The 62157-nt window shown below is 39.3% G+C and overlaps 2 protein-coding genes across 2 annotated transcripts; both read left to right on the top strand.

The window, feature by feature from the left end:
- The first annotated feature begins 30419 nt into the window (after positions 1-30419).
- Positions 30420-38582, top strand: SH2D1B (SH2 domain containing 1B). Its single transcript, XM_072361561.1, has 4 exons — positions 30420-30553; positions 33015-33078; positions 36286-36454; positions 37594-38582. The coding sequence occupies exons 1-4, from the start codon at positions 30420-30422 to the stop codon at positions 37629-37631; spliced, it is 405 nt and encodes a 134-aa protein (XP_072217662.1). The 3' UTR covers positions 37632-38582.
- Positions 38583-39298: 716 nt separating this feature from the next.
- CIP2A (cellular inhibitor of PP2A) lies at positions 39299-61940 on the top strand. Its single transcript, XM_072346612.1, has 21 exons — positions 39299-39480; positions 41546-41693; positions 42762-42874; positions 44063-44157; positions 44536-44632; positions 45314-45436; positions 45585-45730; positions 46323-46398; positions 47224-47451; positions 47915-48074; positions 49067-49208; positions 49925-50024; positions 50854-50972; positions 51359-51551; positions 53057-53131; positions 53215-53325; positions 54094-54290; positions 55730-55843; positions 58670-58752; positions 59247-59386; positions 60439-61940. Exons 1-21 carry the CDS (start codon positions 39334-39336, stop codon positions 60607-60609), a joined length of 2778 nt encoding a protein of 925 aa, XP_072202713.1. The 5' UTR covers positions 39299-39333; the 3' UTR covers positions 60610-61940.
- The last annotated feature ends 217 nt before the right edge of the window (positions 61941-62157 follow it).

Below are 62157 nucleotides of genomic sequence, written 5' to 3'. Positions count from 1 at the left end.
GGAGTATGGTGAGATGCCTCTTGTGACACTTCCAAAGGAAGGGAAATGTTAGTATTTACTGAGTTATAGCCTTCCAGAGAGGTACAGAAATCCTGCATGTTCTCTGGCTTTCCTGTGAGAGATTGATCTAAAGTTCCTGGTTGAACCCACTGAGAGCTAATATGATTATTGCCTATCCATTTTGGGGGGAAGAAGGTCTGACAGTTTAAGGAAATGAAGAGGGACCTGCAGAACAAAAGCACTTAAGAGATTTCTCCCCAGGGCGTGCATACACCGTTTCTCAGAAGCAGTTTGCAATATCTCATATAAAGAGCACCACCTACTGATGCAGAAGAAAATGATCTAACTGCATACAAAATACTTTTTTTCCTTTTCCTTCCCCTTAGTCGAACTGCTGCCAGTTTTCTGAAGGCAGCCTTTAATCTGGATTTTAGTTGTCGGATGCAATATGTTTTCACTACTGACTGCCCTTGCTAATGGTGTGACAGATATGGTGTGTTTTACCAGCATGTGGTCTGTTCTTCTCTTCAGCAATCCCAGCATAGAAGGGGCATAGGTAGCGCCCTTGATGTGTATGGATGTACCTGCTGAATGTATCAGCTGCGTGCCTAATCCTTATTGTCATGGCAGTTTGTTTCTATATCAGCTTAGAAAGGCCTGTCAAGCTTCCACAGACTGCCAGGGGCCCTTTGTGGTGCCAGCTCCACTCAGCCTTCTGGCTGAAAGCAGAGTGGGCTGTGACCTTACCCAACAGTTCTGTGTGCTCCCTGCTGGAAACACACTGTAGACCGTGCTGACATGGTTTGTTGTGTGGGGGGAGTGGATAGTGGGGGTTATGTCAGCTCTCATACAGACCACGCTGTGGTCACCTTAGAATTTGGTATTGGATAAAAATGAGTAGCATTTCTGGATTCATCATCTCTCCGGCTGCAGGTCAGCCCAATGCTGTGGAGGGGTATCAGAATTTTCTTTGTTGGGTCTCTATCTCCAGTTGATTCTCTGCCATATGGGCCTCTTGCTCAGTGCCAGAATGGGCATGAAGTTGAATCATTCCAAATCTATAGTTACTGTATTAAAAGCATCCTTATTAGTGCTCTTTCTTGGGGGAAAAGTATGAGCACATCACCTTCAATCTGAGGATAAAACTTGCAAACAAAAAAATCCCCAACCTATGTTTTAAAGATGTTAGATGCTTCCTTAATCTTTCTGATCTAGGAGCTTGCTTCAAGTGAGAGGAACAGTAAAGCCTTCCCAGGTACCTGTGTCTCCTACATTGTGATCTCTCTGTCCTCTTATTGCCAGACAGTGTGCAAACAAGGAACACTGCTTTGCTTCCTAACGTACAGAAATACACAGCTGCCTCTTTTGCTGTACACCAGCATCACTTAGTGCTGAGATGTGCCAGAGGTCATTAATGGAAAAATAAGTGTATACATCATGGTATTCAGCTTCTAAGTGAAGCCCAAGATTTGTAAAGAGTTGAGTCATACATTAGGTTATACGATCTCCAACCTATTTATTCTTCCATTTTTCTTTCTCTTCTCTAATCCCCCCCACTCCTCCCCCCTTAGCTTATAGAGTTTGCAGCAAAAATTTCTAGTGTAGTGATACAGCTGTGAAGTTTTTTGTGCAGGTTTTGCTCTGGAAATTATGACAAGGCTCATTTCTCAGCCATCTCTCACCAGCCATCAGCTGGTAACTTCCAAAGTTATAGATTCAGCAAATATTGAAGTTACAAAACCCAGAATTCTGGATGCTTTCCATTTCTAAGTTTCTGTGAACTCTAATTGAAGCACATAGCCTGAATAAAGTCAGGAGATAAGCAGGGAAGAGATACAAACCCTCTAGAAGTTAACTTCCAGGTAGCTAAATGCTACCTGCTTGTAGTTTATCCCCTTTGGTGATTTAGTCACTGGGATTTTGTTCTTGCAAACCCTGTTTTCCAGGAAAAGAACAATCTTTGGGATTCAGTTTAATATGCACGATTAGAGAGAGTTTGTGCTTACTTCTTGTTACAACCCAATCAGATCAGGGCTGCTGAGGATTTGAAACTCCCTCAGATTAAAATAAGGTGAAATGACACCAAACAATCAGTTGAATGTTTATTTGTATCCCACTATGACGCTTAGCACAGGACTTGGTGCATATATGGGTTTACGTATCTATAACTTATTGGCAATAAGCTATGGTTATATGACTTGAATTACATTCTTATATGACTTGAAAAGACAGAGAAAGCAAGAGAGAGGATAGGGCGTTAGGAAAAACTTCTTCTCTGAGAGAGTGGTCAGGTGCTGAAATGTGCTGCTCAGGAAGGTGGTGGGGTCACCATCCCCAGAGGTGTTCAAGAAATGTTTAAATGTTGTACATGGTTTAGTCGGAAATATTGGTGATAGGTGGACATTTGGACTGGATGGCCTTAGAGGTCTTTTCCAGCCTTGGTGATTCTAAGATTCTGTGACCTAATGAAGTACAAAGGAAGAGTTAGGAAACAGGGGAAAAAAATATATCTTCTTTTTTGTTTCTCTTTCCTTATTAAATTGTGTGATGTTATCAAATCTAATTCTCTTAAACTGGGAGCAGGTCTGCTCCCCAGCATTGTGATTGTTGGAACAGCCCCTGAGAGGATGCCTTTGAGACCAAGGCACTGGAAGGAGACTCAGAACAATTAGTGTTTAGCATCAGACTTTGCTGCAGGATTGCCCAGCATCGCGCAGCAGTTTTTTCCTCTCAGTTTGGCATTTACACAATGCTGTAATGAAAGGCAATATACAACTTCTGTTTGAGTAAACTGCCTAGGAAGCTCATCATTACAGATGGAAACAACGTTGGCTTCAAGAGCTTTCCACTGAAAGTTCACTTGAAATAAAATCTAAATTTTTCATTAAAAATGGGTTTGTTTGTTATCAAATAATACTTGAAACTTGTTTCAACATCATTTTGCAATGTTTCTTCCCTTTGCAGTTGTACATAAACAGCCCTTGGCAGAATTTCATTTGAAATGGTTGACTTTTTTCCCCTTTGGGATTGGTACTTTTTGAAAACTTGAGCTTCTTCAAAGGACAGCGTGTACTGTAAGTACAACTGGTCAGACTATTATGCTTTTAGAGTGCTTAGCACAATAGAAACCCTCATTTCAGCGGCACCCTCTGGCTGCGCTGCAGTTGCATAAGCAAAGGGATGGACAGAAAGGAAATCAAGTGCTGTTCTGAGTTTATTTTCAAAACAAGTATTTATTACTTGGAGTGGGAGTGCAGGGGAAAATGAGAAAGTTAAGCCGAACAGGGACTGAACAGACAAGAGGCTATGAAATGAAAATAGCACATAAATATAAGGAAAGTAGGAAAGTATGTGTCAAGGAGCAGTAATTTAGGGCAACCAAAGACGTGTAGCCAAACAATGAATAGCACCAAAGTTAACTGGATGAAAGAGGACAATTCTATTAAAAAACAACAGAATCTAAGAGATGGGGAAATATATCACTGTTGAAATTAGATGTGAAGAGATACAGGGAAAGAGAAGTATGGTGAACAGAATAGGAAGTGGGATCAGGTGGAGGAAGTAAAAGGAAAATTGCTGATGCTCTCATCAGGTTTAGGTGAGTTCTCCAGGAGCAGGACCATATCCTTTCCTCATCTCTAGCAAGTAGCTGGCATGTGTGGTAGAAATAGCTGGCTGACCCATGCTGAGACATTAAGGGACTTGCTGAAGACTTCAGTGAGCTGGGATCATTTACCTCCTCCCTGGTCAAAATGCTTTCTGGCTCTGCCTGGTCATATTTCCCAACATGCCTCAGAATGTACTGGTAGAAGACTCTTTTATCAGGTCATAAAATAATGGAACTGGTAGCCAGCTTCCCAAGATGTGTTCTGGGGCTCACAGTGAATGAGAACAGTGTCTTAGAAGTCGGAAAGGGATTTGTGAGGCTGTATCTTGTGCAACCTATTGAACACAGTTTGGCAATATAGAGGATTTAGATAATGGTTAAGTAGATAAATGCCAAAGGTCCAAGGAAAGGCCATTGACCTTTCAAGATATCCAACCCTTGTTTGCAGTGCTACTGCACAGTGAATAATCTAGGATTTTGATGCTGGCCGCCTGACCAGCTGATAAGCCCATTTAAACCATTGTAATTCTAGCTGATACGATTCACCTTATGGTCTTAAATCTTCATTCAGTCCTGTACTTCTATCCCCTATTTCAGCTCTATTAAACACAAATGAGGCTAAAAGAGACTATTTAAGTTTTCTGCACAAATTAAAGGCCAGCTAACTGTGCTGTGCAGAGTGCTTGTAATGCTAAGTGAGCTGTCCTTTTGATACTGAAAGCTGTAGCAGCTGGAGATGTAGCATCCTGGAAAATTAATTTCCTTCTGACAGAATGGAGCCTATGGGGTCAGGCCTCACAATATGACCTCTTAGCCACTCACTTGCACCTTAGTCTTTCTCCTTGTAATTACTAAGAGTAATTTAGGGCAGAGAGGAGAGGAAGCAGTCAGCTCTATTCTGAGGGTCAGGAACAAAACAACTATGAGGGCTCCGAGTAAAGCAAGCTCGGATTCATTACCCAGGAGCTGCATAAATTTAGGAAATTGCCTACTGGGTACATAAACTAATGCTTGGAGGGGATACTGGCAATATCCATGCAGAGAAGGGTTACCATGGTAATTCTAGGCTTAAAAAAGGACCCAATTCAAAAGACTTTCACTTAGGGAGGCTGTGAGAAAAGTAAGAAAGTCCCACTCTCTCCAAAACCACTCGTGTCATTTTAAATGACACTTCGTGATCAAGAACTAAACTCACATGTGGTGAAGGGAGCAGGCTTCAGGACAGCTGCTGAGAGAACACCAGTAGCCCTTCACAAAACATTGGTTTGAATAGGGCATAGCCGAGCACATGATTGTGTCCTTCAGTGGGCTGTTTGCATCTGGAAATGGCAAGATGTTTAGTCTTATTTAGTCCATTATTAGTCCAACCAGCACCCTGCTAAAGCAGGTTCCCTAGAGTACATTGCACAGGAAGGCATCCAAGTAGGTTTTCAGTGCCTCCAGAGAAGAAAATTCCACAGTGTCTCTGGGCAGCCTATGTCCATGCTGTCACCTTAACAGCAAAGTTCTTTCTTGTGTTCATATGGAACTTCTGTGTTCCAGTTTGTGCCCATTGTCTGTTGTCCTGTTGCTGGCACCACTGGAAAGAGCCTGTCCCCATCCACTTGACTCCTGCCTTTCAGATATTTATAAGCACTGATAAGATCCCATCTCAGCCCAGGTCTCTCAGCCTTTCCTCATATGGGAGATGCTCCAAGCCCCTACTCATCTTCATGACCCTCTGCTGGATTCTCTCCAGAATTTCCTTGTCTTGGATTAGGGCAGTTATTATGTTTTCATTTGAACTCAGTCAATAATAGCGCTCTTCATTTGGCCAGTGCTTACAGCTGCAATCTTCCTGGCTCTAGGACTCGTTTCATTACTGTGTAACTGTAAGAGACAGGATGAAAAGCAAATTCTTGCTTTTCCCATGAAGAGATATTGATAGGAAATGGAGTTGCATTTGGATGATTTTGCAGGGTACTTGGTTTTATTTCTAGCGTTTGCCTGTATCTTAAAATATCCATAGAAAAGGATGAAGGGAAGGGGGAAGATGGACACGTACATGTCATATGAATACTAAAAACTGGTGTTAAAATGACAGTAGTGGATGAATTTTGGGCTTTGTGCTGTCCGTTACCCAAAGTCTGACGAAGTCTGGAAGTTCTCTGACTGAAGAAAATGGCTGGTTAACCTCATCTACTCCCTTTTTGCTTTGTAAGAAAAATACATGAGGTCCACTCTCTCCATAACCCATCTACTTCATTTTTGCTCTTACTTTGTCTGTCTTCTGATTTCAGTAAGTGGTACAATCCATTTCTTCTCATTTCCTTCTATTCCTTCTCACGCAAAGCTATTCACAAAGGAAGTTAGAAAAGGAAGTGAGAAAAAAATCTGATTTTGGGTGATTTTCTATCCTTAAAATGCTTTTTGAAAAATCAGATTGTAAATACTCTGAAGTATTAAACTTCCATGCAGACTCATGCCAATATGCAGCACTGCCTTCAGCATAGAACATAGAAAGCAGCTCCACCTAGTCCAGGTAAGTAAATGTGCCAGTTCCTGATGGCCTTTATGAATAGTGGCTAATGGAAAACTAATGGGAGTTACAGGAGGTGGTTGTTATTTCTGGTGCAAGTGAATAGCAACACACCCATTAACACATGGGAAAGGAGAAAGCAATGATTTATGGTGTTCAGTGACTGTTACATATTAGTGGGTTGTCCTGAGAGGAGTTATGAGGTTGTCCGTAGCTGCTCAGTATTTCTCCTGTTTTGTTTTTTTTTAGTGGTCTCTAAGAACAGTGGTAATTTCAAAGAGATATGGCATATTGTTTGCATTTAAATGGAAAATAATAGAGTATCTATCTAACAAAGAAGTGTTAAGAAATGGAAGCATACTGCAAACAGACACCCAGCCACCAACAGACCTATATATATATATACATATACATATGTATATATAAAAAACACATATATATACATGCTGCACTGAAAATTACTCCTGAATCATTATGTGGGGTCAGTGCAGCACGCAGACAACAGGTGCACCCATATTGTTTGTGGAGTTCAGCTTGGCATTTCATTGTTTTCATTGGGAATAAAAGGAAAAGGAAAAACTGTTGATGGCTTATCGAGAGCACTGAAAAGGAAAGCAATTATTTTCCTGAGGCCAAGGAACAGAAAGCAGCTTGACATCAACATAGTGTTTTAAAGAGGTCAATATTTGCCATTAAACAACTGCTCCCTTCATATCTGTAAGAGGTGAGCAGCACCTTAATTGCAAGAAACTGAAGTTTGTTCTTGGCTCTGTGCCTGCCTTGCGAGTTGCTATGCAAAATTAAATTCTAATATTATCACGGAAAAAGAACAAGTGAGACTTTTACTACTTGTATGCAATGCTAAATCAGTAGACTGTTTCAATATAAAATGCAGTACATCTATAACTTTCCAGGCAAGAGGCAAGAAGAGCAGGAGATCATGACTTTTATAGTTCAGTGTTGTTCATCTTTCCTTCTTGGTTCTCAGCCTTGCAAAATCCCCATATATCAGGGAATTTCTTCGTGGTAGCAAATGTGATTGAGCAGATGGAGATTTTACTTGAAGCCCAAATTAACCTAAAAAATTAAAGTTCTTAGGGTGTTACATTACACTTGCAGTGGCAAAGATGTATCTTAAAAGAACTGGAGTTAGATTTTACTGTAACTAAGTTGTTGCATCTAAAATCTAGGCAAAGATGCTAAAGTTCCTGGGATGCCAGAAATAGGAGTGCTGTTTTTAAAACTAGATGCTGTACAGAATCAGCCATCAATATTACATTGTTTATGTGTGCTTACACATTACATATATGCATATATATATACCTATGTATGTATTTACACACATTTCTTTACAGCCTAACCCTCCCAAATTAACTCAGTTGTTTACATGCACAACTTCTGTACTATTTCAGTAAAATCTTGTCATTGTTAAAATTTATTGCTTTTTCTGCTCAGCAGTCTCTTTTCTCTGAAGGCAGCATCTTGGTGGAGGGACTATGTTTATCTGCGGTTGCAAAATGCAAGACGTGGTAGGTAATGGATACCTTTATAGATAGATAATAGATAATTTGTGTCCTCTGTCCCTCTAGCAGGGACAGAGATTTGGGGCTCATGGAGATGACGGACAACATCTATAAGGCTATTTTCAATTGATTTTACTTTGGGAAAGCATTAAGCCCAGGTACCTTTAGTCTTCCTAGCAGAACATCTACCTAACCTATAAACTATACCTTCTTTTCTCCTCTGCTCATGTTTAGGCCTTTCTTTAATAATGCAAACACTGATGTCCAAAGTTGTTCACTTAAGGTGAGGTGCCTTTCCTTTTCCTCTTCCTCTTCCTTTTCCTCTTCCTTTTCCTCTTCCTTTTCCTCTTCCTTTTCCTCTTCCTTTTCCTCTTCCTTTTCCTCTTCCTTTCCTCTTCCTTTTCCTCTTCCTTTTCCTCTTCCTTTTCCTCTTCCTTTTCCTCTTCCTTTTCCTCTTCCTCTTCCTCTTCCTCTTCCTCTTCCTCTTCCTCTTCCTTTTCCTCTTCCTTTTCCTCTTCCTTTTCCTCTTCCTTTTCCTCTTCCTTTTCCTCTTCCTTTTCCTCTTCCTCTTCCTCTTCCTTTTCCTCTTCCTTTTCCTCTTCCTTTTCCTCTTCCTTTTCCTCTTCCTTTTCCTCTTCCTTTTCCTCTTCCTTTTCCTCTTCCTCTCCTTCCCATTCCCCTTTCCTCTCCTTCCCATTCCCCTTTCCTTTCCTTCCCCTTCCCCTTTCCATCACTTACAATACAAATGCTTTGGAATACAGTTGGTTTAGAAAGTGTGAAAGGGATTGTAACAGACTCAGAGGGGAGCACACTGAGTTTTGTAGGTACTGTCAGTGAGAAACTTCCCGCTCCAGTGATAGGATGGGAAGGCTGATTTGAAGCCATTTTGAGTAGTTTTGCATCAAAAGGGAATCTTTTCCTTGATTTTCACCGTTACCAGTCATTAAGAAGCATTCCCACTTGGATATTTTAGGGTTTGAGATGGAGTCAGAACTTGCCAACTATTTTCCTAAAAACACCTTAAAAAGCTATTTCCTGTTTTGATGCCACACTGGAATAACAGTGCTAAAAAGAGAAAACTGAGTCAGAAAGACACTAGAGGCAGTGTAAGGCAGAAGAGCTTCAAGTAGAGTGGCTTATAGTGATGTAAGATCTGAAGTATGTTTGTTTCCCTATTGGCAAGATCGGAGAGGCATTGCAAAACAGTTTTGCACACTGAAGTTTTACAGTACAATTTGAATTACACAGAGTGCTTCTTTAGCAGTGAGGAAACAAGTACAGAGAGGATGCAGCATGATGTCTGATAAGATCATTGCTGGGGTAACCCTTTGTTCACATTATCAGGACTTTGGCAAAGCAATAGGACAAGGATGAGGAAAAAAATCATATGAAAAAGGGGACCTGCAGTGAGAATTGGACTAATAAATAATTAGGGTTAATTCCTCAAATCTCACTTTGTTTACAATTGGACTCCTTCATGCATTCAATTGAATTTTCCTTATTTTTTTCACCTGCTGGAGAGATGCACATAAAAGACATTTAAACAAATTTTAGATTTAAATAATACATATGTTTTAAAACCTCCTTAGTAATGTGTGGCGTGTTTTCTTTAGCTGCAAATGCTGTTTTTCAGGTGCACCAGAAGGTCTTAGAAATATTTGATGAAAACTTCCCGTGTCATTTCTTTCTTTTCCCAGAATGTTTTGGGCCAAATAAGGAGCTTGTATTTCATCGTGGCCCAGAAGAGCTATAGCAGGTGCTGTGCCTCAGAATTTGTGGGATCTTATGTTGACTATGACACGAGAAAGGAATTGTTTAGGAAATTAAGCTCTTTGTATCCATTTGCAAAAAGACATTGCTAAAATTTATTTGGGCAAGATTATAAACCAAAAGTGCCTTCATTAGCATCATGCTATTTTCACGATCCTGTTAAGGATTAGGACTTTCTTTGGGGAACATACAGACCAAAACTGTCAGTGGAAACCACTTCAAGGAAACTTTGACTCATGATGCAGGTTTTATAAATGACTTTGTCAATCTCAGAGATGCTTGAATTTCAGATTATGAAGCCCCTGTGAGTACAGACCCATTACTCTGAATGGAGAGGCCATAAAAGCATCAGTACCTCTGACATAAAACTGATGTATTATGTAATAATGTTTCAAGTAGAACTTGGAACTTCATTTATCAGCAATGTCCTTAGTTGGCTATTGCGCAGGTTACAAATGAACCCTTGAATGTTTCACTCACATGACATACTAATAAAATGCGATAATGGGGAGGCTGAGGGAGATGGATAAAGGGATAATGACTCTTTCAAGCCAACTGATCCCAAAGACTGGGGGAGGAGGATGAATGAGAATGTCTTCAATGATTCTGAACGTCTTCCTACAGATAGCAAATTAAGCTGTTTGCTGTGGGAGCTGCCAAAGTAAGTAGGCAGGTTTCTTACCAAACACTCAGCTTGCATAATTCAGCTCATTCTAGCAGTGTGGGCATTCCACTAGCTGCTGTTCTTGATCTTTGCATTTTGCTGCACATAAATCAAAATTACAGCTGGGAAAGCGAGAAGAAAAAACCTAACAAATGCACCTGTGGAAAGGGGATTAAAACGGTTCAGAAAATTCTAAGAAGGCTAAATTCAAAGCTAAAATTAAAACCAGCCAATAGATGTGAAAGCTGCTCTTTCTCTGTTGTGGTAATACATGTGCATATTAATAGACCCAGTGAACTAGTGAGCAAAGAGTTAAGTCTTCTCAACCAAAGCCTAGAGCCAAAAGTCCTCTGGCCAAGCACCTGCAGTTTGGTTTCACCACACTAAATGCTCTTGGGCTGCTATCTGCAGCACAGGATTAATGCTGCCTCCTGGTAGCACTGATGTGTGTCATGCGTGGTTTACAAGTGCAGTATGCCAGGCTCTTGTTCATTGCTGGCAATAATGCACAGCTAATGGTGGTGATTATGTTGAAAAAAAGCTGTTTTGTAGCTGAGAATTTGCTCTACAAAATTGTGTTATGGTGCTTTTTGTATCTGTTTTAGTTTCCATGGAAATAAACAGCAGCCATTGCTTTTGGAGTGACCTGTAGAGTTCACTAAGTCTAAAGGTAAACTCTTACTTTTGTAGTTAAGACTGGTGTATTCCCTTAAAGGGAAGCGAGGTTTATTTCTTACTCCTCTTTAAACAGTACAGTTCTTCAAGGAACTGGTATAGAAATATTAATCTGAAAGATTTAAGGAATAACAGATGTAAGCTTTTATTATATAATAATTAATTACAGGTGTCATGCTTCCATTTTCTCTCTCACGTTGTATTTATTTATAAGGTTTGGCAGATCGCTTTAGTGGCCTTTACTTCATTTTTCAATCAACTGCTTCAATTACCATGTTCCCTCATGGGTGTCTGCAAGTTTGCTGTGGGTGACTGGGGAAGTGTTGCGGGAGGTTCTGCTTGCCTTTCTTCCTGAAAAACAAGCTGGTGGAATGGAACTAAACTTCCAACATAGATTAAAAGCACCTTGTACATGGAATTTGGAAAGCAGCTTGTAACTGTAACTCCAGCTGTTAAAACAGAACTGAATTAAATCCCTAAAAATAATGTACTCGGTGACTATTTGAAGCATACAGAAATAGCCTTCCTTCCAGGGAGTGGATTATAGCACAGAGACATTTGATGTAGACCAAGAATTCTGCTCTTGGAGCCTTGTGATCAGGTTAGAATGTGTTTTATTCTCAGTATCACAGGAGGTGAGGGGTAGTAAATTAACTTTTTATGAGATTTTAAACAAGGCATGGCCTGTCATAGGAGTAAGGACACAGGATGCAATTCTACTGTAGAGCTTTCTTGTCATGGCTCATTAGCTTTTGAACTGCTAAGTTAAGATTTTAATTACCGAAGTGCTGTGTCTGAAGGTTGCTAATATTTGATGTTCCATGATCTTATAAATGTTTGCTGTGAATTTTAATTCCAATCTGTCACTTCTAAAGTGGTAGTTGTCCCTTCCCAGCAAAACCAATGGCCAGTAACTCTTCTATACACACTACTTTTGACTCTAGAGACTAAATGCTTGGCTCATCTAGCCTGTTTTGCTGACTGTTGCTTGAGTAAATGTTAGTGCGGGACACAAAAACTAAACACTACTAACTCAGTTTGAGCAAATACTGAATAACCATGGTTAACTAGGACAAATGCTTTAATGTATCATCTTGTTGATTGTCTTATAGAAGAAGAAGAATTTTTAGAAGTTCTCTTCTGGGTTAGCACTCTTTTCTTCTGTGGAAGAAAACATGCCTTGAACCAAGCACCTCTTGCATCTCACTGCTTTGTGACATCTGAATTCCTGTTTTCCCCCCACCAACCCAAAGATACTTCAGATGACTTTACCAAATGACCTTTGGCTTCTTTTCACCAGCAAACCATCCTTATGCCCAGGAGTTGTTAAGTGTTAAGTGTTGCTTTTGTTAAGGTCATCTTTTTCCCAACCTGCTTTGCTGAAACACAAAGCAGGAAACACAAAGTGGTCTTTGGAGCCTTTCTCTAGCGTTTGTGTTTCTCTGCCTGGGACTCCTGATGGCCACCTCAGCCAGCACAAGAGTCAATCTCTGAAGCCCTCCAGCTTGAGGGCAGCCAGAATCCCTTGTTAATGATATAGGTCAGTCAAGCCACCTCTGGCTGAAAGGAAAGTGTAGAAATAGGATGTGTGGATTTTTTGGGGGTATCTATCTCTGTAAAATTTTCAGTGTATCTTTATACTTTCCAGCTTTAAATTGTATCTAGCCTCTTCTACTCCAGCTAATGACTTTCTACACTCCCACTACAGCCCAGAAGAGAAGAGGAAAAGGTAGTGTGGTAGCAACAGAGTCCCTCAGGGCATGGGAGGAGATGACAAAGGTAAAACTGTAGGACAGCTTGAACCAGACGATTCTCTTCTATTTACTAGTCTAACTGCAACATTTTTTTTGGACTGGCATCACCCTGCAGATGCATACAAAAGAATATCTTGGCTCTCACTGAGACTCAGAAGACCATGAGCAGTATTTGTGTCCATAAAAATGGTTCTGCATGTAACCGCACATGTGAACATACTTCATACCACTGAGGTGGTTGTAATTATGATTTTTGCCTTATGATTTAAGCCATGACAAGTACATAAACAATGTTCTAGGCTGCAGCTGTGGAGGTCATTTTGATATGTATTGAATCTCCCAGACCTAGCGGCAGGCTGTTCATGGGCAATGGTCTCTCTCCAGCAGGAGAGGAATAGATGCTTGTGCCTGGCCACTTCAAGGTCTTTCTTTTAGCCATGCATCCTTTCTGTGAGAGAATTCTGAAATCTAGTTGTTTCTCTTTTCTTAGTCACCTCTTGTTTCTGTTGATACTTCACTGGAAAAGTCACCAATAGGCTGGACAAGTTTCTACTCATCATGGCATTCTTCACCATTTTAAAGCTGTGAGTAGCAGAAAGTGAAAGGGGTGTTTGTGTATATGTTTAACTCAATAGTGAAATGAATTTTGCTTGTTAAGTCCGCGTAGATCTAACACTTCTTTATAAAAGTTATTGAACCTGGAAACTCTTATAAAACAAATGGCTGAAACTTTTTTTGTCAAGTAGATTATTTCTCTCTAATTTAGTTTGTTAGAGATTAGAAAGAGGATGAAAAAAAAGCAAAAGTTCAAGTTAGAAACAATAGCATCAAGTTATGTGTAAAAGCAAAATTCTGTTGTAAAATGTTAAATTCCACTCTCTCTAAACACAAGTTAATTATACAAGGATTGCTCTGAAACAAATACCTCCTATTTTATGTTGGTCCACAATGTCAGAGGCAGGTGTCGGCAGTAGAGGTGAAACCTTCCCATCAATATTGCCTTACGTGTTGTTGCTGTGTGACAGATGGCAGCAGAGGGGCAGTCTGACAAAATAGCATCTGACATGGAAGTGTGGATGAAGCAAAGGTGTGTCACTGAATTCCTCTGTACAGGAAACTATTATACTTCTTGACATTCAATGATGTTTGCTGAATGTTTCCAGAGACCAAACAGTGGATATGAGTACAGTGAAGAGGTGGGTGGTGTGTTTCAGCAGTGGTAACAGTGAGTCACTTCCACTGGCACAGGAATTTATAAGTACATCATTGAGACATTTATTCATCTCTGACAAAAATGTACAACTGATGGTGGTGATTGCATGGAAATAGGTTGTTTTGTTGCTGAGGATTTTCTCTATGAAATAGTGTTATTGTGCTCTTTGTATCTATTTTAGTTTCCATGGAAATAAATAGGAGGCATGACTTTTAGAGCAACCTTTATATGTTCCCTAGTGACAAAACATGCAACATAGACTCTGAAATTTAGAACTAGTTAACTTCCTGGAGTAAAGTGTTACACTTCACAGCCTGTAAATGTTCCAAGTGGAAATAAATCCTGTGTGATGTGATATGATCTTGCAGCATATGTGCATTCTAGTCTCAGTTCAACAAGGCACTTAGTTTTGCAGATGTTTTGTCTTGCATGCATACTGTCAACTCAGCAGGGGTATTTTCCTAGTTAAATGTAAAGATGTGTTTGAGTGCTCTACTAGATGAGATCTGGAGCAGTCCTCCTCTATCAAGATCCTGCTAATTGTGAATAACACAGCGGGCTCCACAAGGCAGTAACAACCCAGTCAAACTGGAAAGCACTGACTTACTCATCAGAAGCACCAAAGTTACAACAGCTCAGTTATGAATGTTCCTACCAGGCTATAAATATGTACCTAACAGATAGAAGAGCAGATATGTGCAGAACAGTGCAGTCTACCTGATTCCTTAATTCTGTCTTAAAGGTTAATAGGATAAAGATTTTAAAAGACAGACTTCTAGCTATTGTCAGTCCCTGGTTTCTTGCAAGCTGGACTAACAGCTCACTGTTGCACAAATGCAGATGCTCCCAACACCACTAAATGTCAGTAGATTGTCTTGCCACCAATTGTGTTTCTCCTAAAGAAATCATTCCATCTTTAGGATGCTTAGGTTTGATATCTTTTCTGTTACTGAACCTGTGAAAAACCAACAAGTCTTTTCAGACAGCCTATTATTACTTCAGTTCATATATATACCACAACACACAGTAGATGAGGGGACTGTAATGAACAACAGCAGATTACTGGAATAAGCCCAAGGATATAACTTGTCTGTAGGTAAATAATTTTCAGCCAACCTCTAGCCTTAGGGAAATTGTGTTTCATTTAGGCGTTGAATGAGTTTGCTGCATCAGCAAATCCATCTGTCAGATACTGCAATTTATTCCCATCCGAACCTGAACTCCATTATGGGCTGTAGGCAATGAAAATTGCTGATCAAAAATTGTGTTTTTAAAATGTTTTTAAAGTGTTTAAAATGTTTGCACTGGTGTGATAAACAGCAGTGATCTATAGATGATGCTTCTTGGTGTGAGGAAAGATACAGTTGATATAACGGTGTTGGTTCTTGTTATTTGTGAACGTTTCTGTCTCGATTGCAATGCACTAAACAATTCTGCCCTTCCTGTTGAAAAAAAGATTGCGTGATCCAGTATATAACCAAATACAATGCTCTGAGGGTTTGCTTACTTTGTTCTTTTCTTTCTTCAAAAGCTCACCCATCAGGGACATCTCTCATTTCTTTCCAGGTTTTAGCAACCCAGAATAGTCACCTGCCTATAAGCAGTGCCACGTGATGTGACTATTTCCATGACTGTAGTAAGAATACTGTATATTCCTAAAAAAAAAAGAACACTTGGGAAGGAGGAAGGTAGATACCCTATACACATATGGAAAGTCTTCCAACTCAGGGCACCACACACAACCTTCTGCCACCAATGCAAGTTAAGAAGAGAAGAACTCCAGTGCAAATCATCTAAATTTCATTTATCCCCAATACCATTTATTTGTTGGAAGCAATTCTGTCTGAAAACTGGAATTACAGTGGATTTGGAGCAGAAAAAATGAAGTGCTCAACAAAGGCAAGAGATACCGTCTTCAATTTCATTAATGATATATGTTGTTCCTCTTTGACCTCTTGTCCTCCTTGGAAAAGAAATTTTGGAATCTGAGTTGTAAATATTTTGTCTGGTGATCAGTGTTGAGGGATATTTTAATTATGCAGCCCATCCCTGAGCTGTAAATATGAGAGTTCTGAGGGACAATTTGGTTTGCTTCTCTATGCTTTGGAAATATTTTTTTTTTTTTGTCAGTGTAATCCCTAATGCAGGGAATGAAAGGTCCAAATGGTCGTATGTTATTGAAGATACTTATAAGCAATGCTGAACTGAGCTCAAGCTATTATCTTGGTGTTTAAGCTCTTTCAGCCCTACCTAGGGGTCTAAAGTGAAATATGTAGCACAACAAGGTGCTGAGTTTCATACGAGAACCCTTTTCTCATATGAACAGTTACGCGCTACATTCCGTGACACTGAGTTCTTTCAACAAATGTGTATGCATGAAACACAAACAAAAGTTTAGTTCTGCTTCTGGCTGGTCCTGGGAGCCCAATGGTTTAGGTATTCTATTCCAAAAGCAGAAATATGGACCACTCCAATACACACCTGCTTGTCATTTTTAGCTCACGTCCTGGTGTTGGCCTGCATTATTATTTTGTTATATACTTGAACTGTCTTTATCCTTTAAAAAACAAGGATAAGATGCGGATAGATGTTAAGAGCCCTTAATGTGTGATGGTGCAAGTTATTTTCTGCACTACTGTTCTATCCTTTGTTCTATCTGAAGTGGATTTTCTTTCTGAGTCATATGTTTATTTATACAGATACACAGCTAAAAATGAACAGCCTTGTAGGGTATATAAAGAGCAAATGGTACACATCAGTTCATGACACACTAGTTCTTCTCTACAAATCCAGGCAACCTATGAAGCCATTCTGGGCAACAGTGGAAAGTTTAGGAGTATATGGGGACTATATATTTTTTCAAGCTGGAAGATCATGATTGCATATAGAATGTTTCCCTAATACACTGACATAAAGAAGAAGTCTTTTAAATGTAGTCATTGTCTTCGTGACTTGAGCATGCCTGAGAAATTTCCATGAAGCAACTGTGTCTGCTTTTCAAATTACTGTTTTGCATGTACAGGTGAAGGTCTTGTGTAACGCCTGAAAGAGATGCATTTATCAGCTGACTTAGAACCACTAAGCTTTTGTGGTTTGTTGTTCTTACTTAAGGCTTTTCTTTTGTCTCAGAGCACATGGTAGTAATAGCAGTACTGTGCTCAAGACTTCAAGTTATTCTGACCTTAGTGATATAACTGAAGTTATGCATGGAAGTACAAGTGCAAAGAACGTACTTCAATGGCTGGGTGGGTTCACTGATCATAGAATCATAGAATTACCCAGGTTGGAAAAGACCTCGAAGATCATCAAGTCCAACCACAGCCTAACCATAGTACCCTAACAACCCTCTGCTAAATCATATCTCTGAGCACCACATCCAAACAGCTCTTAAACACATCCAAGTCCGGCAACTCAACCACCTCCCTGGGCAGCCTATTCCAGTGTTTGACTACCCTCTCTGTAAAGAAGTGTTTCCTGATTCCAAAGACCTTATCAAAAGTCTCTCGTCCATGTCACCGAGACACCTTCAAATGTGAAATAATGCTCATCTTGAGGAACAGAGGAAGAGCCCCAAACAATTTCAGTTCCCTATTTTCAACCATGTGCTTTTGAATTCTCTGCTTACAAAATGAAAACTAAAGATTTTGCTCAAAATGATTTAAGTGTAACTATGCAGCCTTTTAGCCAGCATCCTTGATTTGATGTATTTGCACTCCTCTAAGAAAATGATGTGATTGCTACAGAGTGAACCTTCTAATTCATTGCAAAGCAGGATTTCATTTGATATTTAAGACAGAAGTTCTCTCTGCACACAAAGAAGTCGTTTTGTCCACGGGCTATACAGTCTCACCAGAACACACCCAGATATGCTGCAAAAAGAACATCCCTTGTAAATGGAGCCTTTTGTCTTCATCCTCGCTGAAGAGAAAAAGAATGCTGTTACCCAGTTCTCAAACTTTAATTCCATAGGAAATACTCTCCAGAAATCAAGATCTACAAGTGCTATTCTATAAAATGTGTGAGGTTGACTACCATAAGTGTGGCACTCAACTGTAGATGTCTATATGAAGCATGAAAGTATAGAAGACGTTAATTGTAAAATAGTAATTACCTTATTGTTATAGGGAACTACAAAGAACAAATGTTTTGGAACCCAAGACCCTTCAATTATAACAGTTCTGCACTGTTATTTTATCCCTTGGATTCCCTCCTGACTCACAGCAGAATGAAACGAAAAATTAATCCTTCTCTCCATTTAGCAATGACTAAATTATGACTAAATTTCTGTATTGGCAGAGATCTAATGCCTAAGTTACAGACTGCCAACTTGAGCAACCACAAAACCTTTTCCCTTTATGCTGCTATAATTAAAGTTAACATTTCCTCTGCAAGCAGCTGCACTAATGGAGTAGAAAGCAGGCTAGACCTGGTTGCTGTTTATGCTACATTATACAGTCAGAAAAAAATTTGTTCTGAATCCTTATGAGAAGGATAGGGTGTTTGATCAGATAGGATTTCCCTTTTTCCCTAAGATCTCTGAACCTCAGGAAGACATACCTGTAAGAATGGTTTCTGACAGACTCTGATTGCTGGCCTGAGGGAAAGACCATCTCACTTCAGGGACCTCTGCTTCCCTGTAAACTGATTACTGAGATCCCATGCAAGCCCTCTTTTAGTTAGACCTCTACCATGATAAAACAGAGTACAGTCTATTCTCTCTTGAAGGTGTAGATTATTTTTTAATCCTAACTGGGACTCGCATGTGGGATGTGATTACTGCCTGGATCAAGAAGTAGGCAGGACAATTGAAACCAGTTAGAAACACACCAACCCAGTAACAAGAACCGCACTGGCTTTTGGTAAGCCGCAAGTGTGAGTCCTGGATGTGGCCTGCAAAGCAAGGTTCATGCTTGTAATAGCAGAGAGCAAATGCCAGCGTTTGATCTGCTGACATCAAATGCAAACACACCTGCTTTATGGCAAATCTAAGAAGGTTAGATGTTATGAAGAAATCTTTGTTCAGAGGGTGATGATGCACTGGCATAGGCTGTCCAGAGAAGCTGTGGATGCCCCATCTTGGAAGGCATACAAGGCCAACTTGGTTGGGGCCTTGGGATGTTGGGGTAGAACTAGATGATTGTTAATGTCCCTTCCAACATAAGCTATTCTATAATTCTGAGGAACAAAATGGTAGATAGGTCTGAGACAGCTAACAGCAGTCAGCTAAAGAAAATACGTTAATACTACTCGAAATTATAGTGATGGAGAGCAGAGCTTCAGTTCAGAAGAGCTAGATTTGCACAAACAAATTCTGATCCCTTTTTTAAGCCATGACGTGAGAAACAGCACTGTGCTAATGGTTTGGGTGACTTTTTTACCTTTAATTGGTGAGCAACGTGCAAATGATGTTTCTTGCTACAGGAGACAGTAAAGATAGCTGTAAAAAATAGAGCAGAAGATATGAAATAGATCAGAAACACAAGATAGCAGAAGTAATCACTTAGAGGAGGGGTAGTAAAAGACACGATCCACTACAATTATCAGCCTGTAAATTTACACAAGTACGGTAGTTCTAATGTGTAAATAAGGGGAACTATGGGCAGAAGAACCAAGCACAAGCTAGTCTCCAAAAAACAATGTTGCCTTTCAGTAACTATTTGCACTCAACTAACCTCATCATTGCACAAGGGAATAAACGAAAATGTAAATTCAAGTAAAAGGCAGGGAGAGCCTCAGGGAAAGTTCTGGATTAACGTGCTGGAAGTTTGTAATGAGTCCTCTGGTTATCATTATTATTATTATTATTATTATTATTACTATTATTATTATTATTACTATTATTTCTGTATAGCTCCAGCAAAGTTCATGACTGTAAAGAGAGTACTGACAAAATAGATTAAAAATGTCTCCCAATTATTATCATCAGTAAGTTGAATTAATTTATGGCAAATACTAATTTATATCAAAACTCTGTAACTTGAATTAGCATTATCAGAAAAGATAACAAACATTAGCAGCCAGGCAAGGCTGCTGTGTTGCAGTGTAGCTGATCACAAGTGGTAGGATGGGCTGTTCTCTATGCAAACCCCCAAGCTCCTACTCTGTGTGCAGGAAGCAGACTTGCTACACGTGTAATAGTTTGGGGGCAAGCAAAGTGCAAATAGACATACTGATACCTGAGAAACTTTCCTAACAGAGTGTTTGACTGATGCAGCAGGTGCTCTGAGGGCAGAGCAATACCATTCACTGTGCTTCATTTAGGATGGCAGCACGCAGACAGTCCTGCTGGTATAACCTGAAGGAAATCTGCTTAGCAGCGTGCTCACCAAAAGTCACAGCAAGACCGTGGTTAAAGCATTTGATCCTTAATTAATCCTAAGGATCCTGGGAGAAAGCTTAGAGCACACTCAAAATCCCCTCTCTGATGCAAGATCCCATTAGTTAAAACTTCACTTATTTTCTCAGGAAAATTACGGCTTAATCATAACTAATGACTATTTTTATGCTGGAGTTTTTGATATTAGCATCTACTTAACTGAAGAATCCTTGCATCAGTTTCTCTTTACTTAACCCGAGAACGTTTTTAAATAATTGCTTAATAGCAATCTTGAGCAAAGTTTGCTCAATCAAGCAGAAGAGAACCCTGGTGCATGATCTGGGTGCTTGTGAAAAGGAACTCATTTCCCTGTGAAGAAGGGAGACAGTTAAATGCTACCACTTCTCAAAGCAGAGCTCCGAAACATTTCAAAGCACAAATCTTGAAACAAAATCTTATTTGTTTGAACTGAAACCAAATATTTTTCTGTTTTTTCATTTATTTTTTATTTTTATTGTTGTTGTTGTTTTGTGGTGTTACTTTACTTCTAAAATATAATTCCCATCTTGGCAGAGAACAAGCTTTTGTTGTCAGCAGCTGTTGTAGCTGTTGCTACTGTTGTGGCAGTGTTGCTACATAGCGGAAAATGTACAAGTAGTCAAATGTGAATCCGTGTTCTGGAACGTAAATGTCATTTAAGAACAAGAAGAAAGTAGACCTCACTGCTAAGTCATTTGTTATAGCTTATTGGTATAACACAGCTCATTAAAACCAATGAATCTGTATATTTCCCAAGATCCACAGTGTAAGCAAACCAATGAGAAGCAGAGTTACTGAAGCTTCTGTTTTGTTTTTTAGTGTACAACCTCAATTTATTCTTGTCTACGGACAAAGCAGTGGGAAAGGGGAGCTGGGTCTGGAAAGCTCAATAAATAGGTGGCTTCACATCTGTTTTCATTCTGGACATGAATGATAAATGGGTGGGATTCATTTAGTAAAATAACTAGATTACTTTAGACTGGCTACTCACTTAATTTGAACTTCTATCGAAGAGCAGGACAGAACACATCCTCATCAAAACTATAAGTACCAGCTATAAACTGATATATTGTTGTAAAATGTCCACCCTTGTCCACCTGCTTCTGTGAGGGGAGGTAAAGGTTTAAGTTTTCTCTCTTAATCCAACTGAGAATTTACTAATTATATCTTATAACTGATGAGTTCCTGTTTCCTACTGAAATCTAAAGCATGTAATTACGAATTGGCAATATTTACTTAGAATGTCTTTTGAATTATCCTTATACTGAAAGAGTCTCTGGTCCCTGTTGAGTATGGTAACTAAGTTAGCAACACGGAGAGATTTGTCTGGGCTTCAGTGGAGTACATGTGTGATAATTATTTCTCACAATCCTCTTGTTATCTTGGTGCCAAGAAATCACAAAAGCGAAGTTTGAACACAAATTGTATCCATCTTCTGGAGGACAGAAACAGAATCAATCTATTGCCTCCGGTGTAGTACCATGGGACTTAGGCTTCCCCAGTTTTGCTGTAGTGAAATCAGCATTGCAGCCCAGCAGTGGAAGAGCTGGCAATAAAACTAAGGGATTCTTTGGTATGTGAAGTTAGATAGCAAAGAATTTTAGTACTTGAAGTTTATTTTGCCTTTGAGTGCTCATTTTAACATTTGCCTTGTTGACATACAGTGTGCTACATAAGCCCACATAATGACAACACATACCACTTCTTAGAAGTACTTGTTACAAATGAGAGGATAATTTGAATGACATAATGCTCAGGTCTTCCAGAAGGACTGGAACAGACGAGGCTTGTGCGTGAGGGAAAAATGTGTTCTTTTGTTCTAATTCCATACCATACTCAGAGCAGTTATCCAACTGCAACCCAAACACACACAGGATAATTACACAAAATACTAAGCCTGTGTTCATCATAACAGGTGCCGTTCTGCTTTCCACCAAAGAAATACTGTTACTGTTTTTTATCAGTGTAAATCAGCAGGTGCCTAAATACCAGCCTCACCGATGATGTCGGAGACCTCCCACCCCCCAGCCAGTGATCTCGAACATGTTTTTTGGTCTGCGTAACGCCACCTTACACAGGTGTTTCTGCAAGTAGTGATTCTGAACATTAACACAGATTGGAAAGCTGGTTTTTCTTTTAACATCTAACTCAGAAGCTGAGGAGATTAAAATCATCTTTCTGCTGACTTAAGATATGGGATAATACATCCCTCCATGCCTCTATTGAGATTATGGCTAGGAGTGGACTTGCTAGCGCTGACAGATCACACAGATCTCCAGCAGCCGTGAGCAGCCAATTAACCCCCCTTCTAGCGCACAACCTGGCAATCCGTACCGCACTTGGAGTGCAGGGATGGGATGGCAGTAAGGTGAGTCCCCAATTAGCTAATGCGTTTTACTAAGGAAAGAATATGCAACAGTTGCCAGCTGGCTGTATTTGCAGTATGAGCTGTGAATAAACTCTAGAGGCTATCTTGTGAAGCTTGTATTGTGACCCAAGTAGTAATTAAGCACTATAAATAAAGCAATTATTGCACGTCTGATAGATAAAGATCTGGAAGGTAGTCGCTTGGCAGCTGTGAATTCTTGCCCAATTGGCAATGCAAAAACTTTTTTTAAAGAGGGCTGTTCATTTCAGACTAACTTTTATTTAGAGTCACAGTGCCATCTAGAGACCGCATAGGGCCTTCGATCAGCTTTCAGGCCTGGTTAAGGTTCAGATGGGAAGTACTTTGTTTTTCTGACCTTCCAGGTATGAGTAGTGCTGGGAGGTGCGACTGCTTGGCGTTGGCCAGCACGCTGCTTTCAATCGAAATGAATGTCTACGGAGCATTACGTCTGCCCTGTGCTATAACCTGCTGGGAACGAAGGGTTGTCAAGAGCCAAATTCTTTTTGTTTGTTGTTTTTTTTCTAGAAACGGAGACTGGGTATCTCAATAATGATAAATGCATGTTGCAGAAGAATTGCTGGCAGGCACTGCGCTATTCTGGATCCCCATGTCTCCCACAGGTAGATCTCTGTGTCTTTTGGAAGCAATTGCTGTTTCCCTAGCAGGGGGAGGCCCTACTTTTTGTTGCTCCCATGATAACTGTGTGAGGGTGCTCAGCTGTCATTTGCTGATCTCACTGTTGCTTTTGTCTAGTGGAAGGGCTTTGTATTCTGAAGGTGAAGAAGGAATGCTGTACTGAAAATGGCTACTACCGCTAATGCAGCCTAACCATTCTGTATGAACAGGATCTGTGCATCCAGGATCTACCACATAATCCTCATGCAAAGTAAGTCTTGATGTTTCCTGAGTCAGCTGGCAGTATCTATATTTGCCGTTGTAAGGAAAAAGAGATGGGCCAACCCATGTCTTACACTGATGGTTCCATCTTAGTTTTTACATATAATTCAGTCCTAATTTAGAACAAAGAACAGGAGGAATTCAGTAACATTATCCAGAAATCTGGTTTCATTCCTGCTATGAAGGGAACTTCTTGTATGTTTTGAGGGTTTAAAGTCTTTAACATTTGAGGACCTTTCTAAAGTGTTCAAGCACTCAAAATCTACCACCTGTTTGCTTAGTATCAAATGTAAAAAATAGCAATTCTTTCTGTAACAAGCCAAGTGAGCTGTTATTTCACAGGATCTTCAGGAAACCTGCAGGGCTCCTTTAAGTTTGACAGGATGATTTATTGAATCACTTTGACATGACAAACCAGTGTGACAGGCCTTCCTTATTTTTCAGCAGTCAAGAAGAAGCCCTAAGCTATCACACAAGACCCAGTCCGTAGTAAAGTATGGGAGTTGTGGAGCAGAGGGCTTTAACTGGCCTCCCTCAGAGGGCACACAGCAAACCAGATCTATTTCATACCTTTCTGATAGCTTTGTTAAAAACTGCTTGACTTTGGCACTGATGATCTTCATATTTGCAGAGAAGCCTGATGGTAAAAACTGGTGTTGCTGTAAATCCGTGTGTTCCACTTCTACAGGTTTCACAGCCTTGTTCATAGCTCCCAGGGGGCATAGTGTTACCATCTGCTGCATGGGGGCTGTGCTTGGTGCCCCTGTAATTGGAGGCTGTCTTTATTGCAGTTTGTTTTTCTCTTTATCCTAATTATGGTTGCAGAGCATTAGGGTGCCTTTTTGGCTGTGGTTGGTTGTTGGTTGTTGGTTTGGGGTTTTTGTTTAGTTTTGTTGGTGTTGGTTTTGTTTGTTTTGATGTGTACACCAAAGGAATGTCTTAAGGCAAGATTTTTTCACAGGTGAGTAAACAGGCTTTTGTGAATTCACATCTAGTGGGTGTCTTCTCTAGAATACACAACTGAGGCAGTGAGCAGCAAGTTGATGGATGGACTTGAGACAAAAAACAGTGGGGACTTGCCACGCTTCTAGGGCTAGAGTGTCAAGCTGTAAGAGCTATGAGCTGAAACACTGGGAAACTGCACAGTAAGGTTAGTTTTGCACTTTTTAATGCAGTCCATCTGTATATACGGATTAGAGCAGTCTTTATGTGATCGCATACTCATCTTATTCTCCACTACAGAAATTAAGTCAGCTTTGTTGATATACTCCTGGATTTCCAACACAAAACAGCAGTGCTCATGCCACTAATTTTCATTCCTCTTCCTTTCTTCATAGCTAACTTAACCAATGCAATAGAGTTATTTTCAGAGGCACCAAGTCAGAGAATCATTTCACGCAGCTTTTCATGCTGTGAGATGGAGCATTTGGGTTTGAATATGAATTTGATAGCAGCAACAGCAGCAGTAGGAGGCTTTATCTGTCAAAGAGTCGAAATGAAACAGAACTGAGAACTACACCAACAAATGTTAGTGACTTACAGCTGTGCTGCTTCATTTCAAGTCCTTTTTTCTTGCCTGCTACGTTCCTACCCACTTCAGTGATTCAAATACAGTTCATACTTCTCTAACGAATTACTTGTATGTCATTGTTTGCTTATGCATCTCTTTAAAAAGAGAGGATTAAATTGTTTTTTACCTATTTTTTCCCTCTATATCATTCTCTTCAGCCCTTATGGAAGACTTGGGTTTTGTTTTACTTTCCTTCTCTCTCTTCCCCTGTGGTTTACCTCATCTGCTGACCTCTGTAAGGTTGTAACTTAGTCTTCAAGTACTGTGAGGTTCTTCCAGTGTGATTAGTCCCTCGTGTTGTAAGGACTCTTCCTGTGATCTCAATTAGGATTCCTATTAAGTCCTTCTCATTTTGTGTCCCTTCTACCTTGCAGTTTTCTCTGTTAAAACTATTCTTGCTAAAGTTTTTAAGGGCAGTGACCTGACAGACCCTTTGAGTGCCCTAAAGCACATTGCTCCTGAAGGCTTCCTGTCCTTTCATTCCACTGACTCCAGGTCTCCCATGTTTCTTTTTGCTCAAGATTCTTCTGCAGCACCTTCCTTGATGGTTTCTCTTCCTCTCTAGCTTTTCTTTGAGGGATCTCAGTAAATTCTGACTGATGTCTCTCTTTTTTGAAGTGGTCAAAATGCAAATTGTTGACAAGTTGTTGATATATCCTATTAGTTAAAAAGCTTCAGTTAACATCAAAGCTGACAGGTAGCTGAACACCATGCAGCCCTTTGTTCATTCCTCCTCCCAATGAGACGGGGGAGAGAGTTGGTGGGGGGGAAACATGTAGAACTGATAGATTGAGATGAAAGCTATTTACTAAGACAGAAAAGAAAGGAAGAAATAATAGTAATTGTAATAATACAGAGAACAAGTAATGCCCAAAGCAAAACCACAGACTGATGTAGACATCATGCTACAGTTATGAATTTTGCCAAATTAAATGTAATTTCTTTCTATAATGGTTATTTCTTGTAAAAGCCCGTGTTGTACAGTAATATAATTATTTACTGACATGGGCAAGTAACTCAGACTTTCAGGAGACATAGCTAGAAGTCAGGTCAGCTTTCTATTTCTACATCTTGGTTTTTTTGCTACCTGGTCAAATTACCCTACACGCTTGCACTTCCTGCTCTCTTCACAACTTTAGCCATTTTCAAGCACATCGGCTTTGCTTTTAGCTTCTTCTGACCATAGCTTTCAATTTAACTTTGATCTCTGCCCCATAGTTATCCACTGAAAATGTTTTGTTTGTTTGTTTGTTTGTTTTTCTTTTTTCATGCTTTTAAGCAACTTAGTTTTTCCTTGGCTTTACTTTTCTTACCAGAGGTATTATTAAGAGCTTGTATGTGTTAGAGCTGCAGCCTGTATAGGTGGCATGACCAGAATGGTGAGAGTGCTTGCTAATATGAGATGTTACAATAAATATGCCTTACTGTGTTTTACAGAAACTGAAGGGGAATACTAAAAATATTCTAAATACTAAAAATAGCAGCAGAAAACAAACTGGAGTTTCAGCCAAGCAGAACTTGGCATTCTGCAAACAACATTTTGCAAGTTTAGTTTCAGTACTGTCTATTTTCTCCTGTAGTCAGACTACTTTGTTCAGACAGAGGCATAACATTTTAGAGAAGTAGTAGCCAAGGTGGTGTCCAGGTACAAGAAAGAGAACAATTGTGAGGTTAGAAAAAGGAACCTGTGGGGAAAGACTGCAGGAAGTGGTTGCATTTTGTTAAGAATATAGAAGACTGATTAGAGTATGTGTTTTGACATACAGGAGATAGTGACAATTTAGCCTTCTTTTCTAAGTGGAGGTGAGAGCAGGAAAAACTGCTCAGCAGTCTTTTCCTTTCTCTAACATGTAAAATGTCAGTTAATCACTGCAGGAGGCTAACCTAGAAACATTCCTTCCTTCAGTGAATGATGGGGAAAACAAACAAACAAAAAAAACAATCTAGTCCTATTTTGGAAAAGAGTAAAATTATTTTAAGAGTGGATTCATACCAGACACAGCTTGATTTGGTGCTGCGAAAATTGTTAGTGATAATGCCTGAAGGCTTATTCTGGTGTGACTGCATCCATTGCACAAACCCTGTTGCAGCTTAGAAGGATGTAGCCAGTAAATTGTGCATCTCTTGTGCCTTCTCCCTTCCAAATAGGCAATTTTGTACCATGGATTCCTTCCTCAGCATATTGATTTGGGGTATCATTGCTGTTACCTTCCTACATCTTTTCTTATAAATTACACAGAATTTGCAGTAGCTCTCAGTCCCTTTCTCCAGTCACAAACTATCCTACTGTGATTTAGAGTGGCTTCAGGCTTTGTCACCACTCTGCAAGCACAGACAACTTGAAAAGTAGCTGCACCTGAGGAACAGGAAGAGTCTGTTTGGCAATGCTCGTATGAAAGTTAAAGACCAAAGACCTGTTATGCCCAAGCACAATGGGGAAGTCAGAAGTTAGTTGTCTTGCTTAAGGTCCAACCCCAACCCCAACCATCATGCAAAAGGAGAAGTGTGGCCAGTATGGCATTTGCACAGCACATAGGTCCAATTGGAAGGGACCATCAGGTGGCGTAAAAGGCATTGCCAACCCCTCTACTGGTGGCATATGCCCCACCACATCCTCAGCCACCACAGAAGGAGGAGGACAGGAGGTCAGGACATTCTGGGATCCACAGTGGTGGCTTGCTTTTCTTTCCTTTTTTTTCTCTCTGTCCTTTTCTTTTTCCTTTCTCACTCACCAATCTTTTAATAATGGCATACTCTTTCTTGATCAACACCTCAACTTCATTCCATGTCCTAATTTGGAGGAATTGGGATCACTATAATGAACCACAGACCTCTTTGACTTGCAACATCTGTGCATGAGTCTTGGAGATATCTCAAGCCTCACCACAGCTTTGTGAGAGCTATTTTAAGACTTCTAAAGAGCATCGAGGGAACAGAAAAGTTCTAACTTAAGCACCAATGCCAATGCTTCATCTGCCTTTGGCAGAAAAAGGGAGGACAAAGATGGACGTGCTGCTGCTGTGTAAGATGGTCAGGTTGTGGATAGTGATCACTGCTCAAAGAAGGCCCCATCCCCCATTTCTCTTCATGCACTTTCTTCTTCACATTGGTTTCTTATCAGCAGAGGAGCACCTGACTAAGGGATCAGTGGGTAAAGTGTGGCTGCCACTTCCGTTTAAATAGCCTTGTAGATGCAGACCTGCAAGACTGACTGATTTTATTGTATTCTGTTTCTGCACCTAGGTAATGAGGTCTTTAGGGAAGAACATGTTACCATTATGCTCCCAAAAGAGGAATCATTCCATTAGAATCATGAAATATCCTGAGCCGTAAGGAACTCATGAGGATTACTAAGTCCAGCTTCACACAGGATCACCCAAAATTCAATCCTTATATCTGAGAGCATTGTCCAAAAAAGCTCCTTGCACTCTGGCAGCTTGAAGATGTGCCCACTGCCCTGGGCAGACTGTCCTGGAGCTTGACCACCCTCTGGTGCAGACCCTGTCCCTAACCCCCAGCTGCCCCTCCCCTGGCACAGCTCCATGCCGTTCCCTTGGGCCCTGTTGCTGTCACACAGAGCAGAGCTCAGCACTGCCCTTCCTCTCCCTGTGAGGAGCTGCAGCTGCCATCAGGCCTCCCCTCAGCTCCTCTGCTCTGCTCTGGACAGGCTCAGCAACATCATCTATGCCTCATATGTCTTGCCCTTTAGATTGTTCACTGTTTCCGTAGTCTTCCTTTGGATACTCTATATTAGTTTTATTTATTTACTTTGTTACTTGTTAGCTTTCTTATCACCGCAGAGGAGAGAAGGAATGTACCTGAAGATGGGCAGTGCTAAGCAGCTGCTGCTCTTCCTTTTCACAGCTGGAATTCTGGGTCACCCACCTTGCACTGCCTCATAGAAATTTTACATTCATGAGACGTTTAGAAAACTATACACACAGTCATACACCAACACCCCTTATCATGCCTGATCAGTTATCAGACTTCACTTGCACAAAAGGAAGAATGCTGGTATTTTGCATGCAGCACACTGTAACTCTGACCTCTCCTAACAGACGAGTACTTGCACTTACAAGTTTCTTGGAATTTTTGTGAAATGGAGGAGGATCTGTAAAGAAGAAGAGAGAAAATAGCCAACCATCGCTTACGGTATCATTGTCAAGGACCATGAGCAAGGTGGACTGCAGAACTGCACCATAGAAGTGCAGCTGCTAGCACTGATGTTGTAAGCAACTGTCATGGTGCAGTGGGATCACTGTCATGGAGCAAGGAGGTCACCAGCACTGCTTGGTGACAGAGAAATGGTGATGCATTATGAGATCTTCAGAGTCGTCCACAGGCTACAGAGCTGGGAAGTGTAGATGCAAACAGTGATCTTTGAAATCAAGAAGACCTGTGCCAGTTCCAGCTCTTGTGGACATGGACTGTTTTGACTTTGAAAGCAGACTATTGCAGCAGATCCTTTTCCTCAGCTTTGAAGACTGTCTCTCCTGCTCTCTCTGCCCCTTCCTCCTTCCCTGGAAACTTAAACCTGCTCTATCTGCATGATCAGTGCTTGTTTTCTTTTCAGTCTCACCTTCTGAATCACAGCTACTCCTATATCTTTGGGTTCTCCCGCAGTTTCCTTTCCTTCACTAATAATGCCCAGCTTGGTTTTTATCTCTTGCTTCTCCAGGTCTATTTGCTCTCCACCTTTCCCCAGTCCTCGCCTTCCAGTGAGGAAAGCATTAAATGCCTGTGAGAGCATCTCCCATAGAGCTGGGTAGCATTTCCTCCATCAGCAGCTTTCCACACAGATGTATCCTGTCCACATTGAACTGACAGCAGCTTCCTAGGGGTACCAAAAAGCACTGTCTGACCATCATCTCCTTCCTATCATGTTTTCTCAGTCATAACGTAGACATGGCAGAACTTCTGGATAAAATTGTTATACTTTAAAAATGAGAAGGAGGCAGCGGAGAGAATGCCTCCTGAAAAATCTAATGCACAAATAATGCTGACCAACTTTCACTGGAACTTGCAAAGTCCATTAAACCATAAGAACAGCAACAACATCCAACAGCTGTGCTAAAAGGTGAAGTTCAGCAAGGCTTTGAGCAACTTCATATGTAGAAATTAACTTTAAAATGTAACTGTGCTTAGGTGTCTGCTAACCTATTGCATAGCTTAGAAGCATGATGCATAAACCAGATGTTAGCTCTGTCATATAATGCACCAGAAGAGTCTTCTCTTCTGACAGTAGCAGTACAGATGAATCATTTCCCATTTCCCACCCTGCCCTCACGATGCTATCAGCCTTAAGCTGTTGGCTAACTGCACTACAGACAGACCAGTAACAGCAACATAAACCCATGACCATACTTCACACCTCCAGTTTCACTTCTTAATTGCTGTTTTTAGAATAAGTCTTCTTTTAATGCCAGTCTTCTGGCTTTATCTAGAATTGGTCTAAAAGACGAGAGACTTTGTTTCTATTTGTCCATGGAGTTCCCATTTTTTCATGGAAGGATATCACTTAAAGCATGTGAAGAACTGCTGCTAAAGAAAGGAAAGAATGGTAGCTATTTAATACGAGAGAGTGAAAGCGTGGCTGGAGCCTTGTGTCTGTGTGTTCTGTAAGTATTTTAATATTGAATTTCTAATGAGTTTTCAAATAGATCCAGAACCAAGACTTCTCCTTTTCTAACATTAATAGTTCTTCCCTAGTGTTAACAATATGTCTGTAGATGTACTCAAGCGATGTTGGTTGCCTTAGGTTTCCTTTATAGTGAGTGGTGAGTGGGTGGCATTTGTAAAAACAATTCATACAACAGAGAATGGATGAACTGTTCTCTGCTGATGCTGTTGTCTCTCTGCAGACAATAGAGAGAGCCCAGAGAAAATACCTCAGCCTGCCAAAACATGGTGAGCAGAACCTCACTCGGAGTTGCTACCTCTGTTATAACAATGAGTAAATACCATTTTAGCACTACTGAGACACTGAAAAGTCCCATAGTTGGACTTAAAAATTTTCTTCCTCATATGCATGCTGATTATCTGATGAAACATTCGCCTTGTGTTTCCCACAAAGTTTATCTGATGTGAGGAGATAACCTGAGACAGAAAGATGTCACGTCCTATTCAAATTCATGACAAGCCCATGAACAAGATGGGGATAAAAAACTTCTTAGCTTAAAACAATTAAAACTGGATTATTTTCTTCTGCTGCTGGGAATAGCACTTTTTTCCTGTTCATAAAGTTTGTTTTACATTTTTTTTCATAAGTAACCAATCTGTTCTTAATGCGTTCAGAGTTTATGAACTAGTAACTAGATCCTTTTTGTGTGAACCCATTGAATTTTACACTTTCCTTGAGGGTATGTTTGAGAGTGACATGGAAAAAAAATGTAGCACAACATTTAATGAACTTAGAAATATCAGGAATTATTTCTTATCAATAATCAAAATCTCACTGCCTTTGAAACAAATCAAAGAAGAAGGGAGAAAAAGGGAGGAGGAAAAGGAATATTGTTGGGTTGGTGAGTAGAAGAAAGGATCGTCTGGGAATGACAAAGACAAGTAAGGAGAAATGGCAGATGAGATACGAACAGAGACCTTGGAGAGGGAGCTGGAGGAACCTGCCTGCAATGAGTGTGGAAGGAGCCAATGTACAAAGCAAAAAGATTAGGGAGGGAAATGGCATGCATAGTCTGCCTGAATCAACAAATGGGAATCCTGGCATGGAGGAGGCAATACTAGTCCTTGATGTGGAAGGACAGCTGCTGTGATCTTATTCAGCAGAGGCAGATGAGAAAGCAAAAAGGTGCTTATGTCTTCTGTGTGTTTAATGACTTTGAACTACTGAGATAACAGACGGCATGTCTACAGAGTACGTCGTATAGGCAAAGGATGTATGTGACTTTAGTTTGTACATTAATACATACAATAGTTGAAATACAGAGTAGCAGCAACAGCATGACAGATACTGGCTTGCAGAGGTGAAAGTACAGGTTGCCTTCAGATAGCAAATGGGATGATGTGGAATAGTGGCTCAGGAGCTGAGAGACTGGATGTCAGTGACAGACTAGAGAAAGTAAAGCTGCTTAAGGGGAATGTGTCTGTCCTAAAATTGGAGACATCAACACAGAAATTCTCGGTGCTGTTTCAAGACAGCTTCTGGACTAGAACTGCATCTGAAGCATTGCTTAGCATGTAACATGGTTGATAAGACAAACTGATGCCCACCTTGCTAAAAAAGAAAAATAAAATAGTTCTCATTTGGTCCATGGACAGAGACAGCAATTCACAGGCTACAGAAAACAACCGCAATTTGTAGTTGACCCACTGACTGAAGGGGAGGATCTAAGAGTCAGAATGGTGGGACCGGTCCAAAAGCATCTCAACATTAACCATGCACAGTGCACACCTCTTTGTGGCATTCCCTCCATACTCATCCACAGCTGTCCCAGGTCTTGATAGCGCCTCAGTCCAGATCTATTGCCTTTGCTTCTGTTCTTGTGATTCAATGTCAGCCTATCAAAATAAACTCATATCATGCTAGTTTTCTGCCTCTAGATCTTCCTTGTCCCCAAACAAGTTAGTTTGTTAGTTTGAATCATAATATGCAGTTGCATATATATAGGCATTTAATATTTGATCTGAAATTAGAAGCTTTCACTGTAATGGCAGTTTCATGTTTGTTTTATGTTACAATGACCGAAGCAGCTTAGAGTGAGCTTCTAGGCTCTATTTTGTGCTTTACTGTCTATGAACAAGTAACATTGACATCCAGGCCTTTCTGGATGCAACCAGAAGTATTTTCATTACTTTGAATTACCAGATCTATTTTGTTTAAGCTGTAGTCATGTGAAACTCAAAAAATAAAAAAAATGCACCTAAGAAGCAGGAGGAGAGCTCAGTCAGTTAGCTGATATTGCTCAAGGTTGCTCAAGGTCTTCCCTAAACAACAACAACAACAAAACAAGCAAGCAAACAAAACCAATACCTTAGTGTCATATTCATCTGTAGTAGTCTAAGCCCTTTCCCGTGGTCTGACAGTTGACACAAACGTAACGTATACGACAATGTTTTTCACAGCTTTGAAGAAGTCGTCTATACTTATCGTATCTTCAGGGAATATGAAGGATATTATAGAATACAGGTAAGCAAATCTCCTTTCGTCTGTAAAGACCTCATCATTTAAAATTTTAATGAATTTAGAAAAATAATATACTTGAAAAGATTACCTAATAATATAGGAAGCCTTCTCCAAAAGTAGTGCCTCCTATTTTATTATGATGGCCAGCAATGTCAGAGGCGGATGTTGGTGGTATGGCAGTAAAGGTTAAACCTTCACACCAATATTCCATTACGTACTGTTACTATGCAACAGATAGCAGCAGAGGGGCAGTCTGACAAACAGCACCTGAAATGGAAGTGCAGATGAAGCAAGGGCGGTCGTCTGGCTGTGATGTGTTTCCTCCATGCTATTAAAATTACACCCACTGACATTCACTGATATGTGCCAAACATTTATGGAGACCAAACAGCGGATGTGAGCACAGTGAGGTGGTGGGTAGTGTGTTTCAATAGCAGTGACAGCAACACAAAAGACAAGCCACATTCTAGATGGTCATGCACAGCTGCCATACCACAAAATGAAGAGTGCCTCAACCAGCTCATCCAAAGAAATTGGCAGATTATGAACATGGAGCTGAATATCAGCTTCAATGAGTTGGAAATAATGGTGGCAATGTTGGCATATGCAAAGTTTGCACCAGGTGAGTCCCAAGAGTGCTCACACAGGAACAGCAGGAACATTGTATGCAAGTTTGCAAGGTCTATTGAACCAATATGAGGCTGAAGGTGACAGTTTTCTCAATCCCATCTTTATTGGTGACAAGATGAAGCGAAACACGTATGAGCTACAGTCAAAATGGCAATCCACAGAGTGATGACGTGAATTCTCCATTGAAGAGAAAGTTCAAGACACAGCCTTCAGCAGGTATAGTGCTGTGCCTTGTCTTTTAGGATAGGAAAGGGGTGATCCTTCTGGATTTCCTGGAACCCTGACAAACCATCAACTCTGACTACTACATCACGACACTGACTAAGCTGACAGCTTGGACTTCCAGTGTGAGGCCAGAGAAGAAGACAATCTTTCTCTTGCAACACAATAATGCTAGGTACCAGTTTGAAGTCTATGAAAAACACTGCCAACCTAGACTGTACTGTCCTACCGCAACCACTGTATAGTCCAGATTTGGCACCTTCTGATTTCCATCTGTTTGGGTTGAGGAAAGCTGGACTGTGCAGGTAGTGTTTTCCTTCCAGGAATGCTGTAATAACAGTTATGAAACAATGGGTCACCACTGCTGCTGCACATTTTTATGAGCTCAGCATGCTGGCTCTTGTTCATCACTAGTAAAAATGCATAGCTAGTGGTGATGTCTGCATTGAAAAATAGTGTTTCATAGCTGAGAATTTGCTCATCAAATAGTGTTATTGTGTTCTTTCATATCTGTTGTACTATGAAAATAAATAGGAGGCATTACTTCAAACCAACTCATGCACTTCCAAGTTCCTTTTCTGCTATGTTTACTTTTTGACTTTCTGATATACCTTCTCGTATACTTGCATATGATCTCATAAGTAGTTACTATCTCTGTAGAAATCCCTTATAACCTAAACGAATCAGCTATTTGTTGACCATCTACTTCCTGATTTGACCATTTCTTTTTTACATTATTGAAGAAAAATCTATAGCTTTCAGCACTTCTGTTCCTGATTAGCTTTTTCTATTTGGAAGCTCTGCCAGAGCACCAAGAGTCTAGGGGCTCTGAATATCGAACATCTTGATTTTAAAAGACCTGCTCATTAGAGTGAAGCTGCCACAATATCTATAATTCTGTGCTTTTCTGCAGAACCGAAAGTAATGACTTCAGATAATGCTTCTCGCTGCTGGAATATGCATAAGAGCAGACTGTATCAATCAGATCCCTGCACAAAGAAATCTTCAATTTATAGGCAAGCCAAGAGGACATTTTATAAACTGGATCAATCCATGACTGGGAATAGGAATAGTCAACAGGACTTCCAATAGTTAAGTAGCATCTAAGAAGAACGAGGTCATCAAACAAAGGACATACCAAAATGTCATATGCTGATCACTCTTGCTTATTAGTGGTTTGGATTCAGTGTGAGAGGTACAATTTCTCATGAAGAACTGAATGATTTGTTTTCAAAAAAGTAATCTATTTTGGATTATAGCCACTCTTCTGGGTTTTGCTGTCACTCCTATCAACAGACAATCTTTCAGTTTTTTCAAGCTTAATTCTCATTGCAGGGCCTAGCCTGTGAAAGAAGTCTTCTGTTCTTCCAGTTTTTAGGTCAGATTAATTTGGTTTACTAAAATATACTGAAAATAGTATACTGATGGTGATGGGGAGATTGTTTTGTTGGTTTTGTTTTGTTTTGTTTTGTTTTGTTTTTTCAATAGCCAGGTCTAGACATGAACTTTATAGAATGTAGTAGGCTGACCTTGACCAGCACCCCTGTAATTGCTTGCTCACACCCTACTCCTCCCAACAGGTTGTTGATAGAAAGAAAATAGGAAAAGCAAGACTGAAAAAAATCATAGATGAAGATAAAAGACAGGTGATACAAATTTGGACAAACCTGAGACAAATAACTAATTCCCACCTAAAAGTGAAAGCTGGTGCTCATTTGGGCCCTCAGATGTGTTAGCTGCTTCTGCAGGTGTCCTTTCTCAGTCGTGATAATATAGCATACAACACTTGGCTTCTGCTTGTCATGTAGTTGTCCAAATTTGACATTTTAAATAGGAATCTGACATTTTAAATGGGAATGAAATAGTTCCCCATAAACTTGTGTTCTAAGACCAGAGGGAAGTCTGTAATGCTTTCACTCTACTGAACAATGCTGTAGTGGATTGAGCCAAGCATAAACTTTGTACTTTATTGTATTTAGCAATAAAAAAATAGCTACAGAAGTCATAATATCTGCTAGACTGTCTAGAAGCAGTGATGGTGGATGGTTTCAGATCTTCAACCAAAAAATTGTTACATTTGTTCTTTCTAAGATGGGAAGCCTGTGATCTGAAGCCAGGCAGCAAGCACTAAACAGCTTTCCCTTGGCTGCAGTGCACACAAGCAGGGCTGGTGAAGTGGGTTATGCTTGGTACCATAACCACACCACCACACAGGTGTCCCTATTGTGTACAGAACAGTATTCTGTCACCTAACAGGCTTACAAAACGTCCCTTAGTGAACAAGTTATGCATGGTTCTCATTACAGATACCTTATGGAAACACAACTTCAAACAAACTTAGTTTTTCTTTCCTTGCAGACTGCTGAAGGTGTTCCAGAAAAGGTCTTCAGAACATTAAAGGATTTAATATATAACTATGAAAAGCCAAACCAAGGGTTAGTAACAAAGCTTCGCTACCCAGTCAAGAAAACAAGCTCCTCACGAAGAAGCTGGAAACTCAAGTTAGGAAATGATGATGTTTACAATGGTGAGAAATCTAGTTTAGTCTCTGTCTTTTTATTAAGACAACAATTGCATTGACAGGTGAATAATTTCTATGTATCCTCTGAGACAAGCTTGCATGGACAGAAACTCAAGATCCTTCCTTCTTTTTTACATTCACTGGAAACTGATTAGTTCTAGATCACAGGTTACATACACTCATCTACCATAGATTAACAGAATAAATTTGAAAAAGATGGTAAATCGTGGTGTTGCCCTAAACTCACTCAGTGAGTATCAGTACTCTTAGACTACAGAAGGCTGAGAAACAGTCTTACACAATGTGGTTCTGCCAAGCTGACAGGCCTTTATATTTCAGTGATAGTTGAGGCTGTCCTTTACTTTGTTGTCCAAATTAAAAGCTACTTTTATACCAAAATCTAGCTTGTAGATTATTGTAATCTGTGTTAGAACATGACCTTTTTTAGTTAGTATGTTGAAAATAAGAAGTATACAGCCTTGTGCTCAGGATGACAGATCTGGAACCAGAGAGTTTAGTCCCTGAGGTTGCACTACTGGTTGTTAGACAGCTTTTAACATTGTGTTCTAAGAACCACTTTTCTGAGGGTGGCTACTTGAAAAGATAGTAGGTTTCTATACGATGTCCCAAGTGTTCAATTTCTGCCTTTTCCCTGGATTCTGAAAAAATAACAACAATAATAAAAAATCTAATGAGGTCTAAGATGGTTTTTTGAGCTCTCTTCCCAGCTAAGGGCTTTTCTGTTGGGAATATTTATTAAAGGAACAAAAGCTGTGTTACACTACAGTCATGGCTACCTGTGCTACTGATCTGATTTACTGACATATATATGATTCAGGATGTTTAACTTTCTCAGAAAGAAAGGGTCTCATATGCATACAGCCATTTAATTACAGAGCTTGCTGATTTAGAAAGGGCAATACAGGCTTTGCTTCCACATGCGGAATGGCCTGGAAGACCCAGTCCATAGGAAACTAAGTCTAAACACTGGTTCTGAAATAGCAGACAGAATACTGAGAAATCAGACTGAATTAATAATATCTACTTAGGTACATGACAACATGACAACATGCCATCTTGCTTAGAGGGGTCTTTCAGAAAAGCAATTAGCAATGACACGATCTGTTTTTTTTCTTTCTTTACAGAAATCGATGACAGTGATTATGTTGATGTCTTATCTTGAATGATCTGCAACGTGATGAATTGGAAAGACACCATTTTAGGCTGCACCACAACATACCAACTGGAGAGAGTTAACAGTTGGATATTCAAAGCTATGTAGCTATACCTCTGGAATTAGTGCCTTTTGTAGATTAACAGAGCAAGTGCATTTTAACCCCAGTAGATCCAGCACAAACTACTATGTATTTTTTGTTCATCATTAAGAGAATTAGTTTTTCTGACATGTGGATAATTATATGGGGGAAAGGGTGTGTGTACTTGTTTGCCTGTGTATGTGTATTTGTTGTTTTTTTAAACAAACTTTCCAAGATGCCTACTGCTGAAACATACAATCTGTTATTTTATAAATCTTATATCTAAAGACAGCTGTCAAGTAGATGGGGCCAGGCTCTTAAGTGGTGTCCAGCAATAGGACAGTGGACAATGGGCACAAACCGGAACACAGAAAATTCCATATGAACCTGAGGAAGAACTTTTTTACTTTGAGGGTGACAGAGCACTGGCACGAGAGATAGGTTTCTTCTCAGAAGATATTCAAGACTTGTCTGGATGCTTTCTTGTGCAACTGGCTGTAGAGAACTGCTTTCGCAGGGGTTTGGACTCATGCGTGTCCAACTTTTTGGCTTGCCTGGGCCATGCAGAGTGAAGAGAAATTGTCTTGGGCCACATGTGAAGTATATAATATAGTTAATTTATATAAGTAACAAAATGTATTTTATTTTTTTAATTAAAATATATGAAAAGAGGACAACAAAATCGTAAATTTAGTACGTCAGACAATACATGGACTAGATAATCTCAGACATCCCTTCCAATCTCTGTGATTCTGTGATTTTGTGTATCTGTTAGAAAGCACTGCAAAGATAATAAATGAATGTTCATAAAGCAGTAGCTTATGGCAAAACTGATGTATGTTTATACAAAGTATACACAATAAACATCTGACTTCATTTGATGCTTGTAACTTCTAAACTCTGTTATTTTGTAGTAGGGATATATGGGTAGTATTTCAGCTATGTCAATTTGTATGAGTATTTGTATTAGTAATATGTTAGGTTTCTTATTAATATCAGATAGATTTCTGTTTTGTTATGTATCTTTACTGTTTATTCAAGGACCTTCTTTAGCAAGGTCTGTTAGGACAGGGAAATTGTTTCAAATTGAAAGTGGGGACATTTAGATTGGACACAAGGAAGTATTTTACAATGAAGGTGATGAGGTTGCCCAAAGAGGTGGGGGATGCCCCATCCCTGGAGACAATCAAGGTGAGGCTGGACAGGTCTCTGAGCAACCTGACCTAGCTGTAAGTGACCCCGTTCGTTGCAGGGCAGTTGGACTAGATGGCCTTTAGGTTTCCCTTTCAACTCTATTGAAGCCCATACACACGCATCTTCCCTGCTTGCGGAACAGGATAGCTTGCCTGATCCTGGCTTATGATGCGTGTCAGACTGCGGTATCACACAGCAGCTCGGTGTTTAACTGCATGTAACGCTACAGCTTTTAAGTCCTGAGTCTCCGAAGACGTCCACCCTAAGAGCCTCACGGCCTAGAACGACAAACAGCACCGAGGCCCAGACCCTCCCGTCCCACTCCCATTCCGTGCCCCCGGAAGGAAGATGCCTCCCGTCGTGCCCCGCGGGTAGGCGGGCATTCCCGTTCAGTGGATACTGTCGTCAAAATGGCGGCGGCGGCGGGAAGTACGAATGGGGTATGCTGCTCGCGCCTCTGAGGAAGCGTTTCTGGGCGTCATGGATGCTTCAGGTTGCATGAAATCCCTGCTGCTGGCAGCCACGCAGTACCGGGCTGCTAAGACGCCGTCCAACGCGGCTCTGGTCCAGCGAAACCTGGAGGTGAGAGCGGAGCGGTTTGGTCGGAGCGACGGGTCGCCCGCGTTGTTCATTCTCTCGTGTGTAGGTGTGTGAGTGGCTCCTCTCGGCTCTCCTCAGTGCCCGGCCGCGGGTGACTCCACTCCGTGGCGGTCGGCCTGGGCTCCGGAATTGCCTTGAGCTCGGCCGGCTCAGCCTCTCGGCGGCGGCCGCGGCCTCCCCCTCAGCTCAGCGGGTGGAGACTGAGAAACCGCTTGTTGAGGTGCTTTCCTGTGGGGCGGAGGAGGAAGAAACAGCTTAATTCTGTCTCGCATGCTGTTACTTCGTCCTTTATCGTAGCGTTTTATGTTGTTTTCATATATGTGCACACGTGTACTGGATGTTTACATATGTGTGTGCTACCCGCGGAAGTCAGGCGTGCTTCTACCCCCTAAACTGTGGTCCGCGAGGATCATTTTGATTTCCCAGCTAGAAAATACAATTTGAGCGATAAACTAGTCTTGTACCTTGTGTTAGCTGGTTTCGAGTGCAGTGTAATCAGAAGTGTCTGCTGCTGTAGCACCCATGACTTTCCATGTCCTGGTGTGGAGGCCTGTGCACAGCCCTTTCAGTGGGCATGGTGCTGTGGTGAGAGATTGGGATGGTGATTCAGCTAAACAATTCCAGTTCCTTCAGTTGCTCCTCGTACAGCATATTCTCCAAGCCCTTCACAAGCTTTATTGCCCTTTTTTTGGACCTTCTCCAGCACCTCAATGTCACTTCTTTATTGAGGTACCCAAAACCAAATGCAGTATTCAGGGTGGGATCTCACTAAAGCTGAGCACAAGGGCAGGATGACTTCCCTAGTCCTGCTCACCACACCATTCCTGACACAAGCCAGGATGCTACTGGCCTTCTTGGCCACCTGGGCCCACCTGCTGGCTCATATTCAGCTGATTGTCCATCAGTATGCCAAGGTCTTTTTCTTCTAGGCAGCTTTCTAGCCACTCCCTCCCCAAGCCTGTAGGGTTGCCTGGGGTTGCTGTGACCTAAATGCAGGATCTGACACTTGGCCCTATTGAAACTCTTATGGTTTACCTTGGCCCATTAATTCAGTCTATTTATGTCCCTCTGTAGTGCCTTTCTACACACCAGCAGATCAACACTCCCTCCTAATTTGGTGTCATCTGCATACTTACTGAGGGTGCATTCAATCTCCTCATCAAGATCACTAATAAAGATGTTAAATAGAAGTGGCTGCAGTACTGAGGCACTGGGGATACCACTTGTGACCGGCAGCCAGCTGGATTTAACTCCATTGACCACAACTCTCTGGGCCTGGCCATCCAGCCAGTGTTTCACCTAGCAGAGCATACACCCATCCAAACTGTGGCAGCCAGCTTCTCTGTGAGGATGTTGTGGGTGACAGTGTCAAAGGCTTTACTGAAGTCCTGGTAGACCACATTGACAGCCTTACCCTCATCCACTGAGTCACCTTGTCATAGAATGAAATCAGCTTTGACAAGCAGGATCTACCATTTGAAATCTTTTCCAACTTCAGTGATTCTGTGATTAACTTCCTTCTCTTTATCTGTTGTAGAAAAGTACAGGCAGGATATGGGGAAAAAAAAGTTACGTTGTTCTATCATGCATATGTAACACAAGTCCAATTATGTTGCTGTGCAAGTCTGTCACTTTTACTATCCCCTTAAATGGGCTGTCCTTTAACTCAAGGTTCCGTTTTTCATTGTAAGCATAGAATTCTCACAAAACAGCACAATCTGTTACCACTTATCTTCAAGCAGAATTAAACCCTTGTATTTCAGTCCAGTTCTTCAGAAAACAGGTTATTGAATCAAACTGAATACCACGGGTATGTACCAGAACTGCATACAGAGGAGTAGGACCTAGTTTGCTTTTTGTTTATTTTTTATGTTTAAATTTACACAATACAAACATGAGTGTTGTACTAGATTGGCAGTTACGTTCCCATTCTGTCAGATTTGGCAAAAATCTATGTAATATCACCTTGTACTATTAAATACACTTTGTATAATAAATACTCTGGAGCAGTTAAGTAATTGAGGTTTTTTTCTCCTTTTATCTCCAGGTAATCTCAGGACTGAAGCTTACAAGATTATTTGCTTCCAACCAGATTCTCCCAAGTGAATGTCTTAATTGCCTGGTAGAACTCCTTGAGGATGCGAATATAGATCCTTCTCTGACATTGTCTTTGGTGACTTTACTATCACAGCTGGGTAAGGTTTGCATTTTAATATTATTCTTGGGTCTGAGAAAGAGAAGACAAGACAGGAGTTGATTCTGTGGCATATGTGATGAACTTCTTGGAAAAACCGAAAGTATGAAAAATGAGTAGCTTTTGAAGTGCTTGCCTGACCCACCAGACAATACATACAAGATCAGATAAGGTGTTAAACCACTGTTCAAAACAGACTTGAAGTCATTATTTTGGAACGACAATATTTTGTATTTGTCAGAATTGTTCTAGACCCACGTGCTTCAAATCTCCCAGGTTGAAAATAGATCCTAGAGGCTTTCATTTGTTTGTTGGGATTGATTTTCTTTCATAGAAGCGTGACTTCTTCATTTACCTACGGAGCTCTGTGCTCGCCATAACTGCGTATGTAAGTTATGTGTACATGGAAAAAATTCTCTCATCTCTCGGCTTAGGCTTTCTTGTTAGATGTGGGTGGTTCTTTGAGATTCAAGTTGCTTAGGATGACCTGTTGTTTATCTTTATTAAATTTTTGAAATGATTACTGTAAAATGATACATTGTTGGGGTTCATAATCCAACCTTTTGGATTTGGAGAACTTTAAGAATCAGTTATCCTCCAATTGTTCTCTTGTTTTATCTTTCTTCCTCGTTTGCTATGTCTTTTCCATGACTGTTTAAGCAGAACAGGTTTTTTTGTATTACTATTGCTAGATAACTGTATCAAGTAATCAGTTTTAGTCTGCTTGCCTATCTTAGCATGTAGGAGGAAACTAAGATCATTGATTTTGAACTTTAAGGCTTCTCAAGATTTCAAATTAAGTTGAATCTTTGTAGGGAGGGGTTAAGTGCTTTCTTCACTGTCCAAACGTTTCAAAGGAAAGTCTTAGTGTTTCAACTGACTGTAAGCTCAGAATTGAGGTGGAGATTCAAGTGTATAGGAGCTGTGATTTGTAATTGTGAAATATATGTGGAAAACTGATGAAAGGCTTTAGGTTATGCTTAGATCAGTTGCAAATACCATAATTAGTTTTGCTGTTGCAGAGGATTGTGGGTTGGTGGTTTAGTCTTAAATAATTCTTGAATTCTAGCTTCAGACAATGAGACAAGAGAAGCTCTTCGGGATACCTACAGTCTGACCAATGTGCTGGCAGGAGTGGTTCATCGAAGTTCTACTAATCTTAGTGATCCAGTCTTATTACAGGTAACAGGAACTAATGCTTAATATTTGATTACTGAGTAAAGGTTGAAACAAGCTGGATGTTTTATTTACTGTGTGAATCTAGCGTGACAGGATTTTAGCACTGCAGAGTTCTGTGTATTGTGTCTGTAATATTGCTTGTGCTTCTTACATCTTCTAATTCATTTAGAGAAAAAAGAAGAAACACTTTTAAACTAGAAGCTTCTACTGCGTGAAACTACCAGCTGAGGGTTTGGAAGCTTATTTTTCATTCTGTTTTTCATTGTATTTATTTTCAGTGAATATGTAACATTTCCCAGTCTGATTTCACCAACTTGCACCTATAATTTCTGTGCGCTCAGCAATGAAGCTGGACTTTGTTTTTCCTCATACGTGGCTTTGAGCTCTCAGTATGTGTTTGCTGGCCATCTGTGGTCACATCTCTTTTCTGGATAAGGAAAACAAAATATCAGTGGGAAGATTAGTCAAGCATCCAGTGCAGTATAGAATATTTTTCTAATGTTTAGCATACTTTTCAAAGTATTAGGAGTTCCAGAAGCTTTGAGAATCCCATTTGACTTGTCAGTCAAGGGGGAAGATTTTGTAGCTACCAAGTAAATCCATTTATAAGACCTTTAAGCTCTAATGTCAGCTATTCTACACAGTGAGATTTCAGCTGCTATGCTTAGCTATGCTGTGGTTTTTATAATGTCTGAGTGTACTCGTGTCACATTTAAATCAGTTATATGCCAAAGGAATGTGGAATGAAAGACAGTACTATCATTAGATCTGTTGTCAGTCCTTATGGTAAAACACACCTGTTTTACTATAAACATACTTCCTGCTAGAGGCTACATAGTACTTTGGATTTTGGTGAAACTTCTAGGTCTTTCACTGGCAGAATGGAGAACTGACTGATGAGGAAAAAGGGGAGAATTGGATGGTCTAAAGTTGACTCTCTGCCAAAATAAAACCTTGCTAATATGTTTGGTCTTTTATTAAGTACATGGAGATCAGTGTGGTAGGATGTTACTCAATGTGCTTACAGCAGCTTGAGTAATTGTGATGTTAACATCACAATTGGAAAATGAATCAATTTGTCGTGCTTTATTTCTCTATTCAGCTTCAGCTGTAAGAAAATACCTTATGTACTTAACATTCTTCAGTGAGATGCTGTAGGAAAGGCATGTGAATAGCTTTTTATTTCCTCAGAGTATTCAGTTGCTGCAGAGGCTAACCTACAACGTTCCAGTCTTTTGCGCTGGTGCCAACATCGATGAGCTGATTTCATTTCTAATGCATCATGTGTAAGTTTGTGTTCACTTATCTTTGCTCATGGGAAATATGTGGCTAGGTTTCTAACCTTTCTGAAGCCCACGAGCCTATTGCACTAACATGGTCTGCAGAGGGTGCTGTGATATTTTTGCTCTGAAGTTAACAGAGATGTTTCTGAAAAACATGTTGTTAAAGATTATTAATGTGGTGGCTGAATATTAATAGGCTTCTTAGCCCACCCCCAGGGAGGGAAGCTAACAAAGACAAAAGCCAGGAAAAAAATCATCCCTGTCACTGTAAGCATATTTTTCTCTAGAATAATACAAATTGTGCACAAGTCTAATGACTATTAAAGGCATCTGCTATAAATTAATACATCTTTGTTTAAACCTCTGGATTTTTCTTTTAAGTCAATCTACAGAAGATGAGCTAACAATACCGTGTTTAGGACTTCTGGCAAATCTCTGTCGTCACAACTTACCCATTCAAACTCAGATAAAATCTTTGGTAAGTGTTTTGTTTTTCTCTGACTTAGGGGTAAGAGTGAGTTACTTACCTGAGCTCTTTTTTGCAGCAGTAATAATCCAGCCCTTGTTGTTCAGTGTTTTGTCAAACGATGGTGAATATTTCTCGCATATTAGGGAAAAAAATCAGCAGAACTGAAAACTGGGTGATCTCTTATAGCTGTGTTGCTGCACAGGCTTGCATTATGCATTCAGTTACTGCTACTGTTCTCTACAAGTGAAAGGTGAACCTGAAGTTTGAGTATCTGTTCCTTAGAAGAACTAAACGTTGTAGTATATATGTATTTTCCAAGCTGCAGTAACTTTGGCCTGGAAAGAGATTTGCTTTTTCTAAAGATAAATCCATAAAATACCACTGATCTTGATGTCAAGTTAGGACCTTTGAATCTTCAAATACACATCCATATCTGATCTACACAGTCTGTCTTTTCATCCGTCAGCGCAAACAGCTTATTTCTTCAGTGGAGGAATACAAACTCATCTACATGACAGCAAATGTTGTACTACTTACCTTGGAAGAAGTGCAGGGGGAAAAAAAGGAATTGTGTTATTATTATTCATTATTTGTATCTCTTGTTTATACATATTTGCAATATGTAAGTTAGTTTGGTGCTCTTACAGAACAAAACAAAATTTGTAATACCTGTGCTTCTCTGCATTTTAGAATAACGTGAAGAGTTTCTATCGTGCCTTAATAAGTTTCCTGGCTCACAGCAGTTTGACTATGGTTGTATTTGCACTTTCAATATTATCAAGCCTTACTTTAAATGAAGAAGTAGGAGAAAAAGTAAGTGATATTTTGAAATCAGTTTTATTTTCAAGTTGCCAATAAATCTATTGGCCACACTCACAAAATAATTGTAGCTAATTTTAATGTGCAAGAGACCTGAGCAAGCAAAACACTTTTGCATGTGTAATTTTATTTTTCCTTTCAGCTCTTTCATGCACGGAATATCCATCAGACTTTTCAGTTAATATTCAATATTGTTGTAAATGGAGATGGTACTCTAACAAGAAAATATTCTGTTGATCTGCTTATGGATCTCCTGAAAAACCCCAAAGTTGCAGATTATCTTACCAGGTATGGCCTCATTAAAAATTCACAGCTGCTTCTTGAGTGTTACGAGATGATTAACTGCTGTATCTGAAGCTAAAGGATTCTTGTGTTACCTGTTTTACACAGAACCATAAATCAAAACCTGTGCTTTAATTGCTGCTTAGGAAATGCTTAATGATTGTGTTCAGTAATTCTTTGATAGGTATTGGTGGTCAGACAATCTGATGAATAGCTATCATGTTGGTTTTGTTTGTAGTCCTACAGTATTTTGAAGTGCAGTAGTGTTGTCGAAGTTATAATAACTTTCCTGCAGGGCACCACAGAGTTGTTACGCAAAATGCTTGTCTACTGGTTCTGCACATTCAACTAGTAGAACTTAGTTGCTAAACTTCAGTCCAGATCTCTAGCAGTAAAAATAATTGTTCTAATTCTGAAGATATTTTTAAAATTTACCTCATATTGCACTGAAATTACACCATCAAAAATATTACTGTACTTAAAGCGTTGGGGGGTAAAAAGGAAACTGGACACAGGTATTCATTACTTGAATGTTGTTAGAGATTGATATTGAATTCTAAATTATTTTTTTCCATCTTTCCTTCCATGTGTGCTATAGATATGAACACTTCACCTCATGCCTTGGTCAGGTATTAGATCTCCTTCATGGAAAGGATCCAGATTCATCATCTAAGGTACTTCTTTATCAGAAGACCAAGAGGATGCAACTCATAATAATGTATATACATAATATATACTTATGTAGCCATAAGTAGATGCTTTGTGTATGAGGGCTGATAATGAAGTAAATTGATATGAGGACTCTTTACTGACCATACAGTGTTTATCAGCTTAAATCTAATTCTTTAAAAAAGACTTTATGTTTGAATTTTTGCTTGGTGTTTGTTTCCACAGTATTTGAACAATTTGATGTCACATTGGGTTAAGCAGTTCACTGTTGTATTCAACTTGGTCTCTCTGCCACCCTGCGTAATTGAAACATCAGCTACTTGGTGCTAAATGCTAAAATAGGATTTGCCCTGAAAATGTTTCAAAGATATATGTTGACCAAATAATCTTAAACTTTTCTAACAGAAGCTTTTTGCATCATTGTAAATGATGAACGCTAATGTTTCCATGTGTTTGTTTATTGTTGTTGTTCTTGTCTGTTGGTTATAATTAAGACATGAGTTGACATGGAGCTTGGAGCTTTCGAGGGGTCTTTCATCTTCATCTCATGGCTATCTTTCTGTATCTCAGAATAGCATTTCTGCAGCTGATAGGTTATTAGAGAGCAGTTGGTCCTTTTTCTTTTTTATTTTTGATCAGTGGCCTAGTGGACTGTGTTTCTGCTGCTGACTTGACTTTACAGAAAGAAAAATATCCTTCACAGAATTTTAAAATGTCAGGAGCAATTGTTTATAACTTAGATATCCCTTTAGATTTGTACTATGGAGTTGCAATTTCTGTATGAGTAATTGGTTTAAAAGTATTCGAACTCTTTCATTCACTTCATACAGATCTTAGAACTGCTGCTTGCCTTCTGTTCTGTGGTAGAACTGCGTCATACCCTGCGACAGGCAATACTAGAACCATCTGGCTTGCCAGTCTCTGGAAATACCAGATTTGTGACTCGCTCAAAGACTTTTGAACCATCTGTTTCATTGGTGCATTTGTCAAACCAACCATTGGAAGGTTCTGAAGACTGTTCAGTTCTAGCACTGCAGCTATTCAGAGAGGTTTTTGAGGTATGAATGCTAATAATCGAGTTTAAAGTACTTCTGAGGTGCTGTATTTTTGCTTTGATCGATTTCTAAATGCTTATTAGTGTTTTACCTGAAAAGTAGGATGTAAAAAATATACCAGAAACATTTTTAAAATTCCATAATTTGTCGAACATCTGTTTTTAAACACTGTAGAAATGTATTTTGAGGACTGTATTAGAAATATATCTTTTCTGAAAATTATATTGGCCGTTCATGATGTAGACACAAAAGTATTCAATACTTGTTTTCAAGGACTTACAGAAGCGAGTTTCTGCTTTTCCAGTGTTATTTGTTATACTTGCTTCTCCAGCATGATACTGATCATAAGTCTTAAACCTGAATTAGTCTGGGAAAGCTTGAATACAAGCTGAATACAAGAACTAGAGTAGGCTTGTCTTCCTTATTCTGTAGTTCTAAATATTGACATAAAATTTGTTTATTACAGGATGTTATTAGTAGTGGGAACAGTGCTTCAGCTGAACACTTTGCGGATCTTTTGCTGCCTGTTCTTCTTGATCATCTTCAGATGCCAGAACAGACTGTGGATGAGCTGTTAGTGAAGAAAAAGTGTGAAAGAATGGTCAAGGCAATTAACGTCCTCACAGATATCCTTTTTTATGTGCCTATTGTCAGTTAATTTATTACTTCTCCACTATGATCTGTTCTAAGGCATTAGAAGAAACATCCATCACGGCTCAGTCTAACAACTGTTAATGGCAATAACTGTACTGATCTTACTTAGGACTGTCATCTTGAAGGACCTTTAGTAGCTTTATAATTGCTGTGAATTTATTCTGTAGTTCAGGGATTCCAAATAAAACCTGGTTCTTCAACAGAATAGAAGCACTTTACAGATGAAAAACAGGAGTGTTTTCTACTGAAATTGCAAGAGGCATTTGGGTGGCCTTCTTCTTAATTGATGTAGTATTTTGGTCTAGCTAAGTCCATTGCAGTGTCCAGCCAAAGATGGTGACAGTTTTGATCAGTGAAGCAAGAGGAAAAATAATGTGAAATTGTTCTATTTTATACTCCCTGTTTATTTCATTAGAATTTAGGAGCAGTTTTCCTTTTTCAGTTTAACCTCCTGTTTGTGACAGGATTTGCACCACATTTGGGGTGGCGTTTAGTGAATAAGCAAATGCATCATGTCAACTTCTAGCATCCAGCTATGAATTTCTTGAGAAACATGCCACCTTCTGCTTCTGTGTTGCTTTTTTGAATTTGGTGTCATTAAATAAGAAGAACATAACTGCAGGATGTAGTCTGGCATCTCTGCTGAATTCTGTGAAGTCTCTTGATTGGCTCTCCCTTAGAGCTAGTCCTTTCTTTAGGTACTGATTGTTCAGTCCCTCTTGTTCACCTTCTTTATGCAGCTCATATTATCGTAGTTTCCTTGGCTGTTGTTTTAGCTCAACAGAACAGTTGAACACTTGGCTTGTGCTTTAAGCATGACCTAAGTGGTTTATGTAGTTGGGCTTCAAAAGCATTTTTGGAGTATATCATGCTTTGATATGATAGTTTCTCTTTTATTATTAAAATAGTGCCTTATGGTGCCAATATTGAGCATACATAAAGTTTTACTCTTAACTCAGCCTACTGCTTTGTAGAGATGATGTACTGAAAATGCACGCCTCAAAGCTACTGACCGCCAACAAATGTGTGTCTCTAATCGAACACCAGTTTACCTATAGTGGGATCGATGCTGGTTTTGGGACAAAGGTAGTGGACTCTAAAATGTGGTGAGCACAAAGATTTATCTAAAATTTAATTTACCTAGATCTTGTGTAAGAGTTGTGATATTGTTCCAATAGTAAGTATACCACAGTTGAAATTACTATTTAAATGCAAATAATTCAGTACTGTTTTAAAATCAAATTCAGTATTTTTATACCAATAGGATGTAACATGCTAGTCAGTTCAGTGAATAAACCTAGCTTAAACATTCTGGTATTGTTTTGTGTGTAGGTTGGATTTCCATTTATGTGGTACAGTGATTTTTAAATCTCATCCAGAACTTTATCTGAGTTGTTGCTTATCAGAAATGATGTCATCCATCATCAGTACTGGGGAAAGAGGAGAGGATGTGGTTGCAGTGGGGGAATAGTAACAAAACACAACAGAAAACACATCCCTTCAGTTCAGTGTCACTGACTTAAATGTCAATAAAACTAATAGTTATATGCCCAATAAAATAAAATTGACCTGTGATTAAAACCTCTTCACTTTCAAGGTGAAAGTACTTTATCCTTCACTACTATCCACAGTATGCTGGAAAAGCTCAGTAGACCATCCAATGGACTTAAAGTTCTATCATGGTATTAGCATTCATGCCTTGCTAGAGATAGTTCATTTATGAAGGTACTTATTTGCTTTGTCTTAATTTATTTATCAGTGCTGATCTTACAGATTTCTCTGTTGTTTTTTTTTTTCCACTTTGCTTTTGTATATTTAAAAGCAAACTTGCTGCTGATATTATTTTGAAAACGCTTGAACTTATGAGCAGACTGAAGCAGGACGTACCTGGTATGGAAGTCAGCTTCTACAAAATCCTACAGGTATGAGTGTCTAATAAAGTGTCTTATTAGGGTATATGTGAAGGAAAGTACTATGGAACTGTAGCCCATCTAGCTCTGATTGCATGCTTATCTCTGACATGCTAAAAATTTTAGGGAAAAGCTACAGTTCTTAAAGATTGTTTCACATTAATTCTTCTAAAACACGGTTAATCTGCTATTACAACTCCTATTTCAGTAATGCATGTGAAGTATTTCAGTAGCCTGGTAAGAATTATCCTTCTAAGGTCACATTAGGATTGCGGTTTGAGGGTAGTAAGTGAGGGATAACTGAAAGTTACCACAGCTATGTAATTGAATAGCTTCTGAGGTTATTTAGCATTAAACATATCCACATACTCTGTGACTTTGCACAGGCAAGTGTTTGGTTGCTGTTGGTCAAGATGCTTGCTCTGTAGATAGAAAATAATATTGGATAGTCAAGCATTTCATACTGTTTGGGAGAGGCTTTTATTTGAAGAATGAAAATTGTTTAACAATGAGTATTTCACAGTTAACAGGAAATCCTCATAAAACTTCAGCTTGTGACCCTTTATGGTGAAAATCAAGCAGATGAGAACTTGAAGGAATTATGTAGTCTTTTTACCGGTCATGTGGACTAAGGAAAACATATTTCTAAACACTCCAAAATGTGATATTTTTTTTTGTTTGTTTTTTAAAATTGTTTCATTAACCTTAGTGTTCTGAAATGTAGAAGAGCAGTATTTGTGTCTGTTCTCATAGGCCTTGGTATTGAGACGTCTGAGCTTGTTTTTTTTCTGTTGTTTTTGACTGTTATGTATTGTTCTGACCAAAGGAGTTTCTTGTTTAGGATCAACGTTTGATTACACCTTTGACGTTTGCTTTAACATCAGACTGCAGAGAACAAGTCCAAGTAGGACTTAGAATATTGTTTGAGGCTGCACCCTTACCAGATTTTCCTGCTATTGTGTAAGTTTGTTTTTGTGATAATCTGATAAGATTTGATGTTTGATGACCTTAGTGATGCTCACGTTTCTTGACATATTACTTTCAGTTTATTTGAGGCAGAAACTTTAAGAAAAACTGTCATTTTCTCCTAATCTACAGGTAAAAGACTGTAGTGGTTTTAGAGGCTGGAGGAGGTAGTACTTACTGGTACACAATTAACATTGGATCCTTGACAATATAATAGTGACTTCTTTCCCTCAGAATTAACCTTTCTCAACTTTGTGTGATAATGCAAATGTAACTATTCCTGTAGTCTGTCTTTTCAATGAAAGATAATTATGATGTGAAGTAGTTCTCATCTTCAATCCTTCAGCAGATTATTGTTAATATCACTCATGTTTTCACAGGCTTGGTGAGAGCATTGCTGCAAATAATGCTTACAGACAACAGGGAAAAGAACGTTCATCAAAAAGAATTCAGCTGCAGTCACCCTTGATCAGCAATGCTACAATGAGAAGTTCTTCGTCTTATGCTAATGGTGATGAATCCACAACTTCAAATGTTCAGGAATTAATACAAAAACTTCATTCTGGACTAGCGGTTAGTATAATTTTATGTTATCTTTGCTAAATATTTGACTTTTTAAAATCAGAGTATTAGGCTACAGCATGTGTATCAGTTGAGCTCCGTTTATGTTCCTACCTTTTCAAGAGTTCTTTTACTGAGCTCCTGAGCCAGAGGTCAGTGATGTTTCTTTGTGCAATATCCTAAGTTGGGCTCCCTATTGGAATTCCCTTCTCTGGCTGGGTTTCCCACCCTTTCCTAAATGCTGGGTGTGGAAGTAGGTGTCAGATATAGTTGCAAGTAGCTGAAGCTGCTGGGACATGTACAGGGAGTTCCCTTCCCCCTTCCCAAGTGCTTGGCTTTGATACTTGAATGGAAGTCAACACAGTCACAGTACCTAATGGCAGCAGCTTACAGTATCATGACAGTTCATGCAGCACTTGTAATTTTTGAAGCAGAGAAAACAACGGTGTTTAGTGAATCTTTTCTTAGGCCTTCTAAGCAGTAGAGTTTTGCTTTAATACTGCATTAGTTAAAAATCAATTTACATTATCGCTTGAAATACCTGATGCTTCATCTTCGCATGTTCCACAAGGTTCAAATATATATATGTAAGCGTATTAATCACTTTCAGTAGTATTATTGTAGAGAGAAAATGAGGGGAAATTATGGAAGCTTTTCTTGTAGTCAGTCCTATATGCTTTTACATGTTACTTCAACTTTGCAAGTAGGAAAAGAAACTACAGAGCAATAAAATACACTGAAAACTGGAGCTATGTGGGAGCTATTGTTAACATGCCCAAAAGTACATGTCTTGCACAATGGTTCAAAATGGTGCAGAGAGGGTGCATTTTTAATAGGTGTTCATTTTATGAACAGAGAGATAGCTTGCACTTGTTCACAGGATAGAGCACATGAACACCTCAAAATTAGCATTGTTATAGTACTGTCTAAGTTAATAACAATAGTAACTTTGAGTTACCCAGTTACATTCTTAATTGACTCGGACATATTCTAATAAACACTGACTTCTTGAGCAATAGATGTGAAGTACTCCTCTAGCAATTTGATGGATTCAGCTAAAAATTTCTGTTTTGAATAAGTATTCTTCCAGAACTATTCACCTCAGCCTTTTCTGATAGTCTACATGCTGAGAAGGCTGTGTATTGTAAACAGTGTTTTCGTCTTTGTGTTTTTTGTTATTGATATTGAGGCAAATGTTCTATGAGGGGTTTGCTAATTCTCCGGCGAAGAATAGATCAATAGGAACAAAGTTAGAGTTGTTATATTATCTTTCCATGGTGTATGACTGATTTGACTTGATAGGCCCCTGCCTCTGAAGATGATTATTCACCCTAATAAGTTTATTTACAGACTTTTTGCAAGAGTCAAGTGAATGTAATTAAATAGTCAGAGATTAATATAAAATCAAAAAACTCTAATGGACAGATTAAAGTTCACAAAGCTAAGCTTTTAAGACGCATTATTTTTCCAAGTAAATGCAGATTTACAGCAGCAGTAATTGCAAAACATTTCCACAGGTTAAGGAACCAATCACTGACATGAGGATTTCTGACATAATGGATATCTACGAGCAGAAGCTTTCATCGTTAGCAGTGAGTACAACCTAATGTGTATGGACATGATGCTGTTGGTAGATTCAGATTATGTTAATTAATAACATTTTTCCTTTGTACAGTCAAAAGAAACTCGGCTGCAAGATCTTTTGGAAGCAAAGGCTCTGGCTTTGGCTCAGGCTGACAGACTGATGGCCCAATACCGATGTCAAAGGGCCCAGGCAGAATCTGAGGTGAGTGGGATCTCTTTCTCGAATTCTGGTATTACAGATTCATAGAATGGACTGGATTAGAAGGGACCTCAAGCATCATCAAGCTCCAACACCCCTGCAGCAGGCAGGGCTGCCAACCTCATATCTAATACTAAACCAGGCTGCCCAGGGCCCTGTCCAACCTGGCCTTGAACACCTCCAGGGCCAGGGTATCCACAACCACTCTGGGCAGCCTATTCCAGCACCTCACCACTCTCTTGGTAAAGAACTTCCCCCTGACATCCAACCCTCCTTCAACTTAAAACCATTTCCCCAATGGCTTGGGGCAAAGTAACATCTGTCTGGGTAGCTTTGACTGTATTTGCGCATGTGGAAACTCTACTGTTTGTGCCTTTTAATTACTTGTCATTTCATACAAAGATGAACTCTCAAATGCATACTGCAGAGATGCAAGCTTTATTTGAGGTATGTTCTGAAGGTTCATGTCTGTTATTCAAATAAAGACTTGATAATTTGGGTTGCAGTTTAGTGAAGCCGTAGTTAAACTATATCAGATTTTACTTCCTTTCTTGCTTCACCTCTAGCACTGGATATAGAGGGAGCTGAAGGAATTTGAAGTGAATGGATGACATTGTATTTAATATTAGGAGAGAGAAGCTATTTTCTTCACATAGCTGATGGCATTTTAGTGTTACATGTATGACTTCAAATATGCCTATTAAGACACGACTTATAAGACAGAAATGTTTGTAATTTCTTTTTCTTTTGGGGGATGTCTTCCACTGAAAGGCCCGAACTCTTGCTGCAATGCTAAAGGATGCAGAACGAAAAAATGAAGAACTTAATGTTTTGCTGAAAGCTCAGCAGGTAGAATCTGAAAGGGCGCAGACTGATATTGAACAGCTCTTTCAACACAACAGGAAATTACAAACAGTTGCTGAGGAACATGAAATGCTGAAAAAATCATCAGTTGATCTTCTTCAGAGGTAAGAAGCTCAGGATCTGAAAGGAAATTTGAAATGTTCAGCTAGAATGATGAAGGTCCTGGTTAAATTGGGTGAAATCTGAAGTGGTAGATGTTGAAGATCTGATTCAGGAAATGACAAGAATTTTGAGTATTGCTTTCAAAAACAAACCACCAGTGCTTAATTTCTAATGGTTTTACACCATGTTCTTGGCTTCTTCCCTTACCTTATACGCCGTCTTGATGACATGCTATAAATTGTCTGTAGAAACAGACAGCGAAATGTGTCTGTGTAAGGTAGGACTTTTCATCTTTAATTGCTTCTGTAGTAAGCCTGACTGAAATCAAGTGATGTAGGGAGGAAAGATGTACCATGTGTGTCCTAAATTTATGAGCATTACTTGCTTAAGATTGTAGGCTAAAAAACACATAAGATGTGGGAAACATAAGAAGTACGTAAGGGTAGAAATTTCTTATGGAGAAATAACATGTTTAGGAAGAATAAAGGCTCAAAAGAACTTCGGCATCTCAACTTGCATGAGTTGTTTTCATCACTAGGTGTCAGCAAGGCAAAGAAGCTGGTAAAATTGAGACCAGTTTGCTTGCTTAAAGGCAGGTGCAGGAGTTATATTAGAAATTTTGAAATCATACATCTGCCAGTAATATCAATTGAAGGAGGAAGAATGTTTATTCAGGAAAGTCCATAGTGGACAAGATGCATACATCTAGTATAGTCACTGTGGAAGTTCCTCCTTTTCTGCTTGAGTTGTACATAATTGTATACTCTATGAGCAATTGCATGGAATAAATCATATTTTAATCTGTTATCTAAAAGCTGTAAATTCCCCAAGTAGGAATAAAAAAGCGTAGTGATTTTTTTACACTGTATTTATGGAGTAAAACCTTGCTTTCCCAATCTGCAGACTTTAAGTGCTGTTCCTTAAACATAACCAGAAAGCTGACATGGGAGGAGAGAGTTTTCCTTTCCGAAATTAGTGAAGTGATTTGCCTCAATTGTGAGATGTGCCTCAAACTTTTATTAATTACACTTTGCACCATCTTCAGTATTTTCAAGTTCTAGAACTAGAAACTTGAGCACTGTAGAACTGGTGCTCATAGAGTGTCTCAGAGGATCTCTTAAAATGTGACTACAAAAAGTTTATTTGTAACGTTTTGTATGTGTCAAACGTTTAAATACATCTGTGGGGGTTTTTTGTTGTTGTGGTTTTTTTTGTTATTCCCAAAGGGTTTTATACTGGAGGAAAGAGGGAAGATCATTACTAATTAGTGAAGATTGTTCTGTTTTTTTTTCCAAGTATGTACTTTTAAAAAAATATGTCTTGTTTTTAACTTGAGTGGAATGACTGAACAGAAGAATTCAAGTATTTTTTGACAGACTATTAAACTAAAAGCTCTTCAAAAGCACTTATCTTCAACCATAGGCCTCTAATTTATTTGTAGGTATGAAACAACTGAAAGACAACTTAAAGATCTACAGATTACATGCAATTCCCTAAATAAAGAAATTGAAGCAATGAAGAAGCTAAATGAATCACTGAAGCAGCAGAATGACAGGTAAGTTAGATTCGGTCTCTAAGCAAATTAAAGAAAAATAGTAAAATGAAATAGCACTTGAGCATTCAATTTGTCAGTTATCTGTGCTTCAAGTAGCATATGAGAGGTCTATTATCCATCATATTTGAATGGTCATGGCAGTCTGGTGAAATTTCCACTGACTGGAAATAGGGGAAACATAACCCCTACTTTCGCAAAGGGAAAGAAATAAGATCCAGGGAACTACAGGCCAGTCAGTCAACTCCATGTCTGGCAAGATCATGGAGCAGATCCACCTGAAGGCCCTACTAAGGCTCATGGAAAATAAAAATGGTGTGATTGTTGTTAACCAACATGGTTTCACTAAGGGTAAGTCATGCCTGACAAACTTGGTGACCTTTTGTGATGGAGTTACAGCATCAGCGGATAAAGGAAGAGCAACTGATGTCATCTGCCTGGACTTGTGCAAAGCATTTGGCACTGTCTGATGTGACATCCTGGTCACCAAATTGGAAAAAAAAATGGATTTGATGGATAATGAATTGGCTGGATAATTGACTGGATGGTTGCACCATTACTTTCAGTGTCTCAGTGTTCAAGTGGAGACTGGTGATGAGTGGTGTTCTTAGGGATCAGTGTTGGGACCAGTTTTATTTAACATCTCAGTAGGTGACATGGACAGTGGGGTTTGAGTGCACCCTCAGCAAGTTTGCAGATGACACCAGAGTGGTGCAGCTGATGCACCAGAGGGAAGGGATGCCATCTAGAGGGACATGGACCTGCTTGAGAGTTGGGCCACTGCCAACTTCACGAAGTTTAACAAAGCCAAGTGCAAGGTCCTGCACCTGGTTTGGAGCAATTTCAAACACAGATGCAGGTTCAGTAGAGAAGAGCTTGAGAGAGTCTTTCACCCTGAGGTGAAAGACTGGGGGGTGTCAGTTGATGAGAGATTCAACATGAGCCAACAATGTATGCTTACAGCCCAGAAGGCCAACCATATCATGGGTTGCATCAAGAGAAGCATGACCAGCAGGTTGGGGGAGGTGATTATGCCCCTCTACTCTGCTCTCGACCCCACCTGGAGTACAGTATCCAGTTCTGGGGCCCCTAACACAAGAATAACATGGAATTACTGGAGAAAGTCCAGAGGAGGGCTGCAAAGGTGATAAGAGGGCTGAAGAACCTCCCCTATGAGGACAGGCTGGGAGAGTTCTACAGCCTGGAGAGGAGATGGCTCTGAGGAAACCTTATAGTGCCCTTCCAGTACCTGAAGGGGGTCTACAGGAAAGGTGGGGTAGGACTTTTTATAATGGAAGGTAGTGACAGGACATGGGAAAATGGTTTTAAACTGGAAGAGGATAGATTTAGACTAGATATTAGGAAGAAATTCTTTACTATGAGAGTAGTGAGACACTAGAACAGGTTGCCCAGCAAGTTTGTGGATTTAATGCCAGGCTGGGTGGGACTTTGAGCAACCCGGTCTAGCAGGAGGTGTCCCTGCATATAGCAGGGGTTTGGAACCGGATAATTGTAAAGGTCCCTTCCGACCTAAACCATTTTATGATTTTTAGTGTAGCTAGAAGAAGTTATAGATCTCTTAAAGTTGTTTTCTATGTGTAAATTACATGAGAATCTGTATTAGTGACTTCTATGATTTAATTTTTTTCTCTTCACATTTTAAAAATATGCCTACAGTCAGACCCTATATTTACTTTAGAGATAAAGTGCTATTGCTGGTTTCACTTAGAAAGTTCACATTATCCTTCCAGCCTCTTGCCTTGTTATTGACTGAGACTGCTCTGACTGCTGCCTTGAGTTCTGATTCAAATAGAAGACTTTTCACTCAGATGCATTTGCTTGCTTGTGAATAAATGTGGGCACTTACTTTCATGAGAGCAATATGCAGCTGGATTGAGGAGGTATTCTGAGAAGGCTCTCCCTTTTTTAAGGCAAATGGGTTAGCAGTTGCTGTATAAATATTCTTGAATAGTTACATAAAACAGAATGGACTATCCGTCTCCCCTTTTGTTGCCGGAGGCTGCAGATAAGAGACTGGTACATAGTAAGTGGATAAACAGACCAGCAAGAATGACAATAGGTGTCATCTAAGTGGGGCAAATGGGAGATGGAATATGCCTTAGAAGTTATGCTAGCTAGCACTGGAGACAGTAAATTAACTCAGCGGAGTTTGAAGTGCTTAGGTTACAGCTGTAACACTGGTGGATGACAATGCCTATATATTTTGTGTGATCTAAATGTTATTCTAACTAGTAAATAGTGCAGTAAGCCTATATTTGAGCTACAGTGAGGTCTTATGAAACTCATTTTATTTTGCTGCGTGTTGCACAACTGTCTGGAAATGTTCAGAATGGTATCAGAAAATCTTTATGCACGGATGTGTTTACATAGATGATAATACTTACCTGAAACAGGTTTTAGTAATGGCATTGTCAATTCAGGAGCATACCAAGAGCTAAAAGCCCCATGTCATCAATCGTTAATGGCAGTGAATTCTGAATCAGGTTGAAAGGTGATTTCATTTCTGCCATGAATGCATTGTGGCTGTAATCAAGATCAAGTTTCTGGTGTCTAGGCTGTAGGAAAAAAAACAAAACCATTTTCAGTAGTTTCCATGTTGCCTTTGATTAAGGGAGACAAATAATTTTCGTGGCAGGGAAAAAAGAAAATGTCTGTGCGCACACCCTGCATATTCATTGTTTTGCTGATCTGAATTTTAAGCTTGTGACAAGAGTTACAAATGATACGAAAATAATTCTAGCTTCTTAGAGCAAAGAAATGGTGATATATTTCTCTTTGGGAATTAAAAATTTCTCTCTTCAATATTAGGACTGCTGCACAGTTGGTAGAATCTGAAGAACACAGAAACGACCTACAGCAACAGCTACATGACAGAGATAGCAAAATAGCAAGTAAGTCATTTAACCAAAAGATCACTAGATCTACAAAGCTTGATTAAAAAGATGCTGTTATGTGCTGTAGAAAAGCATCAATGTTTTTCTTAGTAACTTGTAGATCTAAAAGGTAGCCAGTGATGTGTAATTTAACAGTTGATGAGACAGATATAGCTATAGTTTCTTAAATAGAGAAGAGCATATTTTTCCAAGACTATATTGATTTCACTAAATCCATACACAGCATGATTTGGGCTTTGAGGATCGCTTCACAGCGTGTCCATTAGACTTAATTTCTGTGGGAATTGCAAATTACAAGAGTTCAACTTAACTCTTCAGCAGGTACCTGAAAGCGACTGCTAAAATTCAGCATTAGGTGGCACTACTCAGTAATGCACTTATTAGCAGCTATGTTCAGTATTAAATATATGTGAATATACTTGTATCTGAGGCAATACAGTATTCTTTTTTAAGATGGACAACCCATCTTTTAACATGTTGGTTTTTGTAAGGCTTGCAACAGAAAATAAAAGTTCTGGAAGAAAAACTGAAAACTCTACAGAAAGAAAAAAACAATATGGAAGAAACTGTAGATGTTCTTAGAAAGGAACTGAGCAAAACAGAACAAGCAAGGAAGGAACTGAGTATCAAGGTAAGGGATTATTTCCACCTGCACTCTAGAGACTGGAATTTTAAGTATCTATATAACTGATCGAGCTGAATAATCATTGTTACAGTGTCGAAGCAACTAAATAAAACTAGAACTGACCCTATGGTGAAGAAGAATAAACTTCTAATTATGTACCTTTTGAGTCTGGAAAAGCTGAGCTTGAATTTAAGAGCAAAGTCAGAGTCTAAGGGCTGTGTGAAGCGTAGTCTGCAAGTACGTAGTATTTGGAAAGAAAAAAAACTGTGGTGCAACATTAAATAAGTAATCACAGCACATTCCTCTTTAGTTTCTACTTGTCTACTGTGAAATCTGAGTTGTTATTTTTTTTTCCTTCACCCTTCTTGCGATCTGCATTAAGATACTGCATATGGATGTACCGAAACACTTCTGATTTTCTTGATCTTTGAAATTCTAAAGAATACCTTCTCTCAAAGCAGAAATAGAGACCAGTTTGGCTGTACTACAAAGTTAACAGGATAATGTGCGGATTTTTTTTCCTTGTTTGTTTCTTAAAAAAATCTCCAAAACCTCAGCACAGCTTGCATGTTCTTACTTGCCATTAAGGCTCCAGTAAACTCTCAAGGTAGAGACTCCTTTTACATGAAAATTAATTAGCAATCATGAAGAAGTGTGCAGTCTGTCAAAGCATTTACAGTATTCCCACTCCCTAGGACAATGCTATGTAGTGGATTGCAAATACTTCCCATCTTGGTAAATATTTATCAGTGTGTGGACTGAAATAAAGCATGGATGGATGAACTGTGAACATTTCTGTTATTTAAATGGGACAATGATAACATGGGGTTTAGTGCATCCCATTGGTATGCAATGTTTTGGAGTGCATCAGTTGCTGTAAAACTTCCTTGTATACAAAATGTACACCTGAAGAAAGTATTTCTGAGACAAGGTTATAATTTAAAATCAGGTTTTTTTTCATTGCTCGCTTAATTCATCACCAGACTCCTTAGCTTTCACCGTGTATATTTTTTCAGTTAATGACGGAGTGAATAGTAACATCTTGTCTGTTTCTGCAGGCATCTTCTCTGGAAGTTCAAAAATCCCAATTGGAAGTACGCTTGGAAGAAAAAGAAGCACTTGTAAAATTGCAAAAGGAAGAACTGAACAAACATTCCACTATGATTGCAATGATTCACAGTCTGAGTGGTGGCAAGTTAAGCGCAGAAGCAGTGAACCTCAGTTTATAGGGCTCTGTCATAAAGGTTTTAGTAGAAAATACATATGAATTAATGTATATTTTAAAAGTTTTAAACACAAAGCTAATATACTATCTGGCTAAAGAAGAGCCACCTAAAAACTGAAGTAGATCAATATCAATTGAGAAAAAAAAGATAGAATTATGGAAGTTCTTTTTGAAAACACTGAGCTACTGTACAGCAAATTGATCTTCTGATGATCTTGGTAGAGCTATTATTTATCTGTACTGGCACCTGGATGTTACTGTTGTTGGTGACTAACCTTCCTAAATGGATAGATAGCAAAATGGGAGTCACTCAGCCTTTTTGTTAGTTTATTCTGCTATTGGCCATCAGGAAAGCATTCTTCATATGGTAAGCACGTTCATCATTTAATCTTGTTAATTTTCGCTCTTCTGAATGCCACCTATTATTTGTGCAGAGCTGCTTCCTGATGCCTAAGGCACAAGAATAGAAATAAAATGGATTATATTAATTAGAATGCGTTATATTGAAAGCTGTATTTGTCAGCATATTAATGCAAATACTGCCTGAAAAATAAGTGTGTGGATGTGTTTCTAATGTTGAGGAGATTAATTTGAGCAAGAAGAGCACTGAATTGGAGTGATTATATTATTATTATTTTTTTAGTAGAATCATTTCGGGAAAGTTTGCTAAAATGAAATACATGGATTCAAAACTATTTCTTAAATACTAGATAATACTTTCCTAAGCCTACATCACTTTTTATAGTCTTTAAAAAGATTCTGCACTTTTTTTTAACAGTCCTATCTGATACATCGTTAATTGTTGTCAGCATTGCCACTTTCTGCTCCAACAGGATTTCATATATTGCTTATAGTATAACTTTTTATTCTAAGGTGTACTTTCATATGAAAGATCTGGACTAGAACTTGAGTTTTTGCATGGCTGAACACTTTCCTGTCCTTAGTTCAAATATGACATGAATGTCTTTTAGCAGTTGTCAGAATTACTTCATTAATATATGTATTTTAGTAGAACTACCAGAGTTTATTTCATATATATCCTCTTCTGTAGCATTACTGATTTTATTTGTATATAATTTGTAATGGCTAGGTCTCAAGACACCTGCGTTTCTTCTCATCTTCCATTGTGTCATATTTTATTGTATCTGCTCAACTCACAACTAAGTATAACCTTGTGCATTCATTTGCAATTATACGAGTCATATGAATTGCATCTATTTTAGCCTGCTTCTAAACTGTATATATTTTTATAACTTAATGTCTATGGCTTTTACTTGTGGTTGTTCTGGTCTCTGTGAAGACCAGGTGAATAAAAAACAAAATGCTCTGTGTCCTAAGTATTCTGTTAAGTGAGGTAAATTAGTATATAAAACATGTGGTTTGGCTTCCTCTTTGCATTAAACATGGCTATTGCTTAAAAGGGTCAGAAAATAAGTGTTAAAATTGCTGAGTTGAGGGTTTCTGTTAGTTTTGCAAATCCGATTGGGAAAGAAAGCCTCATTAACTATGAATTTTTACTTCAGTGTAATGGATTAAGAACTTTGAGTGTCAA

The sequence above is a fragment of the Excalfactoria chinensis genome, chromosome 1 (assembly GCF_039878825.1).
Source record: "Excalfactoria chinensis isolate bCotChi1 chromosome 1, bCotChi1.hap2, whole genome shotgun sequence".
NCBI lineage: Eukaryota > Metazoa > Chordata > Aves > Galliformes > Phasianidae > Excalfactoria > Excalfactoria chinensis.
This window is presented reverse-complemented; position numbering and strand designations above follow the sequence as displayed.

Excerpts from the sequence above, each read along its gene's own strand:
- SH2D1B (XM_072361561.1), top strand. The coding sequence starts at position 30,420 with ATGGAGTTCCCATTTTTTCATGGAAGGATATCACTTAAAGCATGTGAA. Across the intron at positions 30,554-33,014 it reads GCCTTGTGTCTGTGTGTTCT|CTTTGAAGAAGTCGTCTATA; the intron begins GTAAGTATTTTA and ends TGTTTTTCACAG. Across the intron at positions 36,455-37,593 it reads AAATGATGATGTTTACAATG|AAATCGATGACAGTGATTAT; the intron begins GTGAGAAATCTA and ends CTTTCTTTACAG.
- CIP2A (XM_072346612.1), top strand. The coding sequence starts at position 39,334 with ATGGGGTATGCTGCTCGCGCCTCTGAGGAAGCGTTTCTGGGCGTCATG. Across the intron at positions 45,437-45,584 it reads ATGAAGAAGTAGGAGAAAAA|CTCTTTCATGCACGGAATAT; the intron begins GTAAGTGATATT and ends TTTTCCTTTCAG. Across the intron at positions 58,753-59,246 it reads CAGAGATAGCAAAATAGCAA|GCTTGCAACAGAAAATAAAA; the intron begins GTAAGTCATTTA and ends GGTTTTTGTAAG.